This window comes from Copadichromis virginalis, linkage group LG7 (genome assembly GCF_057382275.1).
Source record: "Copadichromis virginalis isolate Kocher_CV1m ecotype Utaka linkage group LG7, C_Virginalis_male_GT1.1, whole genome shotgun sequence".
Classification (NCBI taxonomy): domain Eukaryota; kingdom Metazoa; phylum Chordata; class Actinopteri; order Cichliformes; family Cichlidae; genus Copadichromis; species Copadichromis virginalis.
In genome coordinates, this window is record NC_140624.1 from 14,385,819 (window position 1) to 14,456,992 (window position 71,174).

Below are 71,174 nucleotides of genomic sequence, written 5' to 3' on the forward strand. Positions count from 1 at the left end.
AGGGTGCATTGGTTCAGGCCAGAGGGAGGGAGAATAGAGGGAGGTCACTCCTGCCCCAGATTTGTAGTTGTCACTGGGGAGAGAATGATGGCTGCGAGCAACAGATAACAGCTTACAGTGTGAAGAGAGATTATAAAAGGAGGCAGAAATTGTAGGGGGAACTGAACCCCACCCATATGGGACTGCGCTGAACAGCCACATCCAGCTCTAACACACTGCAATTAGCTGCCGAGGCAATTACAGGTTTGTGGAGGGTAAATGTGACATGCTCTTATTTTTTTAATCATACAATAAGCATGATGTTCATCGCTCGAGCCACAGAATTTGTGTTTACAGCAGAACTGCGATCACAAGAAAAATGTTAGTCATTTTAAAGTCTTAGTGGTATTTTTAAAACTTTAAATGTCTCTGCAGCTGCCCCTCCACACAGACGCACACACACAGACATTACTCTAATTGCTTTCCTTCTGTATAAGTAATGTTATGCCAGCAGCCCAGCTGATTGGGCCCCTCCAACACATGCTACTTATTTCCCACATAGCCATGAGTGGCCCATCAGAGTGCCATTGTTATCTATCAGATTGCCAGCAGTCATTACTTATTCAACCAGCTGTCATGTCTTTTGTCCAAAATCATTCTTTACTTTGTCCAGAAAACCTTCTAATGCCAGCTGTGGCCCGTTGACCCCCCATCTGACACATTTTGCCCAAATGCTCTAGTTCTCTCTCTCTCTCTCTACCACACACACAAACACACACACTGACAAAAACTCTCCACACTGGCTGTCCAGCTTATGCTCCTGTGGCAGTAAAGAGAGGTGGCCCTGCAACAAACAATCCAAGTAGAAAAAAAAGCAGCACTCATCACTCTCCTGTTGTGCTTATCAGTGGCAGAAATATTTTAAAACACAGAGTAAGACTTTTCCAAATTTCATTTTACTTAAATTGAGTCTTTTAAAGTCAGATCTGTCTGAACCTAGATATCTGTATGGAACAGCCAGGATGCTACACTGTAGACACACTTATAAACATTGTTAAGCCACTTCAGCTGCTTCTTAATTCACCAAGGGATCACCAAACTAAGATCAAATTGTTATTATGAATAAATTATTATTATTAAATTATTTTCTGTCATTCTATAAATGATGTCATTGTTTATAGACAACATGACGTGCAGCTTTTTTCCCCTATAGACTCTACTACTTAAATGTCAAAACCAATTCCTCAGTTATCTTGTAATGCACCTTGATGCAGCACTCTAGTTCATCTTTTGTCTGAAACAAGCCCTTTTAGCTCCATTCCCCCTCCCTTTATGGCATCTTTCTTCTGATTGGCTCACCCCTGCAAGTAGAAGGTTTGAATTGCAACTGGATGGGCAGTGTCTGCTCAGAGCCAGAGCTGTGTGCCTGAGATGAGCATGTATGCGTTGTTCTAAAACGAGTGTGTGCAGCAGTTTGAAGCCTGAGCCTTTGGCTCGTAGGGATAACCTGCACACAGCGTCACCATTATTTCAACCCAGTATTGGAACAATATATAAGATAAAATAATGAGGAAGCACGCAATAGGTCCCCCTTTAATGAGTGACATCTGAAGAAAATCTGTAATAATATATAATTGTAATCATACTTCCATTATAAGCCCTTGGGTGTTTTTGAGATAAATGCACTGAACACTGGAATACTTTCAGATACATGCAGCACTCAGCTGGCTGGTGAACAGAGAGTCATGAAGGTGTCCTTGTGACATTGCCAAGACAGCTATAATATTTATTTAGGATGAAGGAAGTAAGGAGCTATGCCAAATACTTACTTAAAAATAGACAGGAGTCATTGATAGAAGCTATAAATAAAGAGAGGGAAGAGGGGCTTGTCCTGGATGGGAGTATTTATAGCGCAGGCACACAGCTGTTTACGGGAGGCAGTGCACTTATCAATAAAACCATAAACCCTGAAATACCACTGAATGCACAGTGACCCCCCTCATACATTTCTGGAAAGATGCATCTGAAGTGAAATTAAATCACCTTTATGAGGGGATCAAAGGGATTACTCCCAAGGGTCTTCTATTCTCGGACACAGTAAATGCAAAAGTTGGATCACTTTTCAGTGCTCATATACTTTTTTGTCCTCCTCCCCCTCCCCCGTTTCTCGTGCAGGTTTTTAGTCGCCAATACTCCTTCTTCACTGATTACTAAATAAACACTGAGAAATTATATATTAAAGTTTCATAAGTTTAAGATTGAACATCACATACATTTAAGAAGATTTTTATTTTAATTAATTTGTTTAGCTTTATATTTTTAATCGTCTAAGAAAGAAGCGTGTATTTTATGTCACTGTTTTTTTTTGTTCTATATACTAAGTAGCATTTAGTGGCTGTGTAATGTGTAAGAAAGTTGTGTGATACAGGTGCAGTAGGGCAGACCAGCTGACTGAGGAGCAGGAGGAGGGGCAGGCAGGCAGGCTGGCCGAGGTCCTGCTGCACGCCGACACTGAGCATACTTGAACGGAGGGAAGCTGCGACGCGCACCGCTGCTGCTGGTTCTGAGCCCCCGGCAGCCATCAGACATTCACCTGTCTAGGAGTTTAGCTAGCAAGCTAAATAGTTGAAAGTCTGAAAAAACAAAGTGTCTACAGTTATAAATTAAAGATAGGAGCTGTAACTAGTTGTTGCAGTGGCAGGTTAAAATGTCTATCTTACCGTTCACCCCTCCAGTTGTGAAGAGGCTTCTTGGCTGGAAGAAAGGAGAGCAGAACGGACAGGAGGAAAAATGGTGTGAAAAAGCTGTCAAAAGTCTGGTGAAGAAGTTAAAACGGACGGGACAGCTGGACGAGCTGGAGAAGGCCATCACAACACAGAATGTCAACACAAAATGCCTAACTATACCCAGGTAAAGACAAAGACAGAGCGCTGACTGACTGCCTCTGAATAAGTGAGCTAGCAAGCTAATGCTGGTGACAGCTAGCGTTAGCCCAAGCAGCTAGGTAGTTAGCTAGAGTTGATATTAGCAGATGTTTGTATTTAAAGCAGCTCTATTTTATAGAGAGCAAAGTCAAACTGGCGAATTGCCACATCAAAGACAACATAAAGCGTTTGATGTTATGACATGGATTTTGATTGGACCTGCCGCCAGAATAAAACCAATCGTGCATTGTATTTAGAGCTAACATTAGCTCTATCATCTTATCATCTTAACCCGTGTTAAATAGATACAATTTTGTTCTGCAGATGTTAACTCCTTACAGGCAATTATATATATATATATATATATATATATATATATATAATTATTTGCCTGGTAGCGTTAAAGGAATAATATGGTGTGTTTCAACCCATATATTAGAGTCTGTTATGTTATTTTCCAGCATTAGTTTGCGCAACGATATGATCTGTAGTAAGACCAGCTGTGCAGCATGTAATTGTGAGGCAATGCTGTAGTAGTGAGTGTTTATCTCCGAGCTAGCTTCACCTGCTGACATGCTAACTAGTGCTGCATAAATATGTCCACAGTTCACACATGTGATAAACTGAGAGGGAGTGGTTTGGCTAAGCTGGAGCTTGACTCATAGAGGATGTTTAGACTGTGTGTGTCTGTTCTCTGGGAAAGTTATAATAAGAGTCCAGTTTGGGATTCCCCATATGGGATACCCATCTGTATTAGACCTGCACAATTTGTCAGACATATGAGGTGGACTCACTGGGTGTGACACATCACATTGGAGCCACATAGTTGTATTACCGGTGCTTTGAATCAGTGCACAGAAGTAGACTGATTAGGCACAACATAAAAATCCTTAGTGAAATACTTAACTCTGATCATTTTGTCAGACTGCAGTGTTTTGGTGGTTGCTGGCCGGGATTCATGCGGACAGCACTTTGACATGTAACACCATCTTAAACATGATTACTTGCCTCACTCATCTGGTGGCAGTGGAATCCCTAAGCAGGGACACACTCCACAACATAAAAAAGCAGTTCACAAATGTCTCAACCTGGCATCACACTCCCTGGATTCTTTCCAATCTAATCAAGCATCAGTGGGCAAGAACAGGCCTGATGAAGGAAGACTTTATTCCAGCCTAAAGGGTCTCCTGTCAGTGTCCTGGTGCCAGACAGTCCTGGACATCCCCAGAGGTTTCCCAAAACTGTTTTGTCTGTATGCTGGGTCCTACCCAATATTAGGAAGGTGTTTTTAAGCGTTAAGACAACTCAGTGCATGTGTGCAGTTAAATATGTTTACTCATAAGTAAATGTGTTTACTTATTGTATACAGTCTTCAATCAAAGGACACAAAAAGTAGCCCCTTTCCCTTATAAAGATCTCCCCTTAATGACTAGGTTTGACACCTCAGTATATCCAAACAGACCTGGTTTTGTGACTATTGGGTTCCAAGTGTAGCTGCATAGGCAGAGACCATTCCCATTAATCTCTGATGCACGCCCAATCATTTTGTTCTATAAGCAGGCCTGAAATATGAAAGAACCACTCAGTTCATAAAAGAGATTAAAGGGTTACTCCTTGTTAGCTTTCTATGGGTAAGGAGTTAACATAATGAATGTTGTTACCATTACCTTGAGACCTGTGACAGTCACAGAAAAAATTTGGACCTTAAGCCCCTACTTATTTTATGGTGGCGTTTTGCTGGCATGCTTTGGGTCACCTTATCCCTTTAAAGTGAAAGGTTATACAAGTCAATACAAAGTTGGTTTTAATGATCACTTTATCTTATGATAAAACATTTCAAAATGGCAGTATTCAATTCCAGAATGAGTGTTTCCCTGTTGGCATGAGTGATTAGTAAACGGTTTGATGAGTGTCAGAGTGGTGTAACTCATAAGCTATGTCTTTCAAATCAATTCAGGTCTCCAGTGCCACAATCAAAACACCAAAACAAGATGTAGCATTTTAAGAATGGTGTCCCATCCAGTAGAGGCCCAGGGACTTAAGGGTTGTCCTCACAGGAAGAGACTGGCATAAATTTAGTGGGGGTCTCTGTGGAATGTCAGTAAAATTCAGACAAATGTAAGAGTGAAAGTTGATTCTAAAGGTTAGCAGTACAAAGTGGTTGGTCAGAGTTGAACCTTTTTCAAGTTAGAGGCGAGCCCATTGAAGCAGCTACCAGTAAGAACGAAGGATAATGCTGATTGACAAATTGGGGAGGTGGTAAATATATAAGCGTGTTGTCTAACTGGAACATGGAATGTGATAAACTGCTATATTATGCCAGGTTGTTGCTACAGGTATAGCAATGACAGTAAAGACATTGGTATAACACAAAGCCTGCTATTTAAAAAGATTCTTTGTTTCTTTAGCTTTTGTTCCCACATAAAACAAATAGGGCTGTTCCACACCTTTTTTTCCTCTTAATAATTAGTACAAAAGGAGCTTCAGTGACCCTAACAAGCCTCCAGAAATTTTTTCCAAGCCCTAAAAGGCAGCTTGTAGGCCTGATTGCTAACAAAACTGGGAGTCTCCCATCACAGTAAGTGTGGATGTCAAAGCATGGGTGGTAACCTACATTAAAACCTTTTTCTCAGTTGTTCGGAATGTGCTCTGGGCTCTAGGGAGGGCGTGGGCCACTGTTTGGATTGTGGTTCAAGTTGTCAGTGGGTTCATAGACAGTAGACTTTACAGAATAACAGCTGTGTTGCTATCTTTTGGGGATAGAGTGACTCAGTGATTCTGTATTGCAGCCAGCCTGCATTGTGCTGTACTTTCATCACCTCCTCTAATGTGGCGTGGAGAGAAAGGGGTTGTGAGCATTTAGAGTGGTCAAGTGCTTGCCTGAGGTGCTTGCACCTAGAATGAACTTAACCAGCAGGAAATTATTATGTACCAAAATGTCAAAACTGTGAAACTAAGCGCACCACAATTTTCTGGCATCCATGACTGATTTTAAAGCACCCACAGTAAGTAGAGTAAAAAGTATGAGCTTACTGCAAAGGTTTGCCTTTTAACTGGTCATGTTAAAAAATAGGGGTGCAATGATACTCGTATCGATATTGAACCGTTCGATACAGTGCTTTCGGTTCGGTACGCATATGTATCGAACAATACAAAATTTGTAATTTATTTTATCAACTTTCCTTCTGACAATGCTGTCTGTGTTGAGCGCTCAGTGAATCTGCGTTCGACTACTCCGCCTAGGCTGCACTGTCGAGCGCAGATCCACTGAGCTTCAACACAGACAGCATTGCCAGAAGGAAGAGCGCAGGACAAGCTAGCGAGACAGAAGTTAAGCTCCCCTTGCAACATGGCAAATTGAACCTCCCCCACCCTCATTCAGATCTGGCGTTTGGAATTATTTTGGTTTTCATGTGACGTATGACCCTGAAGGTAAGCGCGTCATGGACTAAAGTAAAACAGTATGTTGGATGTGCCACGCAATGCTCAATTACATGGGTGGGAGCTCGTTAACGTGTTGGCCGTCTAGCCCCACGCACGGGGCGATCAGGGGTAGCTCGTTAACGGAGATTTGCCGTGTTGTGGCGTTAACGTCATTTCAACGAGATTAACGCTGACAGCACTAGTGGGAACACAACGAATATGACTGCCCGTTGACGCTGACATCATCCTAGTGCAAAGACAAGTGGAAGCAGACAAAAACAACAAGCATGCATGCTACAAACTTTACTCGAGTCATTTAGACAGCCGTTAGCACATGATTTATGTTTAATATTGTGGCGAGCTCAGACAAGGTGGAGACGGAGGTGTCGTTTGGTCTTGCTTCCCGTGAGCTAGCCAGGGAGCACAGCCGTTTATTGACATCTGCAGAAGAACACTGCCGCTAGCTAACTGCTCAGCGCGGCAACAGCACAGCAACAACAACAACAACACACAGGGCGCCCTCTGACCCCGGAAGGACACACCGTCGCAGCGAGAAGGCGTCACCCGTCACTATGGCAACATAAACAAAACATAACTGTACAAACAGAACCCCGAACAGCCCTGACCCGCTACATAGCCCCCACCTAAGGGGTCAGTCGTCTCCGACGACCCCACTACCCCACACAAAGTCCTGCAAATGTCCAGGTGCCTTCTTTTGGCGCACCGGCCGGTCACGACCGGCGGGGGAAAAGTCACTCGGGTCAGAACATGGGGTGCCACCATCATCCCACTTCTGACACCAATGTGGCGAGCTCAGACAAGGAGGAGACGGAGGTGTCGTTTGGTCTTGCTTCCCGTGAGCTAGCCAGGGAGCACAGCCGTTTATTGACATCTGCAGAAGAACACTGCCGCTAGCTAACTGCTCAGCGCGGCAACCGCACAGCAACAACAACAACACCACACAGGGCGCCCTCTGACCCCGGAAGAACACACCGTCGCATCGAGAGGGCGTCACCCGTCACTATGGCAACATAAACAAAACATAACTGTACAAACAGAACCCCGAACAGCCCTGACCCGCTACAATATGCTGCTGAGAATATAGCCCAGAAGAAGTGTATAGTATTGCTTTTATTTTGGAAAGAGCCTCTGTAATAAACTCTCTTTTCCAAAGATGAGTGATTCCTCAATCAGATACAGGGCTTGCAAAATCGCTAGCCCGACGTCCCGGGGCTAGCGGTTTTTCCAGTCGGGCTACCAAAATCTATCTCTGCCCTGCCCGTCGGGCTATTGAAGGAAAAATATATGTCAATGCTTTTGCATTCTTTTGGAAATGTAGCTGGGTAATTATGTCATTGGCATCGGTGAGCCACTGTCAATATGTGACATATTGAAATCCCGTTTGAATTTGCGCTTGTTTTTTGCTTTCACTTTGCAATCGCGCGAACTGTGTATAGAGAGCGACAGCACTGATTGGTGAGTGATGATAATTTGCGCACCAATTCCTCTGACATCGTCTTATCAATCGTTAGCTTACTATGCAAACATGACAAGTGAAATCTCCCGCAGCTTAAACATGTGAGAGGTTGATCGCGCAGAGAATCGCTGACCGTTATGCGAGTGGTGTGTAAAAGCAGCAGGATATATATTTCAGTTCTGCTGAGCCAAATAAGACAGGTCAGGGTGAAGAAGTGACAGCCAAAGAAAAGCTTACCACAAAACGGAAAAGTTATGACAAATCAGTCTATAAGGCAAAAAGAAAGTGCAGCTTTATGGTTTCATGGACAAAAGAATTTCTGTGGCTGCAATATGACGAGCTATATAACCGGGGCTGCACATAAGTGGTCCGCAGGTGCGCATTCGCTGTCAAAAAACCCCCCCAAAAAAAACGCGCACAAGATATGAAGTTGCAACGCGTGTTTGCATACATAAGATTTTCTGGAGGAGGACAGACATTTGTTTAGAACTCTTAAAGATATCGAAGAAGCAAGCTCGTTTAAGCAATTACTTTGGTGTTCCTCTACCTCCAAACAAATGTCAGAAGGAGTCCGAACCACAAAAGAAGCATGTATTCTCGGAAAAGTGGTTGCAGGAGGTGAGCTGGCTTCAAACAAATGAAGAATGCACAGAGATGTGGTGCACAATGTGCCGTGAAAATCCCACTCTAGCGGACAAAAACAGTGCCTTTTATATGGACGCAAACGCGCGTTGCAACTTCTTATCTGGTGCGCGTCTTTTATTTTGACAGCGAATGCGCACATGCAGACCACTTATGTGCACCCGTGTAAATAACATAATGTTCTGCCGGGTGCGTTGTTGGTTTTCTCTCGATTCCTGAGTCTACAAGCGCCTCTGTTACTGGGACCAGTCATTTTAAGAAAGGCCCCCATTAGAACCCATGAGAAATGCAAGAAATGCATTATTGCTCAGTCTGCAATATCTTTCCCAGAACAAACACCAATTGAAAATAACATACTAAAAATAAACCTGAAAAATCTGTTTAGAACAGCGTACTATGTTGCAAAGAGTGAACTACCACTGGCAAAATTTAGCAGTCTTTGCAAACTTCAAAAAGCAAATGGCCTAGATCTTGGTTCCACTTGTCTCTTACCCGTGACTTCAGTGGAAATTTCAAATTCAGGATCTGACACAGACTGATTCATGTCCTACACAGTTCTTACAAGTTCATAGAAATTTCTGTTCAATTAGAACCAAGTATTTGAGTTGATGATTGTAATTTTTATACAATGTTGTAATTTGTTTTTCAACAATTTTTTTGATTAATGTTTTGTTTCCTTTACAATATTATACTTTAATGTATAATATTGTAAAGGAAACAAAACATCAATCAAAAAATTGCTCTCTTTTTTATTCGGGCTACTTACATTTATTTTGGGCTACCAAAAACTGAAGAGTCCCTGCCCGAAGGGCTACCAGGGATTTTGAAATTTTGAGAGCCCTGAGATATATTTATTTTTTAAATTACTTTTTTTTCAGTAACATTAAATTAAAAAACTGTACTTTTGAGTTAAAATATATATTTATAATTTTAATAAATGACAAATTAAAAAGGCATGAACATTTTTTTGTATCGAAAAAATATCGAACCGTGACACCAAAGTATCGAACCAAACCGAACCGTGAATTTTGTGTATCGTTGCACCCCTATTAAAAAAGTTAAGTTCATTGGTATTATAATGTAAACCTCTCTTGTTTACTGTAGATTTCAAATATATTGGTAATGGGTTGTGTTTCTTGCCCTTAGGTAAGCATTTAATTAATGCCACTGTTAAAATAATTCAGTTATTTTTTGGAGTTTTGTTAATGATTGGCCTATTATGAAATTATACTAATACTTACTTTTAACCTTGATATCATTCACTCAAGCAGAAAATACATTTCTCTTTATCAAATGACCACAAATAAGAGGAAATTGCAAAAACTTAGGTTAAATAAGACAAAACATCTGGGTTAGCTTAACTACATGTGGCAAAGCCATGCTTGCGAGCATAATGGGAAGCCAGAAACAACCCTGATTATTTAAGATGGTGTGGAACCCAACATTGATAAAAGATATCTTATAAAACCGGACGTAGACAGTATGTCTGTTCATATTCTTGCATTTGTTAGATTAATATTATTGTTTATTACACTATATTGGCTATAGGATCATTTTGAATTATTGACCCTCAAGTTCCATACTGGTGCATTGTTGTATAAAACTACATAAATGCAATGAAGGGACTTGCGTTTTGGTTAAAATGAACAGATGTAAATAAAAACTGAGCAGCTGGTGATACTGAAATCCTAGGTCCATATAGTGTGTGTCTTAACTAGTAGGCCACCAGATGTGCTTTAACAAAGACAAACGTTGTTAACATTTTTTAATGCGCTTCTGCAGATGCAGGCACTTTGCGCTGCACTTGCATTTATTTATGTAGTATAATCAGCTGCTTGTGGTTGCTTCTGGAGTTGGAGTCTTTGACAGAAAGTGGTTTGTCTTCTACTCGGGGGGTGATTTGGTTGGTAGTGTGATGCTCTAACTTCCTGGCTGGTAGATGTACTGTTGTTGTATATTCAGCTAAACAGGAAGGTTGCCTCAACTGGCTGTGTGACATCATGTCAGAGTGGCAAACCAGGGAGACAGAAACTAGCCCAGGCCAGCCTCTCAGCTGAGGCTTGCAAATGCTGACCTAAGCTGACCCAGGAAATAATGCTGCAGGTCATCATAAGGAGGACTGGAGTTCCTTCTATTTTTTAAATACCTGATTGTATTACGCTAATGAAAAGTAAGCTCTGTTACTTACTGATTATAGTAACAATATTGGCAACTGGACCTTGTTTTCTCTCATCTTAAAATGAGATTTTGTCCCTCATTGCTTTATTTGAAATCTTTAACAATGGGGCTCTTGTTTTTTCATTTTAGCCTTTCCGCAGTTCTTCCAGTCGTTCCACCATTTGTCATTTTAGCTACTGGAAAAAACAGAAGTGCCATCCTCTGTTCTGGTTGCACATTTTCCTTGAAGATTTTGCCCCCATTGTGAGGCAAAATTGCATAGTGAACACAAGGCTTATAGAGAACAAAATTAAATGTGGATATTGTCATTATACTAAACCATTAAAATTCTGTGGTCTGTTTTGTATGTCTGAAAAATAAAACCACCCTTTTAGGTATTGCATTGCTAACTGGGCCTCACTGGGTCCTTGTGTGTCAGTCTCACTGAGCATCTCTACATGAAGCTACAAAAATGACAAGAATCTACAGTCCTCATTAAAATAGAGGACATTTTTGAGACTCTTGTATAGCTGTTACAAAAACAATCTTGCAGAATGTGTCCTGCAGATGGTATTGCTTTCAAGGAGCTCTTAGTGTTATGTCTTAGTTCAGAGAGACATGGGTGGAGAGAATCAGGATAGAACCTGATTTTGGTTCTATCCTGGTTTTGGTTTTGGTTGGTTTTGGTTGAAAATAAGATGTATGAGCCACATTGTGTTGTGATTCAAGGGACGAGCTGGAGGGACAGTAGGTCATGTGAGTGTTGAAAATAAAAATACCACCTTTTTCCATAATGTGAATAACAAAAGAACAAGTAATGTGTGCACAATGTGAGCAGAGTGTCTGTTATTACGTCTCTAAAACAGTGTTATTAGTGCCCGTTATCCCAGGTAGTAAAGAGTACCTTAAAGACACATAAGTCTTCTTAGTGTCTTGCAACATCAACAACTAAATCAATGTTCAAGAGACCCAGAAGGTTGGTGGGTTACATTAAATCACCGTGCAAAGGAACGTACATGCTGGACTTAAAAAGGGCAACGCCCAAGTAAATTCACTGATTAACTTTATGTGCTGGATCACTCCAATCAGCAGTGAGTGTAGACAGGAAGCAGAGTGATTGGCACTTAGGTCATTGGGCCATTCACAGTTGAGGGAGGGACAGCACAGCAGAATCTACGTTGGGTCAAAAAACTCATCATTGAAAAAAAAAAGTTTTTCCAGTTCATTTTAAGAAGTTAATGCATAAAAAGATTATTTGTGCACTTAAAACTTGGCCAAAGAATGAAAACCACTTTTCATGTTGCACAGCTCCACAATAAACTGAAATGTTAAGTCATCAAAAAGTTACCCCACACTGAGATTCCAAGACAATCCTTCCTTTGCATTTTTTTAAATTTCAGTTACATGAGGGTATACATAGGTTTACACTACAAAGGTACCATAACCTCCTAGGACCTGGCGTCCACATATGTGGACATCACATTTTTGGTTATTTAGACCCAAATACTCAATTTTGCTCTACAAGGGCCTGATATCCACTTACGAGGACATTATACTGCTACTGTTCTATTGAAATTTTAAACAAATATCCTAATTTGTGGCTCTCATTTTTCTTAGAAACGAAAATTTGGTAAAAAAAAAAAATAATAAAATCTGGTAATTCTTTGTTTTTACATTCATCGGGGCCCAATATGCCCAAATATCAAAGATAAATTAAAAATGCATGCTGTGGAAGAGTTCGGGTCTTAGGAGGTTAAGTACTTAAATATTATTATTAGTTTTAACGAAAGCTGCTTCATGGTTGGCCTTTTCCACTTCAAATGTAAAAATAGACATTTACATTCTGTTATTATTAACCCAGGTGTCAGTAGAATTGGGGCCCTGTTTTATTCTTGGACATATTTTGTGAGCTGTATTGAAGATGAAAAATATTTTAGTGAAACAATTGAGGGTAAACCAGCACAGAGTGACTAAATTTAATCTGAATGTTTTATATTTCGACTGTGATGTCTTTCAGGTCTTTGGATGGACGTCTGCAGGTTTCCCACAGAAAAGGTCTTCCTCATGTGATCTACTGCCGCTTGTGGCGCTGGCCGGATCTGCAGTCCCACCATGAACTCAGAGCTGCCGACCACTGTGAATTTGCCTTTCACACCAAGAAGGATGAAGTATGTGTCAACCCCTATCACTACCAGAGGGTGGAGACACCAAGTGAGTGTTCTTAATTGCTACGTGTTCCACATGATTGTAGTTAAATTAAAGCTTTCTCCAAACTGGGTACAGAACTGATCTGATCCACTGTCTCCAGTTTTGCCTCCCGTTCTAGTGCCACGACATACAGACATCCCTGCCGAGTTCCCACCACTGGATGACTACAGCCCATCCATCCCTGAAAACACCAATTTTCCCGCTGGCATTGAGCCCCAGAACAACTATATTCCTGGTGAGGGGAAAAAAAAGCAAAAAACACATCCCACTCATTCTTGACTCGGTCTCTAAATTATTTTTCTCAGGGATGATTTAGTTTGTGGCTCATGCCCCAAAAATGTTGTTCCTGAGTGCAGTTTTTATATTATATTAAAATATTGTATTTGTGTAGTTGTATCACAGAAGCAGTTTAAACACGCAAAAGAACAATGATGTGTGCTTAACCCATGTGTTACAGAAACTCCCCCACCAGGGTACCTGAGTGAGGATGGTGAGACAAATGATCACCAGCTTAACCACAGCATGGACACAAGTGAGTCACCTGACTGTACACACACCTGAAGCTTATACTACTCTAATTACAGCTTATAATGGTCATGAACCCATCTTCTATTACCACTCTGTTTCAGGTTCACCCAGCCTGTCACCCAATCCTGTATCCCCTGCAAACAATAATCCTGGTAAGTAACATCAGTCAGTCAAGTTTACTCAGCTTTAGCTCCTGGACATATTTTAAGTTATGTGCGCCAATAGAAATTTCAGCCATTCATTTAAAATCCAGTGTTTAATCTGGATTTGAAGTTTTTTGCTTGTTAGGAAAAAGCTTATTACACCCTCCAAGATATATGTATATATAACAAAACTGAGCAGTAACAGAACTGCCCAATAGTGAATGGGAAAAAAATTGATAATAACATATTTAAAAAGAAACTTTATAAATGGTTCTCCAGTTATTACGAAAGTCAAACCTGTAGTAATGATATCATTAAAAGTACAAGTGCTGTAATAGAATATTTGCACTTAATTCATGTGTTAGAGCCTGTCATCGCTAAAGTGTGTGTCATGCAACAGAGCCTATAAAACAAATTGAATGGTCAAAGCTATCATAAGGATTTTGAGGTGTGTTGCTTTATTCAAATTTGAGGAGCGCAAGGGATTTAACTGGGTTTTTTTCTCCATATGTTTGTCTGTATTTGGAATAGTAGAGATGAGAAGTTGGCAAAAGAGCCATTTAGTTTTCAAACCGTTAAAACGGTCAAAGTTCCTTAACTAGCATGGATGACAATAATTTAATTAGGCTTGCTTTTTTCTCTTGAATTCACATGAAAACTGAATTTTTTCAAACACTAAGTGGTTTTTATTTATTTCTACAAGGTAACTACCCTTTTCTGATTTTCTTTATTTGGTTAGTGTAATTGGTCATATTTCAATATTTTTAGTCTGATCTCAACCTCTAAATGTAAAATGAACACTTATTGAATTTACTTCAAGAGGGCAATCGCCCCACATGAAAAAACACGGATGCATAATGACTTTATATAGTCTGAAATGGTCACTGTTGTATGAAAACTTGCCACAACTCTACTGTACACATGCTTGTGCTCACTCTTTAATACCTAAATAAATGCTGAAAGACACTGGCTGATAGACACTATCATCATGTACACCTGAACTGCAGATTATTAATTTATAATGGTAAAGAAGCATTTGCATCAGCGGTATGTAGTTATGCTCTATTGGCTGCTCCATTAATAGATGTAAATGGACACTGGGGCTGGGATCCTGGCGGCTCAGTTGGGTAACACACACAACAGTTTTTGGGGGGTTTTTTGGTCACAAGTGACCATATTTAGACAGCAACACCAACAAATGTGGCTAACAGGATGCTTCAATAAACTGTATGGGTGCAATACAATTCCAGTCACCACAACTGAAGCACAAACTTCGTGGACAGTCTGTACTACCGTGCAGGCCACTTTATCTGTCAGACAGTTCCATTGTCATCTTTCAAAAACTACACACACCACAATTACAGTCAAAAGGCACATTTCAGTAACTTAAATTAGAAGAGGTAAACCCTAGCAGTCAGCTATAGTGGCTGTAATTGCTTTTATTGCCCTAGCTCTCACTCAATGTGGCTAAACACCTAATTTTAAAGTCTCCAAAAAAATTCACTATATAAGATATATTAAGAAAAAACATGTATACAAAATTTCGTCATTAGTACAGTTGTTAAGAAGGTGCAAATTAGCTGTTAAGTGAAACATTTTCACATGGGAGTCCATCTCTCTTGTTGCAGCCATTGAAGCAACTGTATTTTATGACACTTCTGCATTGGATCAATGCATCACTTGCATTACTATCCTTGATTTTCTTGTTGGTTTGTTTATTTATTTGTGGAGAACATTATGTTATTTATTTATTTATTTTGGGGGGGTTGGTGTTTTTGAATGTCTGTTTATGAGACTGATGAGCAATATATGCACACACTTGAGTGAGTGGATCGTGTCTGGCTTAGCTTCAGGGCAGTAAGTATGGTATGAATGGAGTCTTTGTGTTTGCTCTGTTCTTATGTGTGGAAAAACCAGCTACATGCAGCTTTAAGATAATGCAGTAAATGTCTGCGTGGCGGGTTATTCTATGTGGAGACAAACTAGGAGGTCCTTGTTTTGTTTTGCTTTTTAAGAAAGGTATTTCATGTCTGGCTGAGGTTATGAAGGTCATGGGAAAGAGCTTTTGGAGAGGAACCAAAGGAAACCTTGTCAGGACTTTGTCATGATGCTGCACCTTCAGCATCAATTTGATGACAGAGCTATTCAACTATTTAATTCTTTCATCATGGAAATAGATTAAACCTGTAAATGTCTCTTTGTCTTACCAGACTTTCAACCTGTGACATATTGTGAATCTGCCTTCTGGTGCTCCATCTCCTATTATGAGTTGAACCAGCGTGTTGGAGAGACCTTCCACGCTTCACAACCCTCCCTTACAGTAGATGGATTCACAGATCCCTCCAACTCCGAACGCTTCTGTCTGGGCTTGCTGTCAAACGTCAACCGCAACTCAGGAGTAGAACTCACACGCAGACACATAGGTATTAACTGTATTTCGAAGCGACGGCATAAATTTGTTCTGATTATATGTGAAGGTTGTTTTATGCTGAGCTAGCTTTTTTTTTCTCCTCTTTTTCCAGGTCGGGGTGTGAGGTTATACTACATCGGGGGTGAGGTGTTTGCAGAATGTCTCAGTGATAGCGCCATCTTTGTCCAAAGCCCTAACTGCAACCAGCGCTATGGGTGGCATCCTGCCACTGTGTGCAAAATACCTCCAGGTCAGCACAACGTGCATACAAACACAAACTCATTAAAGGCAATATGACCAGAGTATGACTGTATAACTGTGTTCTTCTGCTCCTGACATTTATTTTATTCTCTGTGCTAGTAAACCTGATAATAAATATTTTGTTGCTAGGCTGCAACCTGAAGATCTTCAACAACCAGGAGTTTGCTGCGCTGCTCTCTCAGTCAGTCAACCAGGGATTTGAGGCAGTCTACCAACTCACCAGGATGTGTACTATTCGGATGAGTTTTGTTAAGGGTTGGGGAGCTGAGTACAGGTAAATATTTTACTATTTTTCTTATATTACTTACAAAGTATAAGATATTGTTGCATTTGCTTATTATTTGACTGACAGTAAAGTAATACGTGAGAAGGACTGATGTCATGTTGTAGTGGCGTAAATGTGTAATATGGTGTTCTGAAATGGTAGAGGTTGTGTAGTGATTAAAATAAATGTCATTTTCTGGTTAGGTCATTTACAGGTAGTTAATAAATGTCAGTGTACTAAATATTTTGGCTGGTAGATGGCCTGCTTAGAGGTCAGAAGACAAGTTAACATTTAACTGACCCAGCTAGTGAGTGGCTCGTATTACTCATGTCTTTCAAGTCTCTGCCGTGCATTTTTTTCCCTAAACGTGATGTGGAAACTTAAATTGTACACTGCATATACAATCAAATTGAGGTTCAGTGAGTCAACATTTTGTTTATTAGGCAGTAAAATGCTGGAAGAAAAGAATTTGTTCTGTTTGGGAAACATGTGGACAATTGCATCTATTGTAGAACTTATTACACAAATGAATGCACATTATTCTAAAGAGGTTGTTCAACATCTTCATTCATAATTGGAGAAGTGAGGAATAAAAGAAGAAAAACATGACTTTGGGTTGTTGACTGAAGCCGACTTTTAACAGGAAAAGAAGGTGATGGGGGATGGTGTAACTGTGACTCTGTAAGAGAGGAGGAAGAATGCAGCAGGCATGCAGTAGTGAGGGGGGTATGAAGTGGGGTGTGGACATATTTCTAACTGCCTCTGGAAGGGGGATTCCCACTGGACTATGAATGGTGCGTGTTGTATTTCTGGCACCAAACACCTTGGAGAAAAACATCCTCAGAGATACTTGAATGGCTTCAGAAATAGCCCAGAGCTGGCATCACTGTTCGGGAAATTCTTCCAAAAATATGGACTGTATAAGCTATAAGACAACAACCGTTATAATATAGTACAGAAGAAAAGGTTCAGCAATGACAGAAATGTGTGCTTTCCTTCTTTGTGTTCTGCAGACGTCAGACAGTGACCAGCACCCCCTGCTGGATAGAGCTACATCTTAATGGTCCCCTTCAGTGGTTGGACAAGGTCCTCACACAGATGGGCTCCCCCAGCATCCACTGCTCTAGTGTGTCCTAGGAGCAGCCCTCCTTCCCATCCACACTCAAACCCCCCCATAGGAATCAATCCACAGAAACAGCATTTCCCCTGCTGTGTTTGACATTTCTCATCACATGTACAGCACTGTCTTTAGTGTCATTTAGTGTCTCAATTTCATGGTCATTGTAGGACATTTTTATGGGTTTTATTATTTTCAGAAGACAGAAGTGCATCTTCATGATTATTCTTTTACATATTATGTCCATCCTTCCTGTTAATTAACTTTACATTTCACAAAGGAGACTGAAATGTTTGTTTTCCAAGTTGGAAGATATGCAGTTTCAACTTGGCCATCGACATGTTTTAAAACATTTTTGATTCTATGAATTAATCAATATTATGAATAAGCCTTTAGTGTCCCAGCAATCACTGAATTGGGAAGCTTATTTAATAAAAAAAACGATAAATTAACATGAGAAATGTTATTTATAGTGACAGAATATATTTCATTAATATTTTAAGTAGAAGGTACTTTCCTTTATTGATTTATGATCAATAAAGAAACCAATTATCTGATCAGTGAATTGGTATTTTGTCTAGCTTTAAAAAAAAAAACAGTATCAGTGTTTCTGATATAGAGCCCTTGTATTAAAAGTATTTTGCTCAATGAAAGAGACATTTTCTAAGTTATTTTTGCATATTGTCCTGCATGAGAATATATTTTTCTTATTGCCTAAATATGATTGTACATAAATATTTATAGCTTGTGTAATCTGCTAGTCATCCATTGCTTGAAAGAGTGGATCAAAGTGAACTCTGGCATGGGTGGATTCATAGTAAGACTACTTAGATGAACTTTTCAGGTGAGTTGGTTCTGAAGTGTGGCACAGGAATACTGTACCAACCATTAGTGTTATTTGATAACAGGCTCGATGAGTCATTATAGTAGACTGACTGAATCTGGACACCATGTGACTTGAAGTATGAAGTGTACAGTGACCAAGGTTGTGTTCATCTGTTGTTGGCAGTGTGGAGTGAAAACAACAATGCAGGTCTTCTTATGTATTATCAATTGTTAACCAATGGTACACTATGCTCCTTATGGGTAAATGATGCATTTCAAGTTTATTGTGTCACTTTAATGGTTGTGGTAATTTGCTTGTCCACTAAATACTGTATATTACATGTACATTACAATATAAGGCATGTGTAATATGCTCACTGTCCTTGGTCGTTGTCTAAGACGTCACCATGTTAATCCTGCACTCACTCACAGTACATAAGACTGAGTCACCAAGCAATCTATTTAAAGGAGTTACATGGTGCTGAACGGAAACACTGTACTACACAGTACATTAGGTATGTGGTAGGTCTGTATCAGTACTTGAGTTCCTTGATATTCTTTTAGTGGTTTTATGATCCAAGTCTTATGTTTTTGTTTTTTAATGTAGACTAATATTTGTTCTCAAATGTCTAGAATTATCTGTGAAATTTTAATAAATTGCAAAACAGTAAAAAGAGGGCTGCTTCTCTGTAAAAGGAATTATGTATGAAATATAAATGTAAAAAGAACAGTTGCCTCACAGCAGCTGGTGCATTCATTGTACCACTAAATTGACCCTTTCTGTGTTAGGGTGGCAACCTGTCTGGGGTACACTCTGCTTCTCATACATGACCCTGCACCAAGGAGTAAAGTTGCTTGTTGAAACATTATTATACACCGTGACAAAAATTTGAAATTGATATACATAAAGCAGATAAGTGTCCTGTAATAAATGATATCAGGAAACCTGTAGAGGTGACGCGACACTCTTTTGCTAAACGGCATAGTTTGTGATGGTATGTATGTACAGTATAATATATTTTTAAATGTGCTTCTCTACTCATTAAGGCTTGATAAAAATATTAGAAACTCCCCACTGCGCTACATCTAAATTACTTATTTACTGCAGAGTTAATCGCAAAGCACAATACACATATCCTTTTATTTAAGTTGAATAGAGATTGTGAACCCATGTGAGTGTTCACAACAAATAAACCATACTCACTAAATATTAAAATCACAAGGTTTTGTGTTAATTTATTCCAGTGTGCATTATGTCTTTTTAGGATAAGGCACATCATTTACCTTTAAAATATATGTATCAATGTACCTAATAACAAATACACAAACCACATACATTTCATGTCTTTCCCCACCTTCAACACCATCACGTGCTGAGGTTCACTTAGGGCTAAAGTATAGTGAAGAACCCAGGGGAGTAGATTGAGGATCAGGGCCACTCATTTGCTTTTCTTGCAATCAGGAATTCCCATCTGTTTTTTCAATACATCATTTCATGTTAAGAATCCACAGTTTTTAAATATACTAATGCCTACAGTGCCATCTGTAAGCATCTCCACTTTCCAAGTGCAAGCAGGATGTCACGGGATGCTGAATCTTGTGGAAGCCCCAAGAAAAACAGGAGGATCAGGTGAAAGGAGTCCAAGTTACAGCCAGCTACTTTTAGCTTTCTTCTCCCGATGATAACCCATCTATCTCATCTTCATCACCACCGATGGCCATCCAAAATGCTTTTGCCACCTAGAAAGCAGATTGTGGGTAAACAGATCATGTATTGAACTAATGAAGGGTTAAATTAAAACACTAAAGAAAAAAAAAACTTACCTTTTCTGCGTGAACTTTTCTCTGCTCGTGGGGTAATGAAGAAGCTTTGTCTGTAGGTTTAAAATAGAGAAGACCAAAATCATCAGTCAGCCACAATGACATCAGGTGCACTGGCATCCAAATATTTGAGCACTCCTGATGAAAAGTTGATTTGTTGTTTTTTGTTTGTTTCTGAAACCTTGAATGCAAGACTAGAGTTTTTGTGCAATGTAAGTATTCCAAAATCTTAGTAATCTCAGAAATCCTGAAGGTAACTAGCTTGTCTGTGCTTTGGCTTGTTCATAGTAATTGTTCTGGAAACTTGGGCAATGCACATTTCAAGACTTGCATACATATTCTGACTCCTAAAATATTATTCCTACAATAATCAGCCATTGAGTCCTCTACTAAGTAAGAGCGCCTTGTCTTTTGAAGATTAAAAATTTTATGCCCACAATTCAGGATATTGCTTTAAGAAGGCCTTTACTCAGCTGGAACTGGAATTAATGGAACTGATTTACTGTACTTAAAAAGAAAGGAGGGACATCAAAGTGATGTCTGGAAAACAAAGCAAAAAAAAAAAACTTTAAGAGATCTAATCGTAGGATTGCTAGAATCAAAACCCTGTGATGAAAACAAAGGAACTTCAGGAAAATTGAGCAGACTGTGCTTTAATCTACTTGTACAACCACGACCTTCATGGAAGAGATAATTAAAAGCATCAGAAGTTTTCAAATGAACATCTAAATAAACCTAATGATCTCTTTAACTGTTAAGCATATGGGTGGATGGCTTGTGTTACAGCCACTGGCACAAGATAGAGGAAGGATGGATTCAATTATACACCACAAATTCTGCACTGCAGTATCTGCAAACAAAAAGCTCAAGATAAAAAAAGATGATGTTGTTTAACAACATTTTAACAATCCGAAAAACACCTCAAAATCCAACAACAACTACTGAGTGACGAACACTGAAGATTTGTCAGTGGTTCTTGAAATTTCCTGAGCTAAACATCTTCAACAGTTGATGGAGTTTAAAGAAGCTGTGCAGGCCAGAACAAAGATCTGACAAAACTGAAAGATGTTTGCAAAGAAAGGGTGAAAATCCAACAAACAAGAATGGTAAGATGTGTTGCTTACAAAGTACTGACCATGGGGGCTTAAACTTTTTATCATAATCACTTTCTTTTTATTAGTTAAAGTAATCATCTGAAATGCATCAAACTATTTTGAAAATATAATGAAAAACAAAAGCTAAATACATCAAAGATGCTCACTTAGCTATTCAAAGTGAACTCTATAGAAAATATTTAACCTCCACAGGGACAACATACCTTTAAATAAAAAAAAGAAAGAAAGAAAGAAAGAAAGAAAGAAAGAAAAAACAAGATTTGCATATCTTTTTTAAAATTCTCCCATTTACCTTTCATCTCCTTTAATTTGGTAAAAAGCCGTTCAAAGTTATCAACATCTACATCTCCAGTTGTGAGGTTAGCGAGCTCCTGAATGTCCAAATCAGTCATTGCATCTGAGGGAGATCAAAAAAATGTATGTTTATACACATAACTAACAGTTCCAGCAGCAGTATTTTGAGGAATCTGAGAAAAATTGATTCACGACTTAGTAAAGAAAATTCTATCACAAGGCATTCGCTTACCAACTACTGCCTCTTCCTGTGTGTCTGTATTTGTAGTACTTTCTGTATGGTTAGGCTCCTCATTGTTAACGGTGCCCTCTACTGGTAAGCTGGAAGACTACCAAAAAAAATAAAACAGCTTGGATCAGCATGCCTCCACAAAAACGACTTTAAAAAAACATAAATTTAAATTGTATTGATTCAAGCAAGCAAGCAAGCAAGAAAATGCATGAAAAAATACTGTTAAAACCTAAATAAATCGATCATTATCAAAAAAGGAAAACTCCACTGACTGGTGGATCTTGGCAGGTGCGTGGGTTGTTATGTCTGGAAGCCACCAAACTGCTCATCAGACCAAAGCCCTGATTGTGCCCTGTTAGAGATGTAAACTGTCACATGCCATACATGCATACACAGAGTATGTAGTAGTTAAATCAAAGGTTATGTCATCTTACCATCCTTCATTTCCACGCTGGACCACACATTTGCATTGAGAGCCTGAACAATTCTCTTTACACCTGTGGATTCTGGAAAGTCGTCTGATAGAGAAAACAGAATAGTGTGAATGCGGGTGAAAATATTATCAAAACACAAAGAATTGAGATATAAATCTGGGTGATGTCACTGCTCATTTCTCCCATTTGAGAAACTCACCATCCTCATCTGGGAGCTCCTGAGGATTGAGTTCTACGAGCTCAAATGCATGAGCCAAACACCACTGCTGCGCTTCATGTCTGGTGACTCCTACAACATAAATTAGAAGTTGTATCCCCCACGACTTATATGTAAGACAGTGTTTTCTGCAAGCCACATGCAGAGCAAAAAAACTGACCATTTTCACAGACTCTGTCACAGACCAGGATGAGCACCTCTGGCGCAAGATCTTCCACTAACGGGATCCAAGGTTGTAGCTTTTGCAGCCCATCTTTCTGCAAACATAATGGATGATATAAAGGCATGAAGAAACGTGCTGTTTAGACTTATAAATATAACTTCTTATGTCACATACCGCTTTGCTGTCAAAATAAGCGATGAAAGCTTGCATGGACTGGGCAATCTCTGACGACATGTGAAAAGTGCTTGATACAACACAGAGACTGACATCTGCCGTATAATACTTGTTGTTGATGGTCCAAGGGTACCAGACCACTGTTTCCTCTCGCTTTGTCGGCTCGGGTAAAGTCTTCGTACTGAGGATTTCTGAGACAAAAACAAATCTGTTGATCTACACGAACAAAGACGTCAAGCTAAGCTTCTCACGGTGAAAGCTCAAGCAACAGGAATAGTATTAACCTTAATTAGCATTACCATATCGCTTGTATATCAGCCTGGCGAAAGTAAAGGACATAAAATGGCTTAGACGCCTTGAAGAAATTCGCTATTAACCCGAGAAAAAGACATAAAAGGGCTTCCAGATGCTATCGCTTAGTTAGCTCTGTTTAACGTTAGCTTCCTTACTATTATGTTATTTTCACCTTAACTTACGTTTGATTAGTTCTTCTTCTTTAAACTCGCTGTCACAGCTAGTGACAAGCACACATGGGGTGGCTATTTCTGTGTTTTCTTCTGAAGCTGACATTTTAATTATAAATTGGAGAGAAAGCTTCTTCAGCTATTAGCTTAGCGTTACGATGGAAAACTTGGGAGACCTTTCAACTCTGACCGGCCTCTTCCGGTGCACGTTAAACAGTCTTGTGACGTTTAATTGTAAAAATATTTTTCGATCCATCATTGAAACTAAGTAATAATAATAATAATAATAATAAGGATGATGATAATGATAATTATTTAAAAAGCAAAATCAAAAAATTGCACTCTGCGTTTATGTGAAGTGGAGGGACACTGTGAACAAATCTAACATCAGCTGATATGTTTTAGAAGGTGATTAAAGTAAAGGCCATGGTTATGTGGCAATGGGATTGGAGCATTGGGATAAACAATTATTTACTTAGACGTGACCCTTATATGCCTGACTGTCAAACTCCAGGAAGAAATGAGCTGCACGGTGTCTCGTCGTCAAGGTTACGTGTACCGAATCAGAAACTTTCACTGGTGACAAGCTAATTGTTTCGCTAACAGTGGGTAACTCAATGACTGTAGAAAAGTCATTGGGGTAACTAGTACAGTTCGCCATTGTGCTATATATATTTCAGTTACAAACCCATAAATAATGATGAAAAAAAATGTCCGAAGTGGTTAAAAAGGAAGACAAGTCGGGAGCTGTTTCGGTTCGGGTAAAGTTTCCTTGACTTATCTTGCCTTTCGCTAAATCATCAAACTCGTGTATGCTGTTTTTAGGTCATTTTCTGGAGTATTTACATTTTATGACTGTATTGCAGGTGGAAGACGATTTAAGACAACTCAAACCTAGTCTTGAGAAAGTGACTGTCAGTGAGGGGAGGACAACACTGAACACTCAGGCCCTGAACATCAGGGTGAGAAATCTTCACGCACAGTAGCATTTATATTAAATAAAGAGACTTAAGTGAAACATAGTACACGTAAGAACCGACAGTTAATAAGTTCTTGACTGTCTGTAGAAACATGCAGAGGATTGTTTGAAAACAGTGAATAAGCAGCAGCTGGTTCTTCCTCCCATTGAAGATTTACAAAAAAAGACTATTTCTAAATGGTAAGTAGTATTTTTAGTGGGAATATTTTGCTCAACCATTACCTTTTTGCAAATTTGATTAAATATGTTTAGAATTGTTGTGAATTCTGGTTAATTGGGATTGTGAGTCTGAAAGAAAGTCTTTACACAGGACTCCTTGTCTGGAGAAAATCTCAGATGTGAAGAAACAGAGAGAAAACCTTCCAGGAGCTCCAGCAGGGGAACAGGTAGATTATTATGTGCATTCAGAAACTTTAAAAAAGGATAATAAATGACCTTTTTTCAATTAATGAGGGTGTGTACAAGCTAAACACGTGCAATACGATAGGGAAGGTAAAAGCGGGCAAGGATTGATACCTTTTTTGTTTAGCAAAAATCCTAACTATTTACACGCTCATTGGAAAAATTATTAGGTACACCTGTTTGCATTAACAGCATGTCAATGCAAATATCAATAGCCCAATCACACGGCAGCAACTTGGTGCATTTAGGAATGTACAAAATCACCTGCTGAAATTCAAACTGAGCGTCAGAATGGGCAAGATGATCTCTGGACGTAGCATTGTTGGCGCCAGGCGGTCTGTTCTGAGTATTTCACAAATTGCTAGTTTACTGGGATTTTCCTGCACAACCATCTCTATAAGGTATACAGAGGATTGTCTGAAAGAGAGAAAATATACAGTGAGCGACAGTTCTCTGGATCAGAGGAGAATAGCCAGACTCCTTTGAGTTGATCCATCACTTTACGGTTACAGTGTAACCATCTTCAGATGGCTGCTTCCAGCAGGATTATGCACCATGTCACAAAGATTGTTCACCTCAAAGTGGTTTCTTGAACATGACAATGAGTTCACTGTACTCAAATGGTCTCAACAGTCACATGATCTTAAACAGAGCACCTCTGGGATGCAACAGATCTGTATTAGTGGCGTGATGCTGTCAAAGTCTCTGAGGAATGTTTGCAGCCCCTTGATGAAACTTGTGCCATGATGAATTAAGGCAGCTATGATTCAAAAGGGGGTTCAACCTGGTACTGATGAGGTATACCTAATGAATAGACTAATGAGAGTGCATCTTCTATTACAATTTCTGATTTCTTTTCCTTTCTCTGTTTCAGGACAAGTTAGCATTGAACATGTGTTTGCCAAACAAAAGATCCATTAGGCATCAGAAATCTGGGAAATTGCTTACTGATACTCACAGGAAGAGAGCAAATGAGGTAAGTAATATTCCATAAATGTAGAATAACCTGTAGTTGTAGTTTGCTATCATGCATGATTTCTTTAGAAACTACACCTTACAGAAAGCCATAGGGTCTTTCAAATGAAGTATAAACATGGTATTACATTTACTGATCATATACATAATGTTATAACATAAACAACTCTTAATCCAGTTATTCTTATTGTGATGTATTATTTATCACAGGTGGGTCTAAAATAAACCCTGTGAACTTGCCACTTTAGTCAACTTTTCTCTGGAGCCTTTGAATCTGTTTATTATGTCGATAGTTGTTTTTTTCTCCAAAAATTATGTGCTACAGTTTGTCGGATTGAATACTCTACACAAAGTAGCTGACAGATAATTTGCAGTGGCTTTGTAAAACGGAACCACAAAAGAGAATTTCGACTTTTCATTTGTTGCAGACATCAGGCTCAATGTTTTCTAATTATATTTTAAATGTTTTCATGGGGCATTTCAGTCTTACCGCTGGAAAGAACACCATTCACTGCATGAAATCTCGGCTATAATCATAGTTTTGTCAGAGTTTAATCATGAAATAATAATTATTTCCTCCGGGTATTTGCTTTGTACAGTGAGAAAAGTTTCTGCTGCACCTGTGGTGAATTAGATATCATTGTTCTTTTCCCCAATACTTACTCTCTAATCCTTCCAATAGACAGTGTGTGCTGGAGTGAAGAGTGATGGTAGTGTTCTGTATTAATAGATGCCTCAAGTCTCATGTTCAGACAGTCTGTGACGTAAAGGTCACTTGGCTTAGGGATGACATCCAGCACTTGTCACAGCAAACAAATTAATCTTTGCAAAGGTCGGCATTAGTTTTAGATCTATTTTACACACTTTTCTGATATGTTTTTGGGAATCTCTACCTGACACAAGAAACATAGGCCAAGACTGTCACTCTGATATAGGAGAGATGGAATTGCTGGCTGCAGAAAGCAGAAAGCAGCAGATTGCAGCACATCAGCATTCTTCTAAAGTAACAGGCGCCTGATTGCTGTGCTATGGGCTACTGGTTTACAGCTGTCTCAAGACAGAAGTGGATACCTGGTCCAGCATGCCAATAAGACAGCCGTAGCTTCCCCAACTGCTAACCACTGGCTCTCTGCCTGCTACCATCTCCTGCAACTCAGGCCAGCTCTTCTTCTCTCCATACCCATGCCAGGCAATGAGCGTTTGCATTTTAGCAATTTTACAAAGGGTGCCACCTTTTTCCCAACCTCATCTGAAACAGATGTGTGCCTTTGAGGGGAGAATCTCACTGCACCTGGCTGCTACCTGTGGTCTGTCAAAGAGCTCAGTGGTCTGAGAAGAACAAAAGAAAGGACATTAGGTGACAAATCTGGAGGAGCACAAACTTTCTGTTTTATGAGTTGTGAAATGTTTAAATGTAGTCACAACAAATTCATACTGAAATTAGGCCAATAAATCTTGTTTTATTTTTATTGTAATCCAGTGTTATGAATTAAAATGTTTAAGGTTAACAGATTTGAATAACTATGATTGACAGTGAGTTACAGCGAAGGTCCTATTGCCAGTGGCACTTTTCTAAATTCTTAATGAATGCAGCAAACCTGTTGTTTCTGATAAAGCATGCTATCCTGAACCGCTTGTTTATACTTATTCCCCTAGAAAATGTTTTCATGTCTAATGGGACAGATGGGTTTTAATGTGGACAGTAGCAGGTAATGTCAGGCAGCGTTTTGTTGGTTGTGTTTACATCTGATGTGCAGTCACTGATGTTGCGAAAATCTTCTGTTCAGGCAAAAGGTGACAGGATAATCTCTGGCTCTGTGGTGAATCTTCAAGGAGCTGAATCAAAGGGCCATCACATCCTGGTAGTTCCCAAAGAAGACTTTTGGACAGGTTAGCAGCATTTCACCACCCCTACACCATCTCCTCATCTTTTATACTCCAGACAAACATCTTTTGACATTCTGTGTTTGCTTAATGTTTGCGGAAACTTTGATCAAGTCAGTAATTCCACAATACTCTATAGTGTCAAACTCCAAATCATATAAATTTTTATCTTAAGTTAGTAGTATTAAGTTTAGATACTATTATATATATTTTCTTAATCCTGGGAGAGGATGAACGAGGACAGTGCCACATCCAAATTTGTGTTCTGTGTCGATCGACTACAAGGCTGCATCTCTTTATCCCAGAGAAGATTGATATTTTTCAAAGATGGGACAGCGCTCTACAGAGTCTGTAGCAGTTTTTCCTGTTTCTGTCTGCTTTTTACATTAACCTTGAATTTATTATTTAGGGAATATTAAAAAATGTCTTTTATGGAAAATGTCATTTATCTTTGCTAAAAGTTCTACTTTTTAGAATACCAAACTTTTAAGAATCTGGATAAAAGTCCATCAGCTTTGCCAAAGCTATTATGTTTTTTGTCTCATCCTTCTAGCTGTTTTAGTTTTTCTTTCATGATTTTAGGTTAAATATCTCAATGACTCTGTTCTTGAAGAGATAGCTGATGCTTGATTTGACTTCTGATCACTTTTAAAATGTATCTGGGTCTTTCTGTGAATTTTGCCCTGATAGATTCAAAGTCCACGTGCCACGAACAGCCAGTATGTAAAACAAAAGCTGAATCCACTTATTTAAGAGCAGACAAAGACTGCACACCCACTGAGACACCAGCTTTCGCCACAACTTCCAAGAGCATGGTTCCTAGAAGTCCTCAGGTACACTAATTCAAAAATAGTAGGTGCTAAAAACCAACATTTTCATGAATTGTAACACTGTTATTAATAACTAAGCTGGGTGTCTCTCACTTGTTTCCTCTTTAGAGCCTGCCTGTAGATATCCCCAGGTACCTTTTTACAATCAGAAGTGGACAGGTCGACCCAATGGCTGCAGACTTCTGTCATTTCAAGCAGTGTTTTGTCTTGTGCTGGAGCAGTGTGGTTGATGTTCTAGAGGCCCTGCAAAAACTGCTCAGGGAGTTTGCTGTGCCTTTAGCCAAAGTGGGTGGAGAGCGCCTGGTGGAGCTGAGCCATGTTTGGGATAGTGGTTGGAGTAAGGCTCCTTCAGCGATGCCTGTCCTCTCAGTGCTAGAAAACTGGGAGGAGGTTTCAGAACTCATCTCGCACCCAGGTCAGCGCTACAAGGGAGAGGGAGGCATCGAGGCCGCTGCCATCCACATCCAGTCCTCCTGGAGGCGCTACTTAGCCCGGACAGCCTACTTGTGCCACTGTCGCCGCAAGTGGGCGGCGGGCACCATTGCCATCTCATGGTTGATGCACGCTCAGCTGTGCCGTGTCAGGAAGGCCCTGCAGGCTCGGCGTTTTAGTCAGCTGGAAAACAGCCGCAGCCGAGCACAGGTGATGCTACTTTCTCGCTTCCATCTCTCTTTTACCTAATAATGCTCTGGTACCTGTTTTCTTGACTATTCTCTCAATTTCTCCAAATCCAATGAATCCATTGATATTTGTCCTTTGACTGTAAATGGATTCCTTTTCATTAAAATAAGGTTGCACATTGTGATTCTGTTTAGTATAAATGTTCTGTATTTTACAAGCATTTTTTAAGGCACATGGTCATTTCTAGAACACCAAGACAATTTTAGAAATTTGGACAGAAGCCATGTAATGCTATGCTAAGATGCAGTGTTATAGACAATTGTTTACAGTGGTAAAAAATGCATTTCTCTAGTACTTACAGTGTGAGATTTAAAGAAACAAACCCAGATATACACATTTTAGTAAAGTTTAAGGAGAAAACAAAAAGACAATGGAAAAGTGGACGGGATGAAGACAATAAATATAAGTATAGCCACACTGTAAAAGAAGACAGAAGCAGAAACAGTGGTAATGAAGGCTACAAAGCCTAGGGACAATCAGCTGATTGTCTGTTACAGTTCAAGTAATAATTACTACACATATGATGAAATGTTATAAAAATGAAATACGTGTTTTGGCATTTGTTAGTTATTTGATCTCTAAAAGGGAAAGGTTTCCCCTCTCTCTCTTCTGATACTCAACATCTGATTTAATGAAAAAAATTGATTATGTATTTTCTCAGTGCCACATCAATTGTGTTCTTTGTCGATCAAGCACAAGGCTACTTCTCTTCACCCCAGAGAGGATTGATATTCTTATAAGATAGGACAGCTCTCTACAGTGTCTGTAGCACTTTTACCTGTTTACCAGTTTTTTACAACCTTAGATTAATTTAGGAAATATTAAAAAATATATCTTTCTGCTTTTAAAAATGCCACACTTTTTAGCAAGTGAGCATGATTTGTGCTATTAAGTATCAATCCTGATCTAATGAACAACTAATGAATCTTATTCCACTAGTATGAAATAAAATATATTTACATAGTCATGGCTTCTGCGTTTTTCAGTAAGCTACAAGGCAGATTTAGGTGAAGAAAATCAAATATTGTTCAGAGAATGTGTTTTATATATTGCCCACATACTGGAAAGGGATTTTTTCTTCATTCAAAAATAATATGTTACTGTGAATTTTAACGTGTAAATAAACAGTAAACATGTTCTAATCGCACTGGCATAATTTAAGAGATGCAAAAGAGTGACGGTACATATAATCTACACCAGAACTGCAGTTAAAAACAAGTTCGTTTTTTTATTTATTAGGCTGAAAAGACTGATTTTCTTCATTGAAGAGTTCCAGGCAGGCTTCCCAAAGTTTATGTTCAGTATCTCCAAATATTTTAACATCTCCTTAACATGGCAGAATGCATGACGTATACTTAACTACGTTAACTTGTAATCTTAGACATGGGAAATAAAACAGTGTTTCTATTTAAAAGACTGCTGTGACAGTTCAATTGTTCTACATACGTAATATTCTGTAATCCTTTTCCCTTTTCTTGTAGATGTCATGTCTCTGTGTCATCTGGCTGAACATCTTCTAGAGCGCTGACATAATATTAATTAGTGCCTAAAACCTCATTTAGTTTTACCATTACTGTGTGTGTATACATGCACTAAATGTATGTTCTCACTCTTAAAGCATTCATACCCTGGTAATTAAGCCTGCTAATCTTCCCCTGGCAGTAGCATCATGTACCTTGCTGATTGAATTAATTGTGAGAAGATGTTCCTAAAGTAAACGCTTAATTTAATTACGGTGGTATTTTATGCTTGGTTTGCTTCTGTGAGCCCAGAGAGAGATTGGCTTGATGTGTTTTAGCTATGCAATGATATGATGATTTGTGTGTGTATGTATGTGTGTGCATACGCTCTGGCGATCCCATCTCTGATCGCTCCTTTTTTCCGTCCCCAGCATCTGGCAGCCAACTGGAAACGCATCCAGTCCTTCAAGAGGACCATTATCCACATCCCTTCATTAGGTAGCTTTCTTTGCCTGCTGCACACACACAAGCACATCTGATCTAGCAGCAGTCACCCCCGGTCTCACCACTCTGCTGCCCCAGTCTGTGGCCCTGGTGCAGGCACTCTGTCTCGTTCAAATGACTCTCTGCAGGAAAGCACTCACAGGATGATGACAGTCCCCATGCCAGGGAACTGAACAATTTAGTCTCAATCGCCATTTAATTTGTAGATTAAGCAAATGAAAAGCCATTATGGTGAATATTTACAAGCGGCACAAAGGTCTTATTTTATTGCTGCGCAAAAAAAAGGCAGAAAAAAAAGACACAAAAGAGGAATCGCTGCTGTGTTTTTCACGCTAAACACAGAGTGCAATCTAGGATCGGTTCTTGTTCTAATTTCACCGCAGCATCCACATTTAGACAGTAATCAGGCATGTGCATTGTAAATCATTGAGCGAGTGTCTAAAATTATTAAGCCTAATTACTAGCAGATGGAATGCTTTATTTGCACTTGGGGTGACTACAGAGAGTGCTGTGTGAGCAAGGATAATTAGAAAGTTGAACCCCATTGTTGTTAATTAGCATGAATCCAATCATTTAATTACCTTGATTCAGTTGAGGATTCTCTCTCAGGCAGAAATCCAGACATACATGGGCTAAAATCCTGGCGGTATCACTGAATGTAGTTCAGTGGTGGCTGGACATGGTGCAGCAGGACTCCCAGCACGCGACAGGCACAGCACCTGCTAGTTATTAAGCTAAATTAATCATCGGATTGCACTACAGTGTGATTAGACTTAAGTCCCTCATCCCCAAGTCTAGTAACACACGCATTATCAGTAGTTGTACAGAGCTACAGATTTTTAAACTGTTAGATAACATATAACATTTTTCTGACAGGATACTCTCAGAGGAAACGACTGAACTTGAGAGGCTTTGACATCCTACAGAACATCCAAATGAGCAGGTTGTGTGATATTAGAGGTAAGCTGCACAGCTTACGTTTTTTTATTGTTCATATCTGTAAACATGCCATTTGTAAAACACTCTTTGTGTAATTGTAGATGAAAATGTGGAGGTGATCTACATATGTCCCCAGCATCTGGGAAACGACATCTTGGACTATTACACCAGCCTCCTGAAGTGTGATGGAGCCACAGATGGGGCTGATACCAGGACCGCTCGAGCCTCATCCTCCGTGAGACGCTACATCATCCTCACACCTGAGGCTGTAGATTATTTCCCAGTAAGGATGACAGTATTCACCAATTTACTTGCAACTTTTAAGTATTAACATGATAACAATGTGCCTTTTGAGCACAGAAATCTGCTTACTATATATTTATAGATGCCACAAGCGTTTGTAGTTTATAAATTATCCTCTAGAGGGTACCAAAGGAGGTTGTTGTTATAGCGCTACACTCTGTCTAACATTTTTTCATCTTTCTTTCTACTTGTCAAACCAAAACTCTACATATTTTGCAAGTTTTACTGAATTTAACTGAGGGTGTTTTCAGATGTTGTTCAGCAGATGATTAAATTCCATAGTGGGTGGTTTAATTAACTCATCATTACATTTAAAGGCTGTATTTTTAATAGTTCTGAGTATCTCACTGCTATAAAAGTGAAGCTGTTGCTATATTTATCTTTGCACATCCAGCCATTCTATCCATCTTATTCCATCGTTTTGCGCTAGATTGAATGTGCAACATGACATGGTCTTCTTCATTCTTTTTATTGATTTTCCTGCTGTTTTGTTGTTAAACTGTGCCAGACGTGTTGCTGAGATGAATCACTGCTACCCATGGCTGGCAGCGCATTCTGCCAGTGACAGAAGGGATAATTCCATGTGGATCAAATAAATACAGATGTGAAGTAATTAGTTGTATTCCCAAGGAGCTCATTGGGAGCACACATTAAAGATGTGAAGGATAGGGGAGGCCTCCCACAGGCAGCTTTTATCAATTCAACCTGCTAGAATACAGGAGAGGTCAAAACCCTGCTGGCTATTTCAATAATAGATCTGTTTTGTGTACACAGTGATAAATCAGGTCAAGAAACAACCCTTGGAAGAGACAGTGAAAACGCTCCGCTTTGAAAATCGTCCTCCCCTCTTCTCTTCCAGACCCATAACATGTGCCTGTCTACACTTCTGAAGTACAGTCCACAAACCCTGAAGCACATCAGAAACCTGATCCAGGGGAAGCATGCCTATATTGTGGGTGGAATTGCCCACGTGGATGACCTGGCGGTAGCTGATGAGTTAGGGCTACCAATCCTGGGTCCAGAACCTGCTATTGCTCAACACTACAGCACCAAATCTGGAGGGAGGAGAATTTTTGTGGGGGCAGAGGTCGATGTGCCACCTGGTCAAGGAGACATCTACTCGCTAAACCAGGTCAGACACCAAATACTGCATTACACAGTCCTTCATCACTGCTCAGTAACAGATGAAAACATAATACATTTTCCCTCCTAATGTTTGTGTTAATTTAGTTTGCACATTTTTCAATCTTGGTCAAGCTTCATGAAACACTGGCAGAGCTTATGACTCAAAACACTGATGTGCAGCGCTGGCTCTTCAAGATTGACTCAGAGGATGGCAGCCACGGTACAGCATATTGTGATACATGCCATCTTAGTTGCTATAAGTGGGCTCTGCAGGAGTATCATCGTTACGGTCCGGAGCTGTGGAACCCAAAATGCATTCAGGTAAAGATGTGACTCAGAGCATTATGTCAATCTTCCTGTGACTTAAAATTTTTGAGCATAATTTTACACTGAATTTTATGCAATGTTTTATTAAATGAGTTTGAATTTGGAGTTTCTGTTTTTCTTTTTTGATTACTTTTCCTTATTACATCTCACCAAATTTATGTTTTTTTTTACTATTATATCCTGTTTTTATGGCTCTCTCCAAAGCAGTGGTTTTGCAAAAACACAATACAAATAAAGTTTATTGCGATTATTATTACAGCACCCATGAGGAATCTCCCACTTTAAGTTAACATGGTAACAACTAAATAGTTAACAGATAACACTACAGTAGCGACTGGATATTAAAGTCCAGACTGTGCCCAGGTGTTCAGAAGAAGAGAGAGCCCCAAAAAAGGGTTAGATTCACTTCTGTCACTGAAGGAACAAAAGTGTATGTCACATTAGGGTCAAAGAGATGTCATTTTTCACCCTGGGGTCAGTGGCAATGCTGATTCCCTTAGTACAGTATTTTAAACGTCATCCCAGGAGCCTCAGAACAGTAAATCAATAGATGACATTTTTTAATTTTATACATATTTTATACATATAGATATATCCTGAAACACACACATAACCTAGAGTGCTTTAACTCATCCAACAGTAACAAATCACGGTACACATAGTGTATTTAACATACTGTTGCCTATCCGTATAGTACTGTGCAAAACTCTTGAGTCACCCCCTCATTTTTATATTTTCCTAAGAAAACAAGTGCAGTGACTTATTGAAATGTCTACATACATACAAATAAATACAGTATATAAGGCATAAACAGAGTTTATACCATTCTAACAACATTGAAAGTCAACATTTGGTATCACCACCTTTAGGAAGACTTTGTTGCAATAGGCTTCTTGAAGCTCTTCTTTGGATGTTGCAAATCAGCTTTTACAGATGGTGGATCCTGACCTCCTCCGTCCATACTAACAGCGATTTAAACCAAAATCTTCAAATTTGGTTCACTGCTTTTTAAGACCTGTTGCCACTGATTTTCAGTCTAGTACTTGTGTAATTTTTCTTTCTTAAGAATCGCTTCTTGGCAGCAACCTTTCCACTGGGATCATTTCTAATGGGACAGCAAATAGATCAACTAAAGTGTCAAATGTATCTCTCAGTCCCTGGCTCAGGTCTTTATTGGATTTTCTCATATTTCTTAAGGACTTTCATCTGCTGTTCATGTGCTGCAGATAGTTTTTTTTTAATTTTATGTCATTTTTTGTAGATTCGGTTAAAGAATTGGAAGCAAATTGTGTTTATGTGACAGCAGCTAGTAACAAAGTTCCTAAAGATACAATTTACAATTGATACTTTGCTGAGTTGCTTGTTGTGTGGCTCAACAAAAAAAAGTAAGAAAAAAATATTCTTCTGAAGATGGCCAGTTGCAAGGACTGGACTGAAAATAAGGGAAGAAGCAACCAAAGAAAAACTTCAAAAAGTCTAGAGAAATATTGCTCAAGATCACTTAGGAAATTAGGAGAAAATACATCCTTTAAAACGAAATTTAAAGAAATGGGGGGAGATTCAAGGCTTTCCCAAAGTAATGTGTATTTTGATACTTTTACTCTGCAGCTTGAGTGAGGTTTTCGCCTTAGTTGTTACCTTAGCATGTAAAGTTCTTTGTGATGGCTGCTGTGAATTGTCACTGTATCAGTAACTTTGTATAGAACAGAACTGAATAGTTTAAATACAAGTTACATTAATATTTGCTATACTGAGCTTTTTACATCTGTTACACTCATTAGATGGATCTGAGCTCTCTGTAAAATAAAGTCTAAATTGCAAATGCGATGTTGCAAGAATTCATTTGTTTTTCCTGAAAATATAAATCCTGGTTTCATCTTGGATCTATTTAGAACAAATAAAATGTATTTAATCAATGGTAAACCATTCATTTACAACAAATGCAATCTGTACACAGCGCCTGAGCCCCTGGCTCTTATTTCTCATATGCTTACAAAGTAGCCTTTGATTTTCTGTCATGTGTTAATTACCGTATTTTGCCATTTAACTGGGAGCACTGTGTAAACTAATTACAGGCTAATGATTGTGGGCTTGGAGCACAACAATTTTACTTTTTATTCCATTCGGAAGAATAGCAGTCATCTCAAGGTTCTTGTGGCTCCCTCTGTTTTTGTTCCTATTAGCTCATTCTTTAATTCAGAGTGTATGTGTGGTGCGGGGCTGTAATTGTTGTGGCTTTGGTGCTGTTAATTATGGCAGAGAGTGGCTGAGCCACAGCCAAGGTCCATAATGGTGGCTGAAGCAGCACAGGGAAGTAAATGGGGTTTCTTTCACCAGCTGGGGTCCCATGGAGAGGGAAGAGTGCCGAGGCCCCCAGTGTAGGCCGACAGCCTCGGGGCTTCTGGGCCATATGGACACAACACTTTAACTGGCCTTTATTCTACACCTTGCTCTTTTAATCAAAGCAAAGCCCACATCCTGTGCTCTTCATTGCATGATGTTTTTCTTACGATATTGTTTTCTCCTAAAATCTGTTAGCCACTTGGATGTGAATCATACTGACCTTCTGTTGAAATGCTTTATACAGAAGAGTGCAATCTGGCTCTTTGTGCTGAAAGATCATAAAACAGTATTGTTGAGTAGATCCGAGCATATTAATATGTTATATTAATTATCTAATCGTTATCTTCTTCACACAGCAAAAACTATCATGAATGTTTAACCTTCTTCATACATTTTGAGAAATGACGCTCATTAATAGAACACTTTGCTGAAAAACAATAGATCTAACTGCACTCGTAATGACAGCTAGTGAATACACTCCAGAATATTTCGCAAGCTTTACGAAAACAGTAGTTTTAATAAATTATTAATCAAATACAAATGATCAAATTAAGCATTATAATACTAATCCATAATTTATCAGCTTTCACCAATAATTGTTTACCAATAAATATCAAAGGGATTATTAAAGTGTATATTATCATATGTGTCATAGTTTAGTTAAAGTCCCATTATATTCACTATAAAAGTAGATGGGGGATAAATGAGTGTGACTGGCCCTTTTTTCTTAATTATTGCTTGCTCTGACGGGCTCCATATGAGAAAGCTTGAGTCAGATGATACCATGTGCTCGTTCAAAATAATATTAACATTCAGAACCCTTCTGGCTATGCAAAAGGATAGCCTAAAATGATACAAAAAGGAGAATGGATGGGTGGTGGTGGTGTGTGTGTGTGTGTGGGGGGGTTCATCCTTACTATAGGAGCTTTTGCACAGGTCTTAGAAAGCGTGTGTTTCTCAAAATATTGTGAGGCCCACAGCTTCCAGCACAATGTTTTAGCCTGCAGAAAGCCCCCAGGCCTCTTTTAGCATTTACACAGAGAGAGGTTAAAGACATGTAGATCTGCAGCCTTGCAATGCCCGAAGGGGGCCATACACACACTTAAGCGCTCACACAGCTTGCATATGGATCATTAGGCACAAGAGGGTAAAAATTACACCTAATAGCGTCAACAGATGGAGTATTTCTTTTTGTCATGCTGTGTACAAACAGATCTTGAGCAACACCTTATTTAGGTTAAGTTTGTCAGCGAAATGGGTCATTTGATAATCACTACCACTGAAGAGGTAGAGGGACATTTAATACAGATGTTCTATGTCTAAATATTGTGCAGTCTGTGCTTGCATGGAGGAGTTTAAATATGTAATGTTTTGCCTTAATATAATTAGCCTGAATTTAGGAATTTAAAATATTTCCTTTAGTCTATATTTATTTATATATATATATATATATATATATATATATATATATATATATATGTATGTGTATGTGTATATGTATATATATATATATATGTATATATATGTGTATATGTATATGTGTATATATATATATATATGTATATGTATGTATATATGTGTATATGTATATGTATATATATATATATATGTATATGTATATATATGTGTATGTATATATATATATATATATATATATGTGTATATATATATATATATATATATATATATATATGTATATATGTGTGTATATGTATATGTATATGTATATGTATATGTATATATATATATATATATATATATGTTTTGTTTTTTTCATTGCAAAGACAATCCTAGGTATTTATTTACAATGTTTATGCAAAGAAATTTTGCCTCAGTTTGTACAAGAAATCCAAGGATGAGGTTGAAGTAAAGCAAATATTCATGCGAAATATATAAGTAGCCTGATTATATCTTCCTGTTCCTGAGACCTGTTCACTGTAGTATCTCAGTTGTTGTGCTATGTAGTGGAGAGGTGAAATGGCAATCAAAGAGCCAGGGCAACATCTATTTTATTTATGACCAGATTGCTTGGCTTTATGTGGACACCAAGCAAAGGCTGAATCCTATCACAGGGTACTATACGCAGTTTAAGTCCAAATAATTTATTGCAAAATACCTCTCTTTCTTTTCTTACTGTCCTGCTGTTTCTGTGAACTGCATAGGCAAAGTCCCGGGGTGAGTTTGCTCTTCCGTTGAGAATGACAACCGTTCCCTTACACTTTTTGCCGCACCATTGTGTGCTTTATGGTTTGTATAGGGGGAATCACTGTGTAGCATTTGACCTCGCCTCTTACAGTACTTGAATATGATGATGGCTGTTACATGACTGGAATATCAACAGTATAATCTCTGGTCCTGTCTCCAGTGAAGCCCAACAGCGTGCACTCAAAACAAAGTAATGATCTTGATAGTATGAGGACAGAAGAAAGATATTATTTCTACTTATAATTTAGTCATCTCTTAAAAATGTTTTTCATGTTTTATTGTGTATGAAAAAAATTAAATTCTTCTCTGTTGGCGCCACACGTACAGCATTGTTGTTGTTGTTGTCATACTGGCTACAGAGGGTTTAGTCAGGGCATTGTATTTTAAATATAGCCATCATAGCCTTATAAGAAGAGAGTTGTACTTGTTGTTGTCAAACTGTTTCAGGGAAACCTAAAACAAAAGTTAGAAATTAACAGCATAATTAAGTGGTGTAACCATTATGGCATTTCCTAGTTACAGAAACAAGAGTGATATCGATCTCAGTCAAGCCCTGATTGATCCCCAGATAGATGGGGTTAGCTTACGTATTCATCAACTGCCCAGTGGAGAGAGTTGTTATTGAGGGCAGCTGCTTGGAGGCTGTGAGTTAAAGCCATTAGACTCCTGAGGCCTTCTGATAATAGGCTGTCACTCACAGATGGACCCTCCCGCAATATCCATCAGACACTTGCACAGAAATTGAAGCAGCCACCCAAGGTCTGGGGGACAACAAGCAGTCACTGGAGTCAAACACAATGTGCTTCCAATAATATGGTCAACACATACAAAGCTTTAATAATAATGAAGTAACTGAAACTTATTATTTTGCATTGAATTGATACAAAAACTCCTAAAATTTGCACAATATTCAGTAGATGCTTAATGTATGCACTTTCTTTCTGTAGGAGACTGTGCTGCTCAGATATTTAGATGAGATCCCAGAATGGCTGACCCATTATGCCCAGCCTGCTAAAACCTCCTGCTATCCCAACTGGGCCTGCTTCCTGAAGACCTTCCTCAGGCAAGGTTAGATATCTATTGTCAGGCACGGAATGCTTTTCACTTGCAAATATAGCAGCATGTAATATGGATTTCCTATGTCGTTCCTGCTTCACAGGTGTTGCCTTTGTGAAATGCGAAATTCAATAATTTTCATGTAACTTTCTGTGATTGCTAAACAGCTGCTAGGAGAGTTCAGGTCCTGTATTACTGTTAGGCTGTGTTTTGTTGAGGGTACTAGAGCCATTTATCTGCTCTGCTATGTTCCCAGGAGGTGTGGTGGAGGCCTACCCCCCTTCAAACAGTGTCACCTGTCTGACAGTAGATCTGCTGCTGGAACCAGGGGGTGAAGTGACCATGTTCTCTTGTGGAGACCAACTCCATGGTGGTTGTAAACTTGAAGCTATAGGCTCCATTGTTCCTCAGAGCTCTGTACACCCAGAAACTTTGCACTCCATCTGCACCCGTGTAGGCCGGGCCTGCCTGCAGCGGCGTATCGTAGGTTATGTCTCTGTGGATCTCGTTAGCTTTCTGGACCATAACACCATGGAGAAGAAGGTGAGACACAAACAGAGAAGATCTTAGCTTATCTATCATAATAGATATGATCTAAGGTGTTACAACACATTCTGCAAATGCTTTTATTTCAACGTATTGGTGGAAAAGATCAATTTTTAGGCTGGATCCATAGGAGCAGTTAGGTGCCGCCCATATTAGTCCCCTGGGATCTAAAAAAAAAGATAAGGCAAACTGTGGGCACTGGGAGCAAATGTGTCACAAGGCCATCTAATAAACTGTCAAGTCTTATTGTGTCGATACACTGATTCCACCATTTAAGGCTTGCCCTTTAACCTTACAATACTGAGAATTTCAGAGGCACCTATCTTTCAGACAATAGGTCATTCCAAAGTGATTTGGCAGCTTCGGGTGGGGGGATACCCTGTCAGTGTTTAACCCCTACCTGCAGCAGTCGGCTGAAATGTATCTCGCTATTATAGCCAGGCAGCATGGAAGTCTTATTTCATTTGTCAGGATTAAGTTTTGCTGAAAGCACTTTGATTTATGATATTTGAAATGGACTGGTTTATGATGCTTTAACCTCTGCTCCTAACATGTGGCTTGACTGACTGCCTATTGATTTGGAGCTGTATGATGAAATGCTTTGTATGTAATGTAGTCTATAAAATACTGTGGAATTTTACAGGTTTTACAAAAGCACAAAGAAGAAAGAAGGACACTATCTTCTTTCCCCTTCTTTCATTAAAAAACATGAAAGAACACCAGTAGCAGAATACAATTTGTCCTCTAGTTATTTATGATGGATTTTTATTCAGAACAGTTCAAAAAATATCGTCCCTGCACTTTTCCGACTTTCCTTCTTTTGTTTATATTCATAATAGATATGCCGGAGTTGGAGAAAGAGCACACTTGCCACTAGAGGGTAGTATCTTCTGGATTAGATGTAATGTACAATGTAAGCAAAGCAGTGTTGCAATTTGCATCCTATAACCTCAAATGTCCGATTTTGTTTTAGATTATCAGCATTTTTTCTTTCTTTGAAGATTTAGAAATCCAGCCAGGAATGTTTTTGTCAGTAGGCTTTGCACAGACTGTGGACTCTACCATGCTGTATTTATTTTAGGGTAAAAAACCAACTTGCAGTACTTTCTTACATCCTGTGATTTTATTTAGTCAAATTAAACTGTCATTTCAGTGACAAAATGGTGACACTAAAAGCAGAAATTTCTTAAATGTATTCGGGACAGAATCAGGCCCTTTTTCCTTTACCTGTTTAGAATGAAATAATGACAGGCTTAAAATTAATTTTCATCTTCAATGTTGACCTGAAATTGAAAGGGACTCACTGACAGCATAATTAAGAATAGACTATAAAACAGCGTGTGCTTCAATAGAGGCAGGAACATTAATGACAGATTTTTAACCATCTCCCCACACACACAAAGCTTAGATGGAAGAGAGCCACATGGGCAAACCTGTCTGGGTTTAAACATCAATTTAGATTCAAACCTGTTGCTAAAAGCTGCCTACTTTATTTGATGGGAAGAAGTGGGTCACATATGTTTGCCCTTGCAGTCTTTCCTCACATTGTGGAACGGTGGGGCCCCAGCTGCAGCATCGGGGCTTTTAATGAAAATGCAAGGCAATAGAAAACAGGTACAATCCAGGCTTACATTTCCCACAGCTTTGTTAAGAGCAACAATGGGACAGGGGTGTATGAGTTTTAGTGAGTTGAGTGAATGGCTTGGTGAAGTGTGTCCATCACTCAGGCCCAGGTATCAACCTGATATATAGAGACGTGAATCTGCCCACAGGTAGCTAAAGTACCACCTACAGAAAAGCTCACTCAGTTCTGCTAAAGTGTTTCCCACCTTGAATTTTTTTAACTTTGTATCCACATACTGTACTTTTTCTTTTTGACGTTTTTATGTACCTCGTGAAATTTTCATACTTGTTTCTGCAGTTTATAAATCATAAGTTTGGGCATTTTCTTATTGGGAAGAAAAGGTTACTAACCAAAACTGCGTAACTTCTGCCCTATAAATCAGATTATGTCAAATCAGGAAAAAGCTATTTTTGTCTCTATAACATTTTAAAAACAAATTTTTCAGATAAACATGTCACACATTTTCCAGTTTTCCCGCTTGTGCCAATCTTTTCAAGTTTTCCAAACATCTCACATTTTCAGGTATCTCTCCGGAATTGTTTTTTACACGCTGTCGCACTAATCGGTCCCAAAAACAATTGTTATAGAAGCAGACTGTGCAATATGCTTTACAATATATTCAAATTTCATATAAAACACAGTGAAGCATTTAAGATAATTACTGCGTATGGTCAGATGTCCATGTGCTGGTGGAGATAAAGTACTCGGGTTACCGAGACTGCGGGTTCAGACAGGCAGCAATTTGCATTCGGTGGCAGGAGCGTTTACTTTGACAAATAGGAACAGCTAAAGGAGGCAGCCAACTGCCATTTAGTTATTAACAACTCCTTCACTGGTGATTTATTTGTCACTTTTGAAGAAAGGGCAGAGCTATTAGGTTATTATTGGGAAAATTAGCCCTGTTTAAGCGGAGGGCTACGACCATACCTGACCCCTTAATATACTTATAATGATGCCATTTACCATACATAACTGAACTTTACTTCTCATCAGACTTGAGCCAAACATGCCCAGGGCTGCCCGAATTCAAATACACAGGGAAGGATCTACTTTGTGCACATGTCAGAACTGAATTACCTAAATCAGTCAAACACTCACCATGCCTGTGTTTTCCTTATGTTTGCCTCTTAACATGAGTAACACTGTAAGGATTAAGAGGTGCTAACTCTTCGCTTTGTAAGGTCCAGGGATGAAATACTTTGATGTTCCATTTTTTTTGTGATTAAATTGAAATGATTAAGTCTATAGAGTTTTGACTTCTCTCCATGACACAGAGTTCACGACGTCTTGTTTGCAGGTGTGGGCTGTTGATCTGGACATCACATACAGTAACCAGCTGGCCATGACCCAGATGCTTCTGATGATGACTGGAGGAACGCTGAATTGCCGCACAGGCTGTTTAGAAGCACCAATGCCAATCAGCGAGAAATGCTGTGAACACCAGATCGTGCCCAAAGTACCGTCTTATATTTGCTTATATTTGCAGTTTAAATTATGTCTTTACTCACCTATCAGTGTGTTGAGTTTAGATGCTATAATTTAAATTCACCCTTTTTTCTTTTTCTTCTTAAATCAAATGATGCCGTCACGTAGTTTCTGCAACAAAAAAGCAGCCTGAGACTATGGAGGCTATTCGTAGCCTTTCAGTAATCACAAAGATAGATCAACGTTTTGCTCTTCATTATTGTTAAATACAACTAAATACTGTAATTATGCACCGAGCTCAATTGGTGTTTAGGTGCTGAATTCATTATCATTTTGATAGATGAGCCTAAATAATCAACACATTAATAATTCATACCATTTTCATTATGCATGTGTATGCATGCTTGAACACCTCATCAACCTGGTGCCAGGCCTTAAACAATAGAGTTCTTTTATTAGCAGTATGCCCGAGTTTACGCTTGTTGATCTGCGACTTGTATTATTTTATCAAACATTCATTTAGTTGGTGGCCTGGTGCTTCAGTACAGCAGTTGAGCCACTGCAGTGGTTAATGGCTTCGGCGCTGGCCGTCATTAAGGCCCTGCATATTACAAACACAATTAAATCCCAGTTGGACGCTTTTATTGTTGTGTGAGGGCCCTGCATCTGACAACTGCAAACACACACCCTTCACAGCAAGTTATGGGCTATCTCCTGAGCTCACGGGGGCTTAGGCCTACTCTTTAAGTCTCCCAAAGGTGGCTGAGAAGCAGGAACATTTTTATCCTCCTAAGCCCTGCCACTTTTAAGTAATCAACCTCTCTGGTGTTACTTATGACACATGCAAACAGAATCCCTCTATTACGGTGATACAGAATGTTGTGTGCAGTGAGTATTCCGTTTGTGGATTCACTAATGCTTTGATCTTAGATTGAATGAAAAAAATCTGCAGTCCCCAACCTGTAGTTTCTTTGATTGGTGTCGTACAATTAAGCTCATCTTGTGTTTGGCATGTCTTCTAAGCATTAATTGTTCCTCCCTGCAGTTAATTAAGAAAGGCCCAACAGTTTACCACATGTGCCCCGTACTCATCATGTTCACTAATCACACACACAAATTCAGCAGTGACCCTAAGGACATGTCTGGGGTTTAGCCATTTCTGCTCTATCTATTTCACACACCACCACCATACTTAGCTGCCAAATATAATCAAACTTTAAATTATTGGATTCAATGAATTAATTGACAAACAGTCATCACTCACATCTTCTGCTGTTTTCTTTTTTCTTTCTTTCTCTCTGTCTATTTTTTTTTGTCCAGGCTCCAGTTGGAAATCTTTGTGCAGTTATTGGGAACCACTTATTTCACTCTGACCTTTCCATGTTATACAATAAGGTGTTCCTTATGATGTGCAAGGCCCATGGCATAAGATTTAACAAAAAGGTAACAATTCAGAATTGATCGGCACGCTTTTCTATCATCATTTCCACTGTTCCTGTTATATGGTTAATACAAAGGGAAACTGCACAGATTTTACACATCAGAGTCTGTTTTCAGGTTTTAATGAGTACAACAGCATATGGAGGGAGGGCAACATACAGAAAAGGTGTGAATTTAAAGAGCTTAGATTTAAAGCAGGGTTGAAATGCACTAATAGTTAGTACTCTTTGCTATACAATGATGAAGCTTTATTTTTCTCTGTTTTTTGTTGCTTGCGTTTCAGACAAAGCAAGGCACAGTTTTCGCTTTTTTTGACAGCAGTAAGCGAAGCAGTATTGGAATGATGTAAGTATGTCTTACTACACCAGATCCATACAAGAAAACATGAGTTATGAACTTTCTTTCTTTATAGACAAACCATAAGCTGATCTTTTATTATTTTAAGTCAGAAATATGGACAAACATAATGTGGAAGAGAATAAGATTTTTGTTTTTTTGCTGCATATATGTGTATAAAATTTGAGGCTCATCCCCGGGAGATGGAGCCTTACTCTCCTCTGTTCAAATAGGCGATCACTTTCCAAAGAAGATAATAGGCGATTAGGTGAAAGACTTCACATGGCTAAGAGTAAAATCAATTCTTTCAGAGGATTAAGATGCCACCTCTAGCTTTGGTAATGCTACAAACTCTAAAAGTTGTTAAGCAGAGGGTTATTTAACATATTTATCACACAAATCCTTTCGCTTCCACAATGCTGTAACAGTTAAATCAAGCTGTGCTCATCCCCCTAAAGAGCGAAGATGTTGTCTGCTGAAAGTTTCATTTAACCACCACTATCAGATGAACAAGGTGATTGTTTCTTAGCTGGCGACTTGGGGATCATTAGTAAACTCGTTTGTTTGTGGTGTCGTTAATAGAACAGTCTCAGAGGATCTCCAGAGAGCTCTCGCGACCTTTGCTCGGCATCTGTCAGTCATTCATCAGGAAATATCAATCCCTAAAAGCCAAGGAGAAACCAATTTCATGGTACTATGTTAATGAGTTAATGATCTCTCCTCATCTATTTGTCATGAAACTTGTGTATCAGTGAAACTGAAAGCATGATCACTACTCATAAATATCCTAATAAGAATATATTTTCAAGTTAATGTTGATGATTTTATGGAATAATAATAGGTAATACTCTAAGTTTGCTTCCTTTTCTGTCTGCTTTACTTGAAGGAGGTGATTAAGGAAATAGAAGATATACTGCAGATGACTCAGAACAAGCTTCAACGGGAGGCTAAACCTGCATCTTAGATAGTTCCATTATCAGTGTTGCTGACTTGCTTTTCCAAAATCACTAAATATAACTAAATATGTCTACTCTGAAGATGATTGAAGGACTTTCCAAATAAATTCCTGAAAAAAACCCCTAAATATATCACAAATCTGTAAAATCACTGGCTTTGTAAAAATTTTCAAAAGCCTGAATATACTTTACTATAAACAAAGATTACACTGCCAGAAACCTATGCAGAAGGAATTTGCATGTGTAAATCAAAAAGTGTGTACATAAAAAGAAGTCAAATGTGTGTATATAGCAATGTATGCTTCTTCTGCCAAGTCAAATGCTTCTGGTACATATATATATATATATATATATATATATATATATATATATATATATATATATATATATATATATATATATATATATATATATATATATATGTATTTGCGTTTGGTGTCACAATACACACTAGGATCTCCCAGAATACCTTTCTTCTGTACAAATTGGGCCATGCACTACTGTGGTTGATTTTTATTAAATTAGATTAGAGTCAACTAGTTTCATTGTCAAAGTCCTCATCTGGAAGCTGACAATTTCAAACAACTCGCCTCATATGGTGACATGACAGTGTTTCAGTCTGGTCCTCACTGGACTGTGAACGTTGACTTTCTAAGCTTTCTAAGTAGAGACGATGCGTGTATTCGTGGATTTGAGATTGCAAAAAAACATTTAAATCGTACTTAATTTTTATTTTGTAATTTGTATCAAGGATTTATATATGTTAATTTTATCCAAGAGCCTTACTTGATGTACATTTTTTAAAGCACATAAAATTTTAGATTTCCAGGAAAAAGCACTCATAGTCATGCTTTACCCCCCTCTGTTCAAATAGACAGTTGTATTGCAAAAAAGACAACATGTGATAATGGAAAAACTTCACAGGACTAATTCTTATGGAGGATTGAGCACCCCAGTGGCTCTGTTACACCTTTAAATCCAGAGACTAGAATTACATTTGAATGTGTGCATTATTTTCACATATTTGACTTCAGAAATAATATTTTAAGACACTGAAAACATCTGGGACAAATACATCTGTAATTTATTTTCACATCACTTAATTATTATCTATTTGCATTTCACACAGAATTGGACCTAAATTATTTAGCAAATCATTTATAAAGCATGCAGATGGGATTTCGGTTGGTTTGTGAAGTTGTTAAGGCATTACCAATCACCCTGACAAATTACGGTCAATCAATGAATCAATCAAGCTTTATTATATGGCCCCCTTCCTGCAGGTAAGTGCTGCACAAACGACTGAAATGCTAAAAGGAAGACAGGCAAAGATATATTCAAATAACATGAACGAAAACGCAAATTAAAAAAAACCAAACATGTTTATTTATTTATTTTTTATTTATTTATTTATTTTTTGGGGGGGGGTATTTTATTACATGTAACAAAAATCACATCACATACCACAAAATTTATAGCCAAAGATAAATTAAAATGTCTGTTCTTAAAGAGGTTCTTAAAAACATTTTCAAAATACGAGTAAATAATAAAAGAAACAAAAATGATGAGCGCATGTATTAAATATAGCATATGTGTATATGTATATATTATGGCTTATTTGCGGTGTTTAATTACCACGTAGTTTATAGACTGCTGTCCATGGTCCTGATCTACAGCAGTTCACTGAACCGTGGAAATGCTTCAGCAGTTGCTGTGGTGGTTTTAAGTGGATTTTAAAGGAGTAGGTGGTGTGGTCATGGAACCAACAAAAACACTTATTAGCCTATTGGCACTCGGGTCAGTGGTGGTTAATTTTGAAGAGGTCTTTTGGTAGCTGGAACATACATTTGTCGTTTTCATGCTTATTTTTTTGTGGTAAATAACGGTAGAAGTATAAAGAACAAAATAACTTTACGTTTAGTCGTTTTACAGGGTTGTTGAACACGTGGCAGTCTATAAATTCTTATAAAGGATATAAGTCCTATATTGAATGAACCGGCGAGTACTTGATATAAATAAATACCAGACTGAAGTTAATTATGTTAAAGAGGAACGGGTTCGGAGAGACGCGTTTCCAGCCGGATGAGTTAAGCCGCGGTACGAGGTCAGACGCAAGAAGCACAACAGAAACAGAAAACCAACCAGATGAAATCTGCTCTTCTTCTCACAGGTGGTTTAGATACATGTGTGCGAATTCAGCATTTCTACAGAGACACGTCAGGTGTATAGGTCAGTGTTGTAACATCTCAGACATGGTCTGAGGATTTAAGCTCGCAAATCGTACGGGAGTTTTCTTGCTAGCTTTAGCATATCTCATGTCAGCTGCTGCTTTGATGTGTTACAACTTGGTATTTTCACTCTTAAAACGTTGGTATATTCCAAGTGTGGCTAGTTATAGGTGTGTCCTTCTGCAGTCCGAATGCTAAAATACGAATCTTTAAAACCATGAAGGAGTTTTTGAAGAAGACCCACAGCCTCTTTCTGAAGATCGCTCTGTTTCCTAGCACGTTAGGCAGGACAGGTCCGCGGCCAGCTGCTTCGGAGGTGTTAACCTGTCACCTGCAGCAGCGCAGACTTCCTCCGTGGACTTCATACTGTGTCCGCTACAGCTCCGTCCACAATGACCAGTTTGGAATGTCAAACTTTAATTGGAGAGTTCAGGGATCCAACTACCACATTCTGAGAACGGGATGTTTCCCCTTTATTAAATATCACTGCACTAAAGCGCCTCCTCAGAAGCTGGATTTTGAAGACAGATTTTTCACCATGTTAAAAGTTATTAATCTGGGTCAGTATTTCTTCCACGTTGCTGTCATTGTTACATACTTGTATTTTATTTCCAATACAACAGAGTCCATATATTCAGTGTCCCTTTAAACTGCAGGTATCCCTTGTTTGGCCTATGGCATTGGCTGCTGGATGGTGGTGGGAGCATCAGAAACAGTACAGACGAGTGTCGGACCTGTTACAGTCTATTTTGCCTACAAAGAGGAGGAAGGTGCACAGTACTGAAGTGAAGAGGAAACAAAGTAACTTGAATGTGTTTTCAGGAGGATATTATCTACCAAGCTGCTGTATTTTTGAAACCATTAAAGAGGAGCCTTTGTGTTTTTTTTCTTTGCTTTTGGTCCTATATGCTATTTTAATTATCGACGCTCCTGTTATACAGAGTTTAATAGTGAGGTCATCTTACATTCAAGCAATCCCTGTGAATGAATGCTTTGAAGTCAGACTGCTCTGAACACTAAGTTGCATTTTTGCTACTGTTGGCTTAGTTTGATCTCAGGCACATACATGTGAGTGTGAGCAAAGAAGCCCTACCCACTGATAAGATCTGAGCAGCCAATCAGAAGGGGAACCAGAGAGAAAACTGCTTATTTCAGATAGTAAAAAAAGTGTCCCAAGGCAGAGCATAAGAAAAATATGGATTTTTTAAAATCAATTTTTCAAAATCCTGTCCTGTCAGGGAGCTTTGCAATCAGATTGTGATATGGATTATTTTTAAGCATGAGTCAAGCAAGAATAAAAACATGGAGCTGGAAGTGAACATAACAGGTCCCCTTTACCGTCATGTCAGTAGTGCTCTAGCTGAGTGGCACATCATATTGACTGGACGAGCAACCAACTTTCACATGGGGTCATTCTGCTCAAGTTTGCTTTTTTTTTCCAAGGAAAAAAAGCTATGCACAATTATAACCAGACAAACATTGTACACTAACAGAGAAATGTAGCTGCACTTATAAATGTGCAAAAATATCTGTCAAAGATTGCAGAAGCAAAACAGGAGACAATCAGTTACAGAAGTGGATCAGCAATCTCACCACGGTCTAGAACAGTTGACTGTGGGCACACAAGATCTTCAACATTTTCCCATTTGTTTTGTCATTTCCAAGTAGACTCGTGCTTTAAAACTATCTGGTTTGGGTACTTCCCAAAGTCTGACCTGCATAGCCTCACCTGTTCGGTGTCGTCCTCAGTCATGCTGGGTACCACAAATGCTGCAGAAAGACTAAACTACCATGAACGAATGATTATACTGAGTTTGCACTGCTATAACTTATCAGTGAGAGACAGGTGTTTACCAAATTGTATGACCTAGTTCACTTAGAGTAAGTGTATCGCTAGAATTCAACTTAAGGGACACTGAGTTTCCAGGGTAGGCCTGGACCCCTGAGATGCGCTTCTTGGACTGCATAGATTCAGTTGTGTTTAAGTACTATTAAATATTTAAAGTTGAAGTTCAGTTCTTGTACTATATTATTCTTTAGCAGAAAGCTTAAGAATACCTCAAGAATAGACTGAAGTATGGAGCGATGGAGATTTTTCATCTTGGTTTTATTGCAAAAGGAGAGGAGACATTATGAAATCAAATTATTGAGAATGGCAGAAAGGAGATGATATAATGTTTGGTTTTTATGGCACTTGTACTTACACGCGTTGGAAACGAGAAGCTTCTCAATGTCGCCTGTTGAAAAAACATAGCTTAAGTTTGTCAGATGTTTCCTTCAAGACTTGATGTAAGTGATATGAAGTGACATAATTTATTTGATGTCTTTTGCTTAATTTTGTGTGACAGGTACAGGAATCTAAATGGCCACAGCTCATTTATTTAAAGTTAAATTAGTGATCACCCTCCACTCAACAGATAGTCAATAGTGTTAGAGAAAAACCAGTGATACAACAGGTCTGAGAAAATAGGTTTTAATTACCAAAGTGTGGCCTTTGTAGAGAGACATCTACATCCCTTCCTTCGGGCCTTCTCTGGCCTTTGATTTCTGGTAATGTGCTTTGCTGACAGGGCACACTTACCCCAGCTGCAGAGTTCCCCTCCCTCTGAGAGGCAGGTTGACAAACTGCCATATTGATTTCTCCTCTCAGCATCTCCTACTAATAGCGTTTATCAGCGACCTCAATTTTCAGGCCTTGGCCTCTTCAATTTTTAGCAACAATGAAACTCTAGGAATAATTTCTTGTCGTACACGGGAATCAATGCACCTTGTGACCTTCGCTGGAGTTGAAGGCTACGATTACTTGCCTGCGTGTTGTTACAAATGTTCTGCATCCTCATGATCATCTTATGCGAGAAGATTTAACTAGACATTTACATGCCGCCTGACCACATTTTTACTTTAACACCCACGTCACAAAAAAAAGTAATAAATCAAATAATCATTTCTGTTGCTGAATCTGTCTTGAAATGTACAGTAATTTAGACGGTGCCTCGGCAACACTTTAAAAATACGACTAGCTTAAAGGTTTTTATTGTAAGCAATGCAGCATTTGCTTTGTTGAAAACCTCATGCAGAATTCATGTGCAAAATCCTCTTAAACAGCGTGATGACCCCTCGCTATCTCTTTAATCATACTAATTGCCTTGAACAAGGAACATTTAGACACACTTATGGAAATCTGATCCTTCGTATCAGGCTGCACTTAAATCCCCCTCCTTTCATTGCCAACCTTTCATCAGGACTGAAAGTGTGCATGGGGAATGCTCAGGCAACCATGTCTTAATTACTCATTGACCCTTTGACCCACGAGCTGCATTGATACTGCCGTATAGCCAGACACAATTGCACGGGGTTGGAAGTGACTGCAGCTTTGTGCGCTGCTAATACGGGCCGATGTGCGTCAGTGAAATGTAAACTGCGGAGCATCTGAGTACGATGTATTTGTTTTCAGGACTTCACCTTTGAGTCACTCTAAACTGCGGGGGAGCGACCCCTTCCAGCTCGGGCTAAGGATTAGCATTACATATCAAACTTTAGTCACCACCACAGTGGGTGCAGGATGCCGGGACTGCAGATGGACTTGTGCAAATTAACAAAATGCGCCTGCCTTTGGTACGAAAGTGATGCCTTTTAATAGCCGTAATCGTGCAGTCTTGTATTGAAGTGTCAAATTACCCTACATGCATTTAATGTGGTAATGAACAAAGAATTAATGCCTGTTCGGCAAGTTTAATTGCACGCTGGAGCTGGTAATAAGTTTTGCCAAGGTGAAATCTTTAAATACTTATACTATTTAGAATTTAGGTAAGTAAGGCAAAACAAGTGCTGAAATTGAGTGCAGTCTTTCTGTAAGTTGTTAATGTTCAGCAGTGAAATTGCTAATCAACTTGCAGAGACCTGTAATTATCTTCTAATTAGCTAATAAGTTCACAGTTTCTTCAGAGGAAAAAGGAAAAAAAGAACAAACGATCTCTGAAATAGTTGACGCAGCCGCTCCGTAAATCAGTTATTTAGCAGGAGAGTCACACCAGCTTTTCCTCTGTCATATAGATATATGGCTTGGCAGAAACAATTATTGTGTGAACAACCCCTGCAGCTAATACTGGCGAGGTTATCATTATTAAGCCTCCGGATCGGCCACCAGCACCGTCTCCATGCTTGCTCCATGAACAGCGGGGTACCTGAGCCATCACTCAGATCACTTTAAGGATCATGCTGGAATTACATGTTTATGCAGCAGAGTCAAGACAACATTGTCACAGTGTTTACTGTCAAACGGCACTTTCTGAATTATAATGTGACGTGAGAATCATTGCGTTTCATCTGGAGACATCTGATGTTGTAAACATGCGCACGCTTTGATCAACTTTGAAAAAGAAATGCTACGGAAAAGTTTGCTTTATTTTTTACCTGCACTTTGTAATTGCTGACCTCCTGTCACTGACATTCAAAACACAACCTTTCCTTTTTCTTTCGGTGAGCAGATAGCCATTAAAAATCTATTATGGTGTTTTTCTTACCCAGGGGATGACAAGGGGCACCATAATTCTTTTTTTTTCTTCACTTCCCCCACTTGTGTATCTGTGCATGTGTTTGTGTGCGTGTGTGTAGGGGGAGGAAGTGAAGCCACTGAAAGAGTATGCCTGCTGTGCCAGTGTTGCCAAAGCTACTGTCAGTGGGTGGCTGAAACGTCAGTCATCTATTCTTTCTTTTTCTGCTTCCAGCTGACATTAAGACTAAGCTGCAACTTATAAATAAATAAGACAATTTCATCAAGATCAATTGCACTTCACATTTTAAACACAATAAAAAAAGAAAAAACGGCGATGCTTTGTCTTCATAGAGTGAATCTGAATTTCTAGTTATAGTTGAATACATCATTGTCTTTGCGTGCACTGTGTTTAGCTGATGCCCTTAAGCTCGTGCACTTATCTTCGTGCCCAAACCTCTTGTTTCTTCCAGTTCAAGTTGATTATTATTTTGCGTTTTCTTTCTTGTCGATGACAGCGGTATGACATTCACTTCATTCATACTTAATGCTTACTCTGTTGACATTAAGAGAGAAATGGTTTTTAATAGTTTTTTCCGCGACTTATCCGGAGAGTGAAATGAACTATCCATTTTTAGGAGTATTATATATTATGCAGTATTTAAAGTTTCAGCTCATTAAAAAACAGACGCCCTCCACACCCCCCCAGGCTGTCTTTTACCCCCCACCAGCATGCAGTCAGGCTCCTCTAGCCACAGGCTCTGCTTGATCTGTTTTTCCTAAGTCAAAATTGAAATACTCAGAAATATTTATTTATTTGTTTATGCGTTTTTATCTCGCTAAGGAATAGCGTAATGTCTTTGTAGCTTAAACAAGCAGCATCAGTGGATTGGAAAAAGGAAACGATGAATGAATGCTTTTTGTTTGATTGATATAATCTGCTACATCGCATATGTGCTTTTATCATTTACTCCCAGACAAAATCATATACTGTGTAAAGACATACCGCGTGCACCTTTATCTTACAGCAGAACAGGTGTCCGTGTGTTGTATGATCACCCTGCTTCTTACTTGCACAATAAGCAGCAACCTGCACAGCAACTCGGTGCTAGATTGGGGGGATTTACATTAAATACACTGATACAGATGCTGCATACAAACACAGAAATGGAATAAATCAATTTTGCTCCCAGAAATGTTTCACATACTTTTCGAGGCAGCGTGATCTCCAATCTTTCTGCAAATGAGCTGCAGTGCCTTGTAATGGTTTCTGCTCCTCGTGGGAGGCCGCCGTCTCAGAAAAAATGCTGATTGAGGGAGAAATGTAATACAGGTGTAAAGCAGACTTGATAGGGGTCTTACATGAGGGTTATGCATTTTAACAGTGATATACATACTGTTACATATTTATCAAAGAATATGGATTTTGCTGGGTTGACTCTTTCTGGCCTGTAGAGATTTGAAGGTTTCTGCCGGAGTGTTTTTAATTCCTGTTGGAGAGGGTGGCTATTATGTTGAATTAATAGGAATTAAGGGTTTAAATTGGTTAAGTAAGCACTTCATTAATCGTGAGTGGATTGCTGAGTGTGAGAGGTTTATAGGTGGTGTAGACTGCTAGCGCATAGATGAGAGAAAATGAGGCCGTTCTGTCTTTAAAAAGCAGGTTCGTGCTCAATAGATGTAGATAAGGAAAGCACAATAAACAGCATAATGTAGAACTGAAATGATTAGTACTGTTTTTAGTTGTGTTGATTATAGAACAATAGCTTCAGGTATTTTTTTTAACAAAAAAAAGTATAAATAAGCACAGAGACTCTCAGGTTGCAGCTTCTGCTTCGTACCTGAGAGTTTTTGTGCACTTAAACTGTCTTAGATCAAGACTTTATTGAATTTAGGGATTTATTTTATTCAAAGTCTCCCTTTCAGTGTGTGTAACTGTTTGATAATGTAATCTTTGGCCTTTACTTTGGGCGTGATGTGAGCTGCTGTAATCAATGCATGGGTCAGTTGGAGCAGCCCGCCTTACTAGACGTGCCTCCCGCAGCAGAGGTGGACTAATTGTTGAGGTGTGTTTTTATCTGAGCTTGCTAATAATGATGAGGGTGCAGGAGAAGTAGTCTGTCCCCCAAGGCTGAAGAATAGCTTGACTTAGCCAACCTTCTGTACTTATTGTCCAACAAAGGGGGAATTCACTTAATGCAGTGCTTCAGAAAAGTGGATAATTGTGGCCACGATCAATAAAGTAACAGAGCAGAAAATGAACGTTTGGGTGCAGTGTAGATGTGTGGATGTTTGAAGGAATCCAAAAGAAACTAGATTCTTGCTTTTGTGTTTGTTTCGGAGAAGTCATCGAACACGGAGGCAATTTTTGGTATACAAGCAGGTATTTTACTTTGCGTATGAAAGGCTGTGACCATCAGCGTTTGTGTGTGTGATAGAGGGGGTAGGCTTGGTTGGATGAGCCACATTGTTCCTGTGCGGCCCACTGACATCGCTGGAGGGCAGAGAGGGATGGAACCTGAGAGGGGTGACAGTGATAAATAGCCCTTTTAATAACAGCTGCCCCACTTGGCCAGCTAGTCCCAGTCAGTGTCCTCTGTGTATTTATGCCTATGTTTATTTATGCATCCATAGCATGCAGGAAATCACCACCGCAGGGGTACAATTATTCTTTTTTTGTGTGGTGGGGGGGATTGCATTGGTTTTTACTTTGGGAGGAGGTAAGCAAGCTGATCTTAAACCAGGCATATATTCATTTAAACCTGAGTTTGGTCTGTAGCTGTGTCTGTGCTGGAATATAACTACACGTGCATCACAGAGAGGTCTCGCTTTGATACACAAGCACAAACAAAAGTTGCCAAGATTTCGTTATTGGAAATGTCAGCTCGCATATAGTTAGCAATGACATTGAATGCCACAGAGAAGAAGATAAAACTGCACATTAGCAAATACTGAAAAGATTTTTGCAGTTTCTGAGGACAGATTCAATACTCTAAACGGCACATTTTCCTCAAGAAAACTAGCTTAACAATGGCTCCGCTGATGCTTCACGAACCTTTCAATCTGCATGGCTTTTAATTTTTTGGTTCATTGTTGCTTTATGACTGAAGTCAAAAACCTTTTGTCTGCTGAAATATGACCTCAGGCCCAGGTCTGTGAGCAGGGAGAGGGGAGGCTGTAGATCAGAGGTGTCAAAGCTTCTTCCCGCAGGGTGATGCCGGCTCTGTTCTCACTCAAACCAGTTCCCTCCCTTTAATTGGTTCAATTAGTTAAGTATCTGTATACATTATCGCGTATGCATTTTTCATGACTCCTCTTAACGCTCTGTTTAAACAGAACAACTTCCGGCTATGATTTGCCATTTGGATGAATGTCAAGGAGACTAAATGATTGCGCTAATTGAGTAATTAAAAGCAGATGTTGGAGCAAGAGCCAACAACATACACTTTAAACACTTTGCCCTCCAGAAAACCTACAGTGTTTTTGACACCCCAGTTATGTATGGTTATCCCAGAGGTGCCTCTGTAATAGTTACAGTTTCACCCTTGTGATTATTCAGTTGAAGTCTTTGCTATTGAACCAAAATAGTGTTTTTATGCTATTTTGACCATGGGAAATGGCCTGGAAAAGAAAAGCCCATCACGCTGCCTAATGGCCAGACTCAGTGATGCACAGATTCAACGTGAGCTCTAGACAGCCAAAGCACGATATCTCCGCGCTCACCCAATCAGTCTCACCCCCCCACTGTCCTCTGGTGGGACACTAGTGGCCTGTACAAGACTCTTTTCAGGGAGATGATGTTATGTTGAAGGTAATTAACATTGGAAATGTGCCAGTAATGGGAATCAGTGTGCCATCAAATCACAAAGGAGCAGAGTGTATTTCCATGGTTTTGACAGCTGTGGTGATTGGAGCATTGCTGGAAGGCTTTACAGAGTGCAGATCAATAAGTAACAATTTTCCTATTAAAGAAAAATTACTTGCACATTGTACTAAGATAGCTTGTGGCTCTTTCACTTCAGAGCAGTTATGGAGGAAAGGTGTAGTTGAATGAAGGTTTGTGTAATTTTAGCCTTGATGATATTTGCTTGCTTTCTTTCATTCTAGTTTTCAGCACTTGCTCATTCTTTTTGTAAATGTGTTTGAAAAGAAGTCAGACTTAATTCTCACTGTACTCTGGCCCTAATCTGAGAATTACACTGCGTATATTTTTATTTAACCCTTGTATGGTGTTCGGGTCTGTGAGACCCGTGTTCAGTTTTTTTCAAAAGAAAAATTAAACAATTAATTATTTTTTCACGTGTAAATGTGTTGTGTCTTTCCACTCACTTCACTTGATTATAACTGATTTATTTATAATATTTTATATAAAAGAAAAACGAGAAGCACATTAATTCATAAATGTGATCTAACAAAGGTAAAGGGAAAAAATTAACCATGTTTGCTGTTCATATGTCTTGTAATTGGGATGAAGTAAACATCTGTTGAGTAATTTAACATAAAATTGTTTGATAGTGTTAATTTGGAAAGCCAAAACTCTAGCGGGTCCACCAGACCCATGAACACTGGCTGAGTAACAAAAATACGAACACCACACAAGGGTTAAAGATGATGTTTTGCCTTAATGTTCTGAAAATCTGCAGCTTTTACAAAACATTTTACAAAATTTTAAGCTAAATGTTATTTGAATTACTTTGTAGACCCATCCTACAATAGTTTTTAACGGGCTTTATTCACCGACAAGAAAAGCAAATTCAAACTGCTGATTTTATCTTTCTTTTATCTTTTTGACCTCTTCTGTGTTTCATATCATTATAAGATGAAAGCCCACGACTGTAGGACTGCTGGTCAGATACAGTTTGAAGGCTTCACTTTGGGCCCTCAGAACTTAGAGACTCAAATTTTCAATAATTACACGAATAATTGAAAAGATACCAAGAAGCTAGCTCATGGTTCAGTCAGACTGCTTATTAAGGTTAAAATCTTTTTTTTTTATGTTGATGTATATATCATTTTATGGGGAAGTGTTTTTTTAAGAAACATTACATTTTATTTCTTGTATGACAAGAAATAAATTCATGTGACATTTTTTCTTTAAAGGGCATTAAGGATCATCCCAAACTCCTCCTAGTAAACACTGTATTACATAATGTTTTTTAGCTTAAGCCTTTTTTCTCCAATTGGCTAGCTACGAGTGCCACCTGTAAAGCAATTTGCACACAGTGATAACCCTCTTAAGCCTGCATTAAGATGTTCAAAAGCAGTGGCAAGATTTGATGACAAATTTTGTTTTAATAAATCTCTAGGCCACTACCGTGGCTAATGAACTTAGTAATTACTCATCACTGGTTGGAAGAGTTTAGCCCGGGTGAGATGAAAGCATTGGCTGCTGGGAGCCACAGGAATGGCACAACAGGCAACAATCAACACAGTGTCTGCACAACAATCAATCAAATCTGTCAGGCCCTCAACAGTCAGAGTAATTTTCTGGTGTTTCTCAGAAATGAGTACACCTTGTAAAATGTAGCTAAGATCACTTTCACAAACACCTTGCAGCACAATATGTTTAAACCAATGAGATTTGTGTTGTATGATTTATCACACAGCTCTAAGAAAAATTATTATTTTTAGCTAAGAAAGTGTTTTATGGGCTCCACTCAACCCTGAAGTCACTTCCTCCTACAATGTACTGCTCAGTGTTACAGCTCAGGGGTTTTTATTATTTGTTTTGCTTTGTTTTTCACTTTAATGTCTAGTCAGTCACACATTTGATGTCAGCATAAGGCTACATTACAAGGATCTAGAGAAAATATAATGAACATAGCATTAGAATCTATCTATCTATCTATCTATCTATCTATCTATCTATCTATCTATCTATCTATCTATCTATCTATCTATCTATCTATCTATCTATCTATCTATCTATCTATCTATCTATCTATCTATCTATCTATCATTTAGAGATCAGATTTTACTGAACATCTGTTAAAGTACAGTAATATTTAAATACGAGTCAGAGCAGGGTGGTGAGTAACATTGGACTATTCACAGATGCTTCTTTCTGCAGAGCTCTAAATCATGTTCCTTAATTCCCAGAGCCACATCTCAATCATACTCCTTGCTAATTTGAGAGTCACCCTCATTTCATTTTAAACGATTCATTTTTGGCAAATTTGTAAATGGCCCCGATGTGTTCCACAATTTAGTCAATTACTGTTTCAGCCAGCAGGACTCCAGGGACCAGGAGCATACATCGCCTGGAGGTACCATCTCAATAATTGTTTCAGAAAAGTTGGGAATGGATTGCTAACGCTCTGTTCCACTTATTGAAATGTCAATTGGAGCCAAAACCCTTTTTCTGTTCTCTTTTTCTCATTCTTTCTCAGTACAGGATGACAGCTTTGCCTTTCCTGAGTCCGAATCATTGCTGAGTGATGAACTGAGTTTGATATGTCCTAATATTTAATGCAAAACCAACTGTGTTCTTGGGATGACTTCCAACACAGATTGTGTCACAAATTGCTTCTCTGAATTAATCCATGGCCTGCACTTTTCCTGTCATGTGTCAAATAAAATGTAGCACATAATTTGAACTATACTGTAAACTGAAATTGTAATTAATTATTAATTAGATGGATAAAATTAAGAGATGATAATAATCCAAATTAGGTCTTAATGGATACTAATTAAGAGGAGAATCCTTCTTTATGGAATCAAACAGCATGACCTCAAGACCCCAATTAATTAAGCTATTATTAGCCTTTTCCTGTCTAGATCTCATTCAAATGAAGGCAAAATAGATTACAGAACCTTGGAAAATGTGTTTTTGGTTTGTTTTACCACGAGGTCCCTAACCCATCCTTCAAGCCAATTAACCTGTGATCAAATGTTGGCGAATGCTTTTTAATCGGAGCCCAAGGAGATCTACACATGATGCAGTGATATACATTAGCATTTAGCTGTTTTTCTTTGTCCCGGCATATGTGCAAGAACCTACGCAGGAAATTGTCTGTGTAGAGTCGTCTGTGCCATTCAGACACAAGAAGGTCAAAAGCGTTTGCTGCCATACTCATTCACTGTTCAGTAAATCTTTACAATAATGCACCACAAACACAAAGTTTATTTCTGCAGCACATTTAAAACAACTTCAGATGGAAAATGTGCTTTAGCAATTACACAAAATATACAGCATACATAACGGTCCCTAAATTAAAAAGAAAAAAAAATCTAATTACACCTTCTTCTTTTTTTTAGACTTTAGGTTGTTGTAAATGTGTGATGTAATTTCCATCAACATTTTTGATGTGCCAGTAGTCCAATACTGTCACCTGTTTGGTTGCCCCAATACTGTAACTTCAGCATTTCTGCGGTAACATCATAAAAGGGTTATTACTGTAAATTATAGCTACATGTCTTTCGCCATGTGGACTGAATTAAGTTTATTTTCTTTCTTGAACAATGACAAGATACCAGCTCTGCTGTAATTCCCCGTTTCTTTAACACACACGGCTACAGGTACCAAGACTTTTTTACAGTAAGAAACCGTTGTTGCAGATCACAATAGGAACACTTTTAAGCTGACAAATCTAGCTGCCAGTTATACTGTACTATAATTGACTGGAAAAAATCTTATGCTTTCTGTATGTGCCATTATAGGACATTTTTAACGGGTGACTAGGGCACAATGAGTCCTAGGATGTCACTAGGCTTCATTGTAAGCTAAAATACCCTCAGGAGATGGATCCATGTATGACTCTCTGCATATCATTTTCCTGTTATCTTCCCTATTTTTCCCATCTATATCTGTTTCAATGAAGGCAAAACGCGAAACGAAAACATTAAAAAAAGACCTGTGTGTGTGTGTGTCTACCAGCTTTAGTTTCCATTTTTGATTTTGAAGCAAATTAAAGTTGTGTTAGAATTTTTAAAACTCAATAATAAGTTAAAATCATGTAAAATGTTTTCTGTATTTTAACGTGAAGTTAAAAAGTAAGTTTGCTTAGGAAAATGCTTTAAATTGCTGTCTTCAGTTAATTATTCACGTTGTAAGAAGATTTTTTTTTTAAAACTATAAAATAGCCGCTTAGTAGCATCTCTCAGTCCGGCAACAGTTTAACAAACTTTCCTCCACGGTGTGTATTACAGTCATGGTTAATGATGAGTAAATGTGTGTGGTGTGTTCGTCTGTACCGCGGGTCAGCTGCATCTGTCTGTTCTGATTACTGGATGGGTAATTTTGTAGTTCTGTGTGTAAGACCTTCAGCTCTATTCTATAATTAACTTTTGCCTGCGCCCATCAGGTTTCATTCCACACTTGATGTGTCCATAGTGACTGTTACATGCAGCCAGCTTGCCATTCAGTATGTATTAAGCTGTCAGAGTGGGCTGCTCTCCCAAGCCGCCTGTCTTCACTGAACAACCCAGCCTATTAACTCCTATTGACTGTGACACACATGTCCCTCCAAAATGAGCGGTTCCGTATTGATTTTTCCTGAGCGCTGCTCACTTCCCCCTTCCATGCCGCCAAGGGTGAGATCTTTATCCTGACTGATTGTATATGTTCATCGTATCAGAGTACTGTTGTGCAATTGCCATTTCAGGCCCGTGAACCCTCTTTTGCCGTCCCCCTCCTGTGTATCATGGCTACTTGTGTGCAGCCAGGTCTCAGTGAGACAATTAAAAGGCTTGAATCCCCTGTGTCCTCAGTAACAATGCGGTCAAATGGAGCTGCAGACCTTCCACGCAGCCCATAGTCTCCCCGCAGCTTAATGCAACACACAGCATAAGACATAAGACATGACAGCCAGCTCCTCTCCCCCCGTTAACATGCAGTCGCGAATCGATGGAGCTGAATAGAAGGGTGCCATATCCTCTCATTGATGCTCTTTCTAACTGCTACAGCCAAAATGAACCCTGACAGCATGTATCGATGTCATATCAAGCTCCACCATTGAGAGAAAAATGATTATCTGCTGCTGAAATCAGTTATCGACATACTGTGGAATAGCTTCCCCTGCCCAGAGGATTTATTGATACAGTTTATTGCATATAAATATTTATCTAATATGTGTCTGAAATAGATTTGTCTGGTGTTTGTGCGTGGTCTAGTCCACAGAGGGCTATAAGTGCCTCGCTCGCGCTCCCCGCCACTCAACCATGACTCTGCCTTTCGCTCTTGTTGGATACTGTTTTTACAGACAGCATGAAATTGCTTTGGCTGTTGTGACTCGGTCTTGAAGTTAATAGTAAAACATGTTGTAATTACATTTTATTGCCTCTCACTCTAGAAAATCAAAATGCCTTTACTGCGGCCATCATATTGTAAATGCATGTAGAAGTGCTACATGCCACACCATCAGTGGGAAAGGTGCTCAAACCCTGTAACGGGAGAAAAACTAGAACCAGCCCTTTATTACTACTTTTTACTCAAAGCTCTACTGGCTAATTTTTTATAGCAAAATACTGGTTATGAATTTCTACAGTCAGTGTAGTTTATTTCTACAGGATATCAAAAAAGATGTTGTTTTTTTATATTGCTATATATAAATCTACAACAAATGCAATTAGCTATTCAAATACAGCCCAATCTTATATTAAATACATTTCTCTTTTTAGCCTATACAATAAAGGCTCCAACCATCTTTATCTGATGGAACCTCGCTACTATCACTAAACAATGCAGCATCTGTGGCTTTGCATAGCTACAAACATAAGATTTTGCTGTTACATGGCTTTTAGGTGCCTAGGTTATCTCGATGAGTGCTTAGTCATCCAGGTAAGGTGGATCAGACTTTCCTTCATCATCTTTTTTCATCAACATCAGGCAATATAACATAATTATACATACTTATATTTACTCCTAATCAGAGATGGGCTTACAGATTACTTTTTTCAAGTAACGAGTAAAGTAAGGGATTACTATTGCAAAAACGGTAATTAGATTACCGTTACTTTCCCGTAGGAATGCTGCGTTACTGCGTTACTAAAACCGTGATTTTTTTGCTAGAATGTCTCATGACAATGACGTAAGCAAGTGCGACATTCCTGACAACAGCTGTGTGCAGATCAACAATGGATCATATATCAATTGTGGGAGAGAGTATGAGCGTGCAGCGTTTAAAGCGTGGAAGTACTGACCTTACTTTGAGTTTGATTCCATAGAAAGTGACAAAAACATTAGTGTCCGTCGTGCGTGGGAAGAAAACTTCTTTTTACAGCGAAAAAAACCCCCTAAACTTCCAAGCAAGCACCGAGTGCGCTACGACGTAATGGGAAACTCACAGAGAAACTCGCGGATTCTTCCACTGACCGCTGCGGCACACCTGCACCAGGGTAAACCTCCGCCTACCCCACTCCTGCTTTACAGGTGAAAATAGAGCAACAGGACCGCTAGTCTTTGACTTCATTTATTTTCTGCTGTGTTTTACTTGCATCTATTTGAAAGACTGAGTGTAAACACACACAAAAAATTTTATTTTATGTGCTGGAATGTGCAGAAAATAGGTCTAAATATTAAACAAATTTCTTCCAGTCAGAGAATGTTGCATATAATTAAATTTTTGCTTGATGCATAAAGTTAAAAGATTAAAACTAATAAAACAAGTTTTAAAAAGAGACTTTTCCATTTGATTACATTTTGTATGATGGATTATGCAGAAAAAGTAGAACTGGGCTGAAAGATCTTTCGCTTTATCACCTCTTCAGGTTGTAAATCGTATTTTTAAAAAGTAACTAAGTAACTAAGTAATTAATTACTTTTGAAAATAAGTAATCAGTAAAGTAACGGGATTACTTTTTTGGGGAAGTAATCAGTAATTAGTTACTGATTACTTTTTTCAAGTAACTTGACCAACACTGCTCCTAATACACCTCTATTCTTCCAGTTATTTTACATTAAGATGCAAACTACCCTATTAAAATATTTTTTTAAACAATCCTAAATGGGTAAGTTGATGGCTAAATTAAATGGCTGTGATCGGTCTAGTTCTCTTTTTCACTCTTACGCACTCTGTTTTTCAGGGTACTTGGTCGGCAGGTTCTTCTAGCATCTTGGAAATCTTGCTGCAGTTCTGTGAATTTAGCCTCTTTCCGTCTTGTGTTTCACGTAATCAGATCTGGCAGGGCCCTGTGAGCGGCCAGCGTGCAGCAGAACTCAAGCCTTAGTTCATCTTGTCTCTAGGGTTATGTCTCTAGATGTACGTGTGGGGAAATAGGTCAGATTCCCCCACACATCTTCGTAGTATTGTGTGGGATTCTAATATCTAAAGTGTCCCAAACTTTTAAAGGATTTCAGATAACTATTGTTTTCATGGTTAGCAGTGAGATAATTGTGCCTCTATGTCCTGGAAGACTGACACACCCCTGTTACTCCTCTTAAAGTTTCTTAAATTTTACATTTACTGATCCAAATCACTTTATGTAGAGATATTATGTACTGAACTAACACACCACTTCAAGCAGATGTGTAATTTGTGATATCTGGATATATACTGCGCACACAATCAGCTTGACTTTAGCAGCATAAATGAGCAGCTTAGAAAGCTAGGAGATTTTCTGCCAGATTTCTGTATCTCCTCAGGGTGTTGCAGTAAAGTCCCCCCCAAAATAACTAAAATAGTTTCATTAATATTAGAAAGATGTAACTATATTTACTAACCGTTCCTGTTCTGTAGTGTTTAGACGCCGTTTTCCAGAGTCTGTTCTTACAAATTAGTAAAAATGACGAAGCAGTTCAAACCAAACAAATCTGACATTACAGTGTCCATCGGCTTCATGTCACTTGCAGCAAGTCTTGTATCGATCTTCCTCCTCACACAGCACCTGAACTTGACGTGACCTGCTTCGCTGCTCAAATGTTTGGAGGAGGGAAAATGCATTTGTGGCATTTGACTTTTTCAGTTTTTTTCTCACCCACCGACATGCAGTTGTCTTGCCAAGAGGTCTTTTGCTGATCGTGATATTGCAGGAAATTCACAGAGTGCAGTCATGTTGCATGATATTGATTTTTACAGACAAGCATGTGGCACACTGACTTTTTCTCCTGGATGATGCACAACCGCAGCTTCATGAACACGACAGGCGCTCTCAGGTCAAATACATCTGCTTCCCATCCTCCGCTGTGTCTCTATTACAGCCTTTTGACTCTCTGGCTGACTTATTGACCACCTCTCATGCTCGTTACTCAACAGAGGAGTAGTTTGCTGTGATTGATACCAAGACTGTGCTAAGAGTCTCTCTTCGCCCCCACTCTCCAAATCCTATCTGTGGTTTTAAAGCCATGAGTGGTTTTCATTAATGGTCTCTCCTGTTTATGACACCATAATTAGAGTTGAGGAAAGGCACCTAACTACCACGGTTCCACCATACTGAGAAAGTCAATAATGCAAGCCCAACAACTTCTCACACAATTGAGCCCTGTGGAAAATCTATATGCTCTGCTGCTCTATGTCTTTATGGTGCCGTTTTAGAAAGAGGCCACCTGATTTGTTAGAGTTTTGTCCTCCACTTTTAACTAATCCCACAGAATTGATTATTAGCACCGACAGCATCGTTTAGCTTTCAGCAGCAGCCTCCACAGAGTAGATGTAGCGTGGGATGTTTCCTGTGTGTTCAGTATAGGAACTAAGTGCAAGCCTCGTGGCCATTTACCTGCTTTGTAATTTGTTTTGTGCTCCACCTCATGAACATGCAGGGACTCCTGTAAGAGCCCAACCAGGCTGACCGCTATGCATGGGCTGTTTGTGTGGAGCAGGTCATGTGGGATATTATACTAGATTGCCTTCCCAGAAAATAATTCTGCCAGGTGCTCTATTGGGCTTTTTTTCTTCTTCTGCGTATTTGTCAGACAGGATCGTGTAGAGTTACACAGAGAAAGAGAGCTGTTTGAATACACAAATACATTCGCCCATCTCTCTTTTTAATTAAAGTAACAACAAAAAAATAGCACAGGTACTCCCTTTGCTATTATTTGTTGCACTTCCAGAAGAACATGCACTGTTGCCGGATTCATCTTTGATAACGAAATATATATGTTCACTTATTTAGAAGCTATATTCAAAAGAACGCTTTTTTTTCTCAGTGTTAGCATAAATGTCATCATATACTGCTACTTAAAAAAATGTTTCTCTGCTTGACACAATGGGGAAATGTTGAACAGAACAGTTTTCCTTTTGAGTAAAGAGTAGTGTGATTTTAGTTTTTTAACAGTCGAGTATTGCAGAGACCTCAAAGGGCTAAAAAAATTTTTTTTAAAGAGTCCACATAAAGTTTAAATTAGAATTAGCTTCTTTTCTTAGAGCCGTTCACCTAGAGTGCCGGTATTTGTAACAGAACTCCTTGTTTCAGCTGAGGCTTTGTAAAACACCATGAATTGTTGATGTCGGAGTGTTCGCTGCAGCCCAGGCTGGAATGTAAATAAGAAGCTGGTGGCTGGGGCAGCGTTTCAAGGGTCAGGCTCACTTCAGTTTCACATGGATGCACTGTTTGCACATCTCCTGTACACCTTAGAGAGAAGGCTAAAGTTTTACATTCTGACCAAAAGAAGAAGAAAGACACAGTGCAGCCAGTTTTAAGTTCTCAATACTACAGTGAGTGTGGTGACAAGTAGCGTGTAAAATTGACCATCAAAGGTTAACATGGCATCAAACTAAGATCTGTTAGTTAGCACCAAACAAAAATTCAGCTCAGTTTCATTCATTTTTGTTTATATAGCACCAGTCCACAATGATCATGTCATCTCAAGGCAGTAACTCTAAAAAAAAAATAATTTAAAGTCTTTAATTTAAACTTTACCACAAACTAAACTCACCGTCACTGACAAATTCAGCTGTTGTCAAGAAACAGCAATCTCAACACTGATTAATAACCACTTTCCTAAACAGCGCTTAACTAATTTATTAGCCCACCTGTCATAAAAACATGAAAATACAAATATTTTAGAGATCTTTGACTTTAGAAATGATTTAAGTCTATTTAAAACAAAGAAATTGTATTTTTATTTCCAGGCAAATAGCAGCAGAATTCATGTTAACAATTAATCGCACATAACATTCAACCACTAAAACTATTTTTTCCAGTCAGGAAAAGTAAATGGCTAAAAATATTGAGCTTTACTATTTTACTATTATTTTATTTTACTATTTTTCCTGCAATTTTGTAGAACAGTACATTTGAAAATTAACAGATAACTGAAATAATCATATTTTAGCATTGAAAATATAATGTTGATTAAAGAGCTTTCACATACTGGTGGATTAAAAATGACAGAAACATAAAACATTTTTTGGTAATTATAATGTAATTATTGGTACCCTAACCCAATGTCAACATCTGGACACAATGCATGTGAACTCCGAACAATGTTTCTATTGCAATTCTTCTAATAGTTGTTAAATTATTATATTGTGTAAATTTTCAGTTTTAAGTAAATTTTGTAGTTCACACGTAGCAGTGTGAACACTGCCGTATGAAAGCAGTGTTAATGAGGCCGGGAAAACATGTTGAGATGACAGCAGTTTAATGACTTCCATGACAATATACAGGCACTGGTGTAATCACAACTAAATGTCAGACAACATAAGGCCTGGTGCATAATGGCTTCAAATTGATATCTCTCTCTTGCTTTAATTATGAAATGCAAATTTTGCTTAAAAGGTATTGATTGTAGTTTAAAGGAAGAGCAAGCCGTCAGCCTGAAAAGTGAAGAGAGGACCCTGGAGTCACAGCAGACTGAACATGTGCATGGGGAGGGGTTTGCTTTGTGAAATAAAAGCCAGGGAGGATCTTTCTGGTTAGCTGCCTTACTTTGTCTTACATAAAATGAGATTAGGGGTTAAGTAACTACAAGGTTGGGATGATTATCAGTTATGATTGCTACTATTTAGATGCAGACTTTGGTCATTAATCAAAGCAGTTAGTCCCGGACCTGTGAAGCAGATTTCCAAGTAACTGAATCCCCAGAGTCAGGTGTGTCACTCAGTTTGGGAAGCAGGAGATGAACCGGTGCAGGGAGCCGGACTGTGGATAGCTATCTATCATGGACAAACTAGGCTTCCGAGAGCAGAGTGACAGGTCTTGCACACAGAGCTAAGCGGCATGCCAGGCTGGGACGTTTTAACCCTGGAGACACTGCACCCTCTGGCTGGCCTTCCCAGGAGAATGAATGTTATTGCTTGGGATTCAACATGTGCTCCGGTAAACATAAACCAAACCTAGCTCATATTGCTTCACCCTCGACTGGAAACCTAACCTCAGTGACTGAATGAACCAGTATCATAATTAAATCATCAGTGCTTCGCTTTTACTGTGCCTGCAACCCTAACCACAGCAGGAGATGGGTGAAAGGAACACGGCTCTGCCAGCCGGTGATCATAGTGTAACCAAAGGCTGAATAGTGGAGCATGGCAGGAGCCAGTAGGGCAACAGACACCCACCTAACACCCACTTAGACCTTATCTGGATATCTGTGCTATCATTCTTTTAGTTACTCCTACATTATCCTTACTTACCGCAGCCCTTTTGAACATTGTTCATTACAATTGAGAAGAAAGGTGCAGATTTACTTATTAGCCTGCACATTTTTAAACCTTTTCTGTGTTTTTTACCCAGTTGTTTCTGGTTTTACCTTTGAATTTCCAATCCTCAAGCTCCTGTCAAAGCTCAGCTCGCACACCCCACATATCTAGATTTATGTGACGATCGTATGGTGTGATTTCTTTTTTTTTTAGTGGCATATGGCATGAAGTTATGATTAAAACTGCAATGGACAACTTTCCCCTCCCCTGTAACCCAGATGGCAGCTGAACATCATCAAGAGCTCCCACTCTGTGGACTTCTGGTTTCACGGTAGCTGCTTACAAGATAGTCTAATATGAATGGGGCCCTATGGAGCTGTAGCCAAAAATGCTCATTATTGTTTCAATAGGAGTCAATACAATAGATATAGTTTTTAGGTTTGAAATAAATGTGCCTTTCTGTTAGTATTATGCATGCCACAGCACCTCAACCACTTCACAGCATGCAGCATTTTGATTTTATACACAAAGCAGCGGTCGCTGTTGGATTATGTTGTGATTTAATTCAGCTCCTAACATTTCCTGTAGCTGCTGTTTGCAAACAGGTGCCATCAAAGAATTATGTCATCTCAAATCCTTAATATAACTGCTAATCAGCATTTGGAGAATGCTAAAGTTTAGTCAGTACTGGCATGTTAGAGAAAATAATTAACTTTTCTTTTCAACTGTGTGCTGCAGCAGCACAATAGCTTATTCTTTATGTGGTGAAAGAACGCAATATCACTAAAGCAATGTATCATTAATATTATACAGGTTACAGCTGACTAAATAGAATTCAAATTAGATAACAAAACATTGTAACTTTCAGTACCAACATTTTCTTTTGTCTCTCAAACACAACAATCAGCTGGAGCCATCAGACAGTGAATGATCTGAAATCCACAACCTTCAGCAAACTCTGCAGGTAGGTTTGCTCGCTCTTACTTCAGTAGCTAATGGCATGTTGCACTGCATGTCTAATGACTGAGACCCTATCAGAGCTCATCCTGTCGAACAGAGGATATTAAGGAAGGTAGTTACAAAAGCCAGACTTTAATTTGACCTCTGCCTGCCCTTTTCTCTAGTGAGGTGGCTCCGAGAAGCAGGCCGGGAGTTTGGGCAGTTGGTGATGAATGACTGTATTTGGTGGGCAGATTGCTACAGTTCCACACTAATTGAGGGGGTCAACACAAAGAGCAAATGTGGTAATTGAGTCACTTGACTGTGGCTGTTGAGCTTACCGCAGTTCTTTTGACCCTGTAGCCCGGCCTGGAGTCTCCCACTGAGCCCTGTCTGTTTTTGTTCTCAAAGATATTATTGTCTGTTTTATTAGTTCTTTTTATGCACATCTTCAGTTGTCTGAGGGAGGTTTATTGGACTCTAAGTGCTGCACAGTTTTTATTAGAATGATTAAAAGCAGTCAACAGTATATAGAGCTGTCCTGTGGTCGGGAAAAGTCTAAGCTTCAGGTGACCTTTATGTTGTATTTTCTCACCAAAAATATGCTTCATCCCCATCATTTATACTGGAATCATGTAAAGAGATTTCTTTTATTAAGCTACAAGTGCAGGGAGAAAAGCCTTTCTGATGAACCCATGACCATGTGAGTGTTGCATTGAGAAACACTGGAAGAAATGTCAGCATACCTTTTAAATTTATCTGTGTGAGTTTTATTAAAGTTTTCAAATTTTCAGAATATGAGTTTTTAGTGAGAATGAGTTTGACCAATTAAATGATAAAGGTCTGAAGATTATTGGACTGTCTATGCCAAGCATGCTAAACTACACATGTGCTGCAATATCCTTTTACCAACTCTATTACTATATTGCTACACATGTTATAGTTTTACTTCACTGGAAGTCTGATGGTCTTATTTAGTGTTTTCATGAATAACTCCCGAGTCCATGTACATTACTCGCTTCTACTTTTGCTGTTTTGGCAGTGTTAAAAAAAGCAGCTGCACAATGAAACAGGACTTTACATTATCTGTTTTTCTTCTGATTATATATTTTATTATTTCTTTCTATAAAACTTTAGAAAATGTGAAAATGACATGATCTTCTCATGTCATATTTTTCTAATCTACACTTGAAGATCAAGAAGATTTTTTAGGATTTACATATACATATATTTTAAAAAATGCAAATATTTATAACATAAGAGGCTTCAACTAAATAATAATTGCCACTAAAACATGTTTATTATAAAAAATAATTGCTGGTTGACTCTGTTTTAGGTCATATATTTAAATTAAAACAAATAATAATAATTTTCTCTGCTGATTGTATCATCTACTCCGTTTTCCTTCTCTTTGGTAGATCGCCTTAAATAACATCTGTGTGTTTGTTTGTTTTTATCATGTTCTAACTTCTTCTTTTGAGATATTTTGGCTGAGCCACCCTCCCGTTTTTATTTTGCCAGAGGAGTCATCTTTGTGGTGTAAGACAGGTTCCCGTGTTATTGGATGGAGTTTAATGGATCTGTTGGCCTTTGCATTTGCTTTGCTCCTGAAACATGTGCTCAGCTGAGACTTGGGCAGAACACCATCCATTTACACCTAATGGCCAATGCCTTTGGATGTGTTGAGTTGTGAACAAACCTCTCACTGTGCACGCGTGTGTGTGTGTGTGTGTGCGTGTGTGAAAAGCTACAAGGACAAATGCATTCTGCATTTAATGAGTGTGGGCCAAAGGGAACCTGGGTAGTTAAAACTGAGAGTTGGCGAGACTATTTTGTCCCTTGTTACCTGACTCTTCTGTTGCACCTTTAAACTGCAACATGCCACTAAACTACTCTGATGGTCTCGCAGGACAGATGTAGAGGCTGCAATCCTGTGCGAATGGGATTGATGGACCACATTAAACTCTGAGCTTCATCCTGCTTAAATGCTTTTGCACTCTAAATCTTTTCTGCTATATCGCACTGTGGTAAGAGCACAGACTGTAAAAGGTTTATCCGAGAGATTGCTGGACTGTCATTTGAACTGTATATGTGGTTGATATGTATGCCTATTTATTTTCTTAAATGCATGGGTAGAAACAAAGATGAGATTTCTTTGTTTATCTTGGCACATCTCCCAAAAGCCTTTTAAATGTCCGCCCTTCTCCTCAAATCCTCCTTACTCCTAAGATGTGATTGTTTGAACGCACAGAAATATGGATGTTGTAATTACTATTTGCGCAAACAAGACAGCAGCTTCATTGATATGCTGCCACTGATAAGACAAGAGCTTGGCAGTGAGACAATGGTTGAGGCCACCAGGGGCTCGCGAGCACCAGGGACGTAGG

General features: G+C 38.8%; 4 protein-coding genes across 13 annotated transcripts; 3 read left to right on the top strand and 1 right to left on the bottom strand.

Annotated features, from left to right (window-relative positions):
- The first annotated feature begins 2,603 nt into the window (after nucleotides 1-2,603).
- On the top strand, nucleotides 2,604-20,076 carry smad3b (SMAD family member 3b). The gene is made up of 9 exons (XM_085461933.1): nucleotides 2,604-2,889; nucleotides 12,620-12,813; nucleotides 12,911-13,045; nucleotides 13,268-13,342; nucleotides 13,440-13,490; nucleotides 15,692-15,904; nucleotides 16,004-16,141; nucleotides 16,282-16,426; nucleotides 17,431-20,076. Exons 1-9 carry the CDS (start codon nucleotides 2,687-2,689, stop codon nucleotides 17,552-17,554), a joined length of 1,278 nt encoding a protein of 425 aa, XP_085318059.1. The 5' UTR covers nucleotides 2,604-2,686; the 3' UTR covers nucleotides 17,555-20,076.
- Nucleotides 19,482-23,490, bottom strand: aagab (alpha and gamma adaptin binding protein). Its single transcript, XM_085461934.1, has 10 exons — nucleotides 23,286-23,490; nucleotides 22,810-23,000; nucleotides 22,633-22,729; nucleotides 22,455-22,544; nucleotides 22,256-22,339; nucleotides 22,094-22,173; nucleotides 21,822-21,918; nucleotides 21,588-21,692; nucleotides 20,184-20,233; nucleotides 19,482-20,099 (listed from the first exon to the last, which is right to left on the bottom strand). Exons 1-10 carry the CDS (start codon nucleotides 23,377-23,379, stop codon nucleotides 20,022-20,024), a joined length of 966 nt encoding a protein of 321 aa, XP_085318060.1. The 5' UTR covers nucleotides 23,380-23,490; the 3' UTR covers nucleotides 19,482-20,021.
- Nucleotides 23,491-23,636: 146 nt separating this feature from the next.
- Nucleotides 23,637-45,896, top strand: iqch (IQ motif containing H). 7 transcript variants are annotated; one of them, XM_085461928.1, is made up of 21 exons: nucleotides 23,638-24,034; nucleotides 24,140-24,235; nucleotides 24,341-24,432; nucleotides 24,563-24,638; nucleotides 25,529-25,630; nucleotides 27,417-27,519; nucleotides 28,204-28,346; nucleotides 28,452-28,680; nucleotides 28,759-28,985; nucleotides 30,916-30,982; nucleotides 31,865-31,948; nucleotides 32,029-32,210; nucleotides 33,090-33,362; nucleotides 33,461-33,676; nucleotides 39,178-39,298; nucleotides 39,543-39,829; nucleotides 42,754-42,912; nucleotides 44,202-44,324; nucleotides 44,605-44,666; nucleotides 45,240-45,348; nucleotides 45,544-45,896. In XM_085461928.1, exons 1-21 carry the CDS (start codon nucleotides 23,984-23,986, stop codon nucleotides 45,619-45,621), a joined length of 2,880 nt encoding a protein of 959 aa, XP_085318054.1. In that variant the 5' UTR covers nucleotides 23,638-23,983; the 3' UTR covers nucleotides 45,622-45,896. The 7 variants fall into 7 exon arrangements, with proteins under 7 accessions (XP_085318055.1, XP_085318058.1, XP_085318054.1 ...); XM_085461930.1 differs by lacking the exon at nucleotides 45,544-45,896 and adding an exon at nucleotides 44,439-44,487 and having other exon boundaries at nucleotides 28,452-28,985; nucleotides 45,240-45,305; XM_085461926.1 differs by having other exon boundaries at nucleotides 23,639-24,034; nucleotides 28,452-28,985.
- A 1,741-nt stretch (nucleotides 45,897-47,637) lies between these two features.
- Nucleotides 47,638-48,735, top strand: lg7h15orf61 (linkage group 7 C15orf61 homolog). Of its 4 annotated transcripts, none has more exons than XM_085461935.1 (3): nucleotides 47,638-47,842; nucleotides 48,126-48,401; nucleotides 48,498-48,735. In XM_085461935.1, exons 1-3 carry the CDS (start codon nucleotides 47,653-47,655, stop codon nucleotides 48,623-48,625), a joined length of 594 nt encoding a protein of 197 aa, XP_085318061.1. In that variant the 5' UTR covers nucleotides 47,638-47,652; the 3' UTR covers nucleotides 48,626-48,735. The 4 variants fall into 4 exon arrangements, with proteins under 4 accessions (XP_085318061.1, XP_085318062.1, XP_085318064.1 ...); XM_085461936.1 differs by having other exon boundaries at nucleotides 47,638-47,783; nucleotides 48,118-48,401; XM_085461938.1 differs by having other exon boundaries at nucleotides 47,686-47,783.
- The last annotated feature ends 22,439 nt before the right edge of the window (nucleotides 48,736-71,174 follow it).

Excerpts from the sequence above, each read along its gene's own strand:
- lg7h15orf61 (XM_085461935.1), top strand. The coding sequence starts at position 47,653 with ATGTTAAAGAGGAACGGGTTCGGAGAGACGCGTTTCCAGCCGGATGAG. Across the intron at positions 47,843-48,125 it reads GAGACACGTCAGGTGTATAG|GCAGGACAGGTCCGCGGCCA; the intron begins GTCAGTGTTGTA and ends CTAGCACGTTAG. Across the intron at positions 48,402-48,497 it reads GTTAAAAGTTATTAATCTGG|GTATCCCTTGTTTGGCCTAT; the intron begins GTCAGTATTTCT and ends TTTAAACTGCAG.
- iqch (XM_085461926.1), top strand. The coding sequence starts at position 23,984 with ATGTCCGAAGTGGTTAAAAAGGAAGACAAGTCGGGAGCTGTTTCGGTT. Across the intron at positions 28,986-30,915 it reads ACAGCCGCAGCCGAGCACAG|CATCTGGCAGCCAACTGGAA; the intron begins GTGATGCTACTT and ends TTCCGTCCCCAG. Across the intron at positions 44,325-44,604 it reads GCATAAGATTTAACAAAAAG|ACAAAGCAAGGCACAGTTTT; the intron begins GTAACAATTCAG and ends CTTGCGTTTCAG.
- aagab (XM_085461934.1), bottom strand. The coding sequence starts at position 23,379 with ATGTCAGCTTCAGAAGAAAACACAGAAATAGCCACCCCATGTGTGCTT. Across the intron at positions 22,730-22,809 it reads CTTATTTTGACAGCAAAGCG|AAAGATGGGCTGCAAAAGCT; the intron begins GTATGTGACATA and ends TTATGTTTGCAG. Across the intron at positions 21,693-21,821 it reads ACAGGAAGAGGCAGTAGTTG|ATGCAATGACTGATTTGGAC; the intron begins GTAAGCGAATGC and ends GATCTCCCTCAG.
- smad3b (XM_085461933.1), top strand. The coding sequence starts at position 2,687 with ATGTCTATCTTACCGTTCACCCCTCCAGTTGTGAAGAGGCTTCTTGGC. Across the intron at positions 2,890-12,619 it reads AAATGCCTAACTATACCCAG|GTCTTTGGATGGACGTCTGC; the intron begins GTAAAGACAAAG and ends GATGTCTTTCAG. Across the intron at positions 13,343-13,439 it reads TAACCACAGCATGGACACAA|GTTCACCCAGCCTGTCACCC; the intron begins GTGAGTCACCTG and ends ACTCTGTTTCAG.